Here is a 72,089-nt window from a genome sequence, read left to right on the forward strand (position 1 = left end):
CCAGCTTAAAATCCTGGTGTAGTTTAGCAGACACTATAGGGGAAACCTGTGTCAGCTGACCAACTTAAAATCCTGGTGTAGTTTACCAGACACTGTAAGGGGAACCTGTGTCAGCTGACCAACTTAAAATCCTGGTGTAGTTTAGCAGACACTCTAAGGGGAACCTGTGTCAGCTGGCCAACTTAAAATCCTGGCATAGTTAGGTGGCAGAAGCCAGGAGAGTGGAAGGACAGAGGTAAATAGATTTGGTTTAGAGAATCATTAATCAGCTAGAGGCAGGAAGGAGGAGTGGGGAAGGAGAGCAGAGAAAAGGGGACAGGAGCACACATTTAGAAACCACAGGCTGCAAAGAAGCAGGGAAGGAGAAACAGGGAGGGGAGCAGGACATAGAAGTGGGGGGAAGCAGGGAAGTGGGGTGGGAGCATGCAGCAGAAACCATGGGCTTTTGGAGCTTTGTTTGCTTTGCGTTAGATGCCAGATAGCCCCAATTTGAAATGATTTTTGTTAAAGCTCACTGACGGGCATTTGAGTAATTGACTTTGAATCACAGGAACCCATCTAAAAGCCCATGCCTATTGGGACTCAAGTCTATCACAGTGTATCCACTAGGACAACTCTTGAGTCAAAACGGGTACACATACACAAGAAATGAGTGGCGGATGTCTCCAATCACCCACGTCTCATCTCAGCTAAGCCCTATTTAGCCACATGGGTCAGACTTCCAGCGCAGCCATGACTTCATTGGAAAGCCTGAAAAGCGATGGGTCCCCTAACCCTAGAGGCCATGTACTCCAAAAGGGGAACTCACTGAGTCAAAGCTGATGTTAGCCTGGTGGAGAGTGTGCAAGAAGGGTGTTTTGCAGCAAGTGGCACTAAGCCTATGGGAAAATAGACCCCTTGGTGGGAAACCTCCATATATTAGAAATAATTTTAAGATGAGCCTCTCTGCTGATGCAAATATTCTAATCAGACCATATTAGACCAAATAAAAGATGCCTACATTTACTGAAGTGCTCCTGGGTGGCTGGGAGCATGGCAAGGTGTTGACTGAGGTTTCTGTCCTGCCCAATCTGATGGAGGAAGGTCATTGGTTAAAAAAAAAAAAGAAAGAAACTGCTTGGCTGGCCCTCATAGGTTAGAACATAGGTGGGTGGAGTAAGCAGAACAGAATGCTGGGAGGAAGAGGAAGTGAGCTCAGACTCGACAGCTCTCCTCTCGGGGGCAGATGCCTCAGAGAGACGCCATGCTCCCAGCTCCCGGGAAGATGCACATGATGAAGCTCCGACCCAGGATGGACGTAGGCTAGAATCTTCCCGGTAAGACTGGTGCTACACAGATGTTTAGAAATAGACTAAATTAATATGTGAGAATTAGCCTAGAAGAGGCTAGATAGAAATGGGCCAAGCAGTGTTTAAATGAATACAGTTTGTGTGTTGTTATTTCGGGCATAAGCTAGCATATGGGCAGCCGGGGTGCTGGGGACGCAGCCCCGCCGCTCCTATTATTACACCCAGTCCTTGTGGGAAACCACATAAAACCCGAAGACTACTGAGACTGTTCTTGATGTAGAACTCAGATATCTGGGCTATCTGCTACTTTTGGAGATTTCTCAGGTGGTCTTACTTGATCAAACCTAATTTTTTCTTAACCCATAATAAATCCACAGCCTCTCATTTCCTGTGGAAACAAAAGGAAAACCTCTTCTCCAAAGTGACATATCTTTTGACTTAAAGTTTGAAGTCAAAACATTTTCAAAATATATAGGTTGGATTAATCCAGCAGCATTTATAATTAAATGTCTTTTAGCGGCTGTTGCTCCTTCCTCCACAGTCAAACAATTCAAAGACAACACAATAATAAAGAGTACCAGACTCTTTGTGTATTTTCTATCTTTATGTGGCTTTATTTTGAACTCTATTTCTTTTTTTAAAACTCTATTTTTTATTTTTAATTTTTGGTCTTTTGATACTAGCGAGGCTTCACTGTGTATCTTTGGCTGTCCTGGATTTCACTCTGTAGACCAGGCTGTTTTTGAACTCACAAAGATCTGCCTGCCTCTGCCTCCCAAATTCTGGGATTTAAACTGTGTGCCACCACACCCAACTTCTCTCTGTCCCTCTCTTTTTTAAGGGACATTATCCTTTTTATTTTCTCTCTCAAGCCTACATATATTTTTAAACATACTCTAAATCATTTAGAGCTTTTCTTTGTCTGAATCTAACCTTACTGTTTATCTTTCATTTTCTAACCACATGAGTCATTAATTTGCTAAGAAATATGGTTAGGATTAGTGCTGTGACTTTGATGGATGGATCCACCTTATCCCTTGGCTTGCTGAGAGTCTAGCCTTTTGGTGGAGGTATTGTCTGGAACCATGTTTATTGCCAGAAATCTATGGAGTTCAAGGTCCAAGCCACAACCAAGAAGCATGCTGTTGACTATTCATAAATGCCATTTAAATGTTTGCTGGTAGGTGTTCTTAAAACATCTGCAAGGTTTTTGCAGCTAAAGCTGAACCAGGAAGCCCCTCTTAAATGAGACACACTTGCCTCTAGCCAACAGAGCCCACCTGAGAAAATGCTGCTACCAAGAACCCATGCTTAATTCAGTTCTTCTGTGTCTAGAATTTTTGGCACACCAACGTAAAACCTGACAAAGCTTAAAAAAGATTTCTAGACACAAAACAACAGAGTTAAGCATGGCTTAACACAGTGGCTCCTTTATGAGAGGTTTTCCTGATTCAACAGTAGCAGAAAAAGCCATGCAATTTTGAAATGGGCCATGCTTCCAGTGTGAACTCTGGCTCTCTCAGGAGGCTGAGCACTTAAATGGGGACTGTGGGCAGTGTGCTGCAAGTTACTTGCTAGCAGCGTGGGCCAACTAGTTACCAGAGTTGAGATGGTGAGCATGGCTTCCACCTGGCAGTCTCAGAGGCAGTGAATGTACTTCCACTATGATGGACTGGGCAGAACAAGCAGGCAGGGCCGTATTTGCCATAACAATGCTGCAGCTTAGGTTTTTAAGAAGTGCTTAGCATTTTAAGAAGCAGTTTTTTTAACCCACAAACCTATGGACACCTGATTTTCGATAAAGGAGCTAAAAGTATATGTAGGGTTAAGCCCAGCCTTAGGGGGCATGTCCACCTCAGGTGAATGTTTACCTATAAATCTGCTGGGCGTGCAAGCAGCCTCCCCTTCTGCTTCCTGTTCTCTGGGGGAACCGTGGTACTGTAAGTCTAATTTCCCCATTAAAGCTGTGTATATATTTTACAATCTGTTTTCATTCATTTACACGGTTACATTTTGGCGTCCAATGTCGGGCAATCTTGCCCCCGCCCTGGAACAGGGGCGCAAGCTCACCCTTGAGAGCAAGATTAGCTACTGGAGCTCAGGAAGCACCTTCCAAGTGCTTAGCCTGCTAGCTAACACAGCACGCTCCCGGGTGCCGCTTTTTAGTTCGTGACTCATGACTCGGGCCCCAGTGCCGAGTCTGAGATACACTCGCCCACACACACCCATTCCACCCCGCCTGCTTGCTGGAGCAATTAACCCCTCCCTGCCTGCCTTGGCGTTTGGAGCGGAACCCCTATAGCTCAAGTACCTGGGGTTTTGCAACAAAAACCTCCACAGCGGCAGATTTGGTCTGATTCAAAGTGACCCCTTCCGCGACCACTCTAACTCCTCAGGCAGAACAATAAATTTCGGTTTTGAGTTGCTTCAGACTGGCTCTCCACGTGGACTCAAGTGGACTCTTTCGCCACCACTGGCAGGAACCGGTCATTGCAGGTAAAAAAAAATTTCTTTTATAAATAAAATGTCTGAAAACATTACAATTCAGGACTTTAACAGCCTTTTTGAGTGTACCATGTGGGAGATTTTACAAGAGGTGTCTAGCACCCCACATCTATGGATCTTTCTGGGATTCGTAGTTTTCCTTGGTACTATGTGGTTTGATAATAGAAATATGATAAAGTCTTTACGAGATGAATCCAGGATTCTTAAGGCAGAGGTTGAATGTTTAAAAACTATTGAGAATGACAACAGTCTTCTCAAGAATCAGTTTGAAGTTCTCCAGGAAGAGAACAGATCTTTGTTTAACATGACTCGGTTAACTGAGCAAATTTTAGAAAAGGTACAGGCTGATGTTAAGGAGAAATTCATTACTATGGAAGAAGGAACAGCTGATTTGGATCGTAAGCTTCAGCAGTCCTTTCTGTAGGAACTGAAACATTAACTGAGAGAATCAAAACTGCTGAATGTGACAATCGAATTTTGTCTAAAGCTTATGACAGATTGGCGGAAAGATTGTCAATACAAGAAGGCACGTTTTATGCCATAAAAAATATGGTCAAAGATGAGAAGTTATCTCCAATGGACAAACTTCATACTTTAGAATCCTCAATGAAGGCTTTGGAACATAATTCTGGACAGGAGATATAGACATTGCAGAAGGCAATGGTGAATAGAATTGAAAAAGATTGAGGAATTTCTAAATTCTGATGAAGAAGAGCAAAGGGTAGAAAGGCAAATTTTAACTACATCTGTGGGTAAATCCCTCCAGAACAATTTCCACAAAGTTCTACCTACAGCTCTACCTGCCTTTCCAGTAATAACAACAGAGAAGGTGATTGGTTCCAGAAACCCTAGGGTCATCAAGGAAGATACATGGGAGCCTGTCTGTATGAATGATCTCAAAGAAATTAAACAGGCTGTCATGACTTTTGGGATGCACGCCTCTTTTGTTAAAGAGATGCTAAAATCTTGGGCCACAACAAGCAGAGCAACCCCCTTGGACTGGCTTCAGCTGAGCTCTGCGGTACTTGAGAGTGGGCCGCAATTGAAATGGAAATGCTTATTCAGGCAAGAGGCTAGACTTTTAGAACAGCAGGAAAAAGTGAAGGGAATTGACATTTCCCTAGATAAAATTCTAGGTGAAGGGCTATTTTCCGACCCTCAGGAACAAGCTAATTTGGATGAAAACACACTCTCCATGTGTACTACAGTAGCCTTAAGGGCTTGGGACAGGGTACAAGACCCAGGACAGAGAATGGAATCATTTGTCAGAGTTAAACAGGGTCAGAGAGAACCCTTTAGTGACTTTTTACAAAGACTAACTAAGGCTGTATAAATAGGGATATCTGACCCAGAAGCAAGACGTATAATGATTGAGTCTTTGGCTTATGAAAATGCAAATGTGGAAAGCAAAAAGATTTTGGGGCCTTTAAAGCTCAGATCAGCGCCCTTAGAAGAATGGGTCTTGCATACACTGAATGTTGATACATTTGATTATGGCACAGAAGCATAGGTAGAAGAAGCAATTTCCAATGGTAAAAGGAGACACCAGAATACCAAATGTTTTAATTGTGGCAAAATGGGTCATATGAAAAGGAATTGTAGACAACAGATTTTCAGAAATAATAATAATGCATCTTCTAGAAATAACAGAAATAGAAGGACTCAGCCTTCAGGTTTATGTCAAAGATGTGGAAAAGGCAGACATTGGATGAATGAATGTAGATTTACAAGAGATAGACGAGGCAACCTGATACAGATGGGAAACATGAGGGGGGCCTCACAGGCCCCCATGGCAAACATGGTTCAGTCATTTCCAGTTACTGCAGAGAACGTGCCTCGTCAGGACAATTAGGAAGCACCATGCCCACTGTTACAAGCAATAATGATCAGAAAGATGAGTTACATGTGTTTTGGCAAACTTCTATAAATGATCAAAGACCTAAGCTGAGAGTGTGTGTAAATGGCATTTTATTACTGGCCTGCTAGACACAGATGCTGATGTAAGTATCATTACCCCAGAATCTTGGCATCCGTATTGGGCTCTTCAGGATGTAAATGTTCAGCTCCTGGGAATTGGAACCCTATCTCGAGTAAGGCAGAGCATGAAATGGGTTGAATGTATAGGGCCAGAGGAACAAATAGGAAATTTAAGGCCATATGTAGCCAATATTGCAATGAATTTATGGGGTCATGACCGAGTACAACAATGGAATACCCAAATTAACATTCCTGTTACTTCTAGAGCCTATATTTCTGAGAATAATTTTAAAAGATATTACAAATGGAGAAAACCAGCCATTCGGGCTGTTCAAGAACAAGCAATTGATGTCCCTTCAGAGATACCAACAGCCTTGCCTCTAAAATGGTTGACTGAGAAACCAATACAAAGCAATGGCCTTTAGCTGAGGAAAAGTTACAGGCTTTAGAACAGCTGGTACAAGAGCAATTAGATGCTGGACATATATAAGAATCTACCAGCCCTTGGAATTCTCCTGTATTTGTGGTTAAGAAAAAATCAGGAAAATGGAGAATGGTGACAGACTCAGAGCTATCAACAAGGTTATTCAACCTATGGGCTTTCTGCAATCTGGAATCCCTTTGCCCTCTTTATTACCAAAAGGATGGCCTCTCATAGTTATTGATTTAAAGGATTGTTTTTTCACTATACCTTTACAAAAAGAAGATAGAGAAAAATTTGCCTTCACAGTGCCTACTAATAGTAATTCTCAACCTTCAAGGAGGTACCACTGGGCCGTCCTCCCCAGTCCCACACCTTAGGGGGCGTGTTTGCCTCGGGCTAATGTTTGCCTATAAATCTGGCCAGCGTGCTCCCAGCCTTCGCTTCTGCTTTCCTGGTCTCCATGAGAACAGTGGTTCTGTAAGTCTATTTCCCCATTAAAGCTGTATATATTTTTACAATCTATCTGCATTCGTTTACGCCGTTACATCCCACAGTATGTACCATGAGAGCTGGGTTACAGCCATGTGCCCACAACAGTACCTATACCATGAATGCTGGGTAATAGAAAATCCGTTCCAAAAGTACATACAGTATCAGTTCTGGGTTATAGCTATAAGCATACCATTCTATATGAACAATGGATACCAGCTTATTGGCATGATCCACCCACAGTGCATGCAGCTTGAGTTTGGAGTTCATTATGGCACAGTACATTTCCAATGAGAACATGGTTGAGGACACAAGTCCACTACACTATTTTCAATAAGAATGATGGATTGATGGTTTGAGTCACCATAAGTGCTGCAATACAGCTGTCCAGTTCCCATTGTAAATGCACGATTAATGCTGAGAGCTAGACCTAACAGCACCACAGTACATGCTGGGATGTATTATGACCCTGTCATAGTACACCACCATGTGTGGTTGGAAACATGTAAGCCCTCCACAGTACATGCACATTGAGTGTTGGGATACAACCACGAGCCCACGATAGTGCTTGTACCATGAAGGCTTGGATATAGGCATGAGACCCTTGCTGTACACACACAACTTGTGCTCAGTTACTGGTTTGAGTCTCACACATAATATTCACAATGAGTGCTGGATTTTAAGCATGAGCTTCCCTCTAATGTGCTGGGATCATGGTTGTATCTAGCACTCATGGTTCATGTCCTGCTGGATGCTCTTACTTAAAACCAAGAATTCATTGTTCATGAATTATTGTGGGCTTATGGGTGGAAACCAGCACTGAATGTGAATGTACTGTGGGAGACTAAGATGAGTCTCACAGAACTCATGGTGCATGTGCTGGGGGAGGATCATGCCTAAACTCCAGCAATAATGTGAATGTACTGAGCGAGACTGAAGAACTAATGGTTTATGTATGATGGAGACTCACATAGCTAACCTATCACTCATGGGGCAGGTACGTCAGAAGTTCATGTCTATATCCCACCACTCACTGTGAATGCACTGCCCCAAATGCAAACCAGTAGCCCAGCACTTCCACTGCATGCACTGCAGGAGGCCGACACAACCTCAGCAGCACTCATGGTGCATATCCTGTGTGACTGACACTTGTACCAGCAAGCATGGCGCGTGCACTGCAAGGTGCGTGCAACAGTCTTATGAACCAGCTTCCAGGCTGCTGACAGCACTGAAGGGAAGTCCACAGTGTAGCACAAACTGAAACTTCTTTATCTGAGGGCTTAGGAAATGTACACTCAGACCTATTCTGAGGGATTCCTTCTTTATTCTCTCATGGTGCTTTCATGATGCCCCTTTGTTACCCTCCCTGCTTTCTCCAGCTCTCATTCTAACTCTATCTTTACTCTTGATGTTTTGCTCCTGATTCGCTCATGCAAGATTTATTCTTCTAGTCCATTTTAACACCTTCTCTCATGTTGTTTTCCTCTGATGCTCCAAAGTTTCTTTGTTCTTCACAGCTTAGATATCCAAAAAAAATTTCAAGCAATATAGCATCTTATTTGGCAAAAAAATATCTGATGTCACGATAAGATCTGGAGCACCCTATACATTCTTTGTATTAAGGCATGGCCATGTTGCTTGGTCATTAAAATGGGTCCTTGTCTTGCTTCATGCCATGCTGTGGTCCTGGATTGTTTGTGGTAAGGATTGTCCTAGGTCAAATGAGATGAGGGTGTGGCTCAAATGCCCTTGAATTTAAGCTTGCCCCACATGCCTTGGTAATTAGGGATCTGTCACACTGCCAATGATGTCCCTGGTTCTTTGTATGGACTGAATGTTTCTGTGTCCCTTCTGTTTTACATGTGGTTCCAAGCTTTGAATTCTCAGATTAATGTTTTTAATTTAGAAAACCTGTTAAAGCCAGAAAGCATGAAATGGATCCTTAGAGGAGAACAGGCCTTGAGGGGAGTGGGATGGCAGAAGAAATGCACTGTGGACGGGGTGAGAGAATGTTGCAAGTGGAAAGGTTTAACCAGGGATGGAAGAAGTGTGGTGTTGGGGAAAGGGGTAACCAAAAGTATGCATGGAGGAAAAAATTCTTTTGGACAAATATTACATTTTAAGTTGTTTAAGTTTAGCATGTTAAGGTTCTTGATGCCAACCATATAATGTTAAGTTTGATGTTGGGAAGTCACATAGTAAAAGGTAAGAAAATGACCCAGAAAATGATCCTCTGACCTCCATACATGGACCGTAGTTTGCCACCAAGCCTAATGAATGAAGCTGCATCCTTGGAAGCCTAAGTAAAACAACTGAATGAAGGAGCCCTGCATGCATGGATAATGTTCCTCCCAGAAGATTAAGTTTACTAAACAAAGACCCCAATACTATAGGATAGTTCCCTCTGAGCTGTGAAGCAAGGGGGGGCTCCTGTCAAACATTACAAGCTCTTGCCAATGTCCTCATTTACACATGAGAATTAGATTGTAGGACTCTTCTGAACACACTACACACTTGGGATAGAGGACATTTAGAGGTCATGTTGTGTCCATGCTGGCTAGCTTTCACAGTACTAGAACTTCTGTGCAAGCTACTGGATGAGGGAAGTTGGCAATGATTCTACCCATCTGCGTGTGACCCTGCGTGTGACAACTTGCCTGGCAAGATATTCTCTGTGTGTTGACTCTTATAGGAACAATGAAATTTGTGATTTGATTTTAGGTCTACCACACAGTAGGGAACTCTTGGCTGGTTTTATAAACTTAGTTAAGAGCCCAATGACTGAGGCCATGGTGATGTAATATGAAAATATGTCTTATTCTAGAGACTGGAACATTTGCTTGACATCACAGCCAGAGTTCATAACATATCTTGAGGTCACTTAAAACATAAGGCTGCTATCCTACTGTGTACTCAAATTGATTGTTTATCCAACTTTTAAGAGAAAAATGTAACAATTACCACCACTTTCCTTGGTCTTCATAATAGCCGCCTTTTACAAACTAAACTAATACTTAATTGTAATGTTAAATTATGTCTTCTTCTGTGCCCCTGATCCAGAACAATTCATGTATATCATTTGTATAAAAGAGCAAACATAGAGGTTAAAAACACTTCTAAATGAGTATCCACCAAAACAGTTGGGCACAGCAGCATTACTGGGCAATCATGGTATTTGTAATTTTTTTTTTATGTCTGGGTGAATTGGGTTTAGTTGTGCTCACTACCTTAATCCCTTGTAAGACTCCGTGAATGATTTCTGTAAAGTACCCCACTCCTTCCCCATGTGATTCTTACGGGGAAATTCAATAAAAGAGAGAGCAAGAAAAGGGGCAGACACACAAATTCACACATAGGGACACATGTAGGAACAGACAGACATAGGGACAGACAAAGACTCAGACACACACACATACACACACACATACACACACACACACACACACAAAATCAGACAAAGGGACAGACACACTTCTTCAGAAAGGCACAGATTTGGAGGGAAGACGGGGAACATGGAGAAAATTCAAACCTGGAAATGACTCCCAGTGGAAGTGCTTTTATTTCCTTACTGCCATGCTGATGCAGTATTGGTGACTCTGAGTTAATCACTGATGTGGTGAATCCACACAATAGGCCCTCTGTTGTTGTTTTGTTAAAAGTACATGGCATCAAGCTGCCTTCTACGTACTCTCTCTGACACCTATACATTTGAGCAACTGTGATCCCTAATGAGAGAGGCTTCTTTAGGAAGTGGACTCTGCTGACTGCACAGACTCACACCTGGCCAAAGTTTAGAAAATACATAACTGTGCAGTTCTCAGACCTCAGCAGGACATCTGAATTACAACACACTGCAAGGCTCAGGGACCACTTTGGAAGAGAGAGGCAGAGGTTGTAGATTGTTTCTGTGAAATGATGTCCAGGACACAATGATAATCATACACAGGAAGGGGCTCATAAGGCTCCACTCTCAGTGAGGGACTTTGCTCACTTAATATGTGCTGGTGATGAAATGTCATAAAAAGTAAAGAGGGAATGCAGGTAAACAACCACAGTTTAACTCTATGGATGTTAAGGCCAATAGAGTAGTTCAGGTGGTGTTTTTACTCATGTGAGAGCAGTGTGAGTATGGAAACCTCAACATGACTGGTTTGTGCCTTGGAAAATCCACTAAAATTCATTGAACTCCAGTTTCCAAAACTGGAATTGCAGGCCCAGATACTCAGAAATGGGCTCAACCTGGACTTTTGGAAGATTTCTGGAGCGTAGATAAATCCAACATTCTTGTGAAGCTACTTCCTCTTCTCAAAGGGGTCATTTCTCTTATCACTGGCAGTAGGAAAAGTTGACTATCTGTGGTCACTATCTATTACTATAACAAGGTACAGACTAGCCTCCAGGTCCTTCAGTAGCACCAGTACCCACTGGACATGTCAGAGTCCATGCTCGTGTTCTAGGTCTTCTACCCTGCTCCCTACCCTAAACTCCCTCTAGTTCAGAAGCATCCCTCTCCCAGCTTCTCATTCTCTTTCTAAACCTATCTCTCTGTCTCCTCCTGTCTCTATGTTCCTCTCCCTCTCTCTGTGTCTCCTCTTCTGTCTCTCTCCATCTGCCTCTCTGCTCTGCTTCTGCTTCTATCACAGGCAGGTGCAGTTGACTATGTTCAGCCAACATCTATTTCTGCTCTGTGTGATTTGATATGCTGCTGTCTGTTCTATCTCTGATAGCTATAATAGAAGCTTTCTCCTTAAACATGTCACCAAGAGGTCATGCCATCAGCTTGTACAATACAAAGAAGCAGTTTAAAATATTTTCATAGCACATTTTAATGAAAAGCTACTAAAAACTTATATACAAAATTCAATATATACTGTATCAATTTTCAGAGAAATATTTAACATTAAAATTTCTATTTTTTCTGAGAGTAAGTATGGATTTTATTTATTTATTATTATTTTTATTATTATTATTAAAAATTTTCACCTTCTACCCTCCTCCCATTCCCCTCATCCTCCCTCCTCCTGCCTCTCCAGTCCAAAGAGCAGTCAGGGTTCCCTGCCCTGTGGGAAGTCCAAGGTCCTCCCCACTCCATCCAAGTCTAGGAAGGTGTGCATCCAAACAGCCTAGGTTCCCACAAAGCCAGTACATGCAATAGGATCAAAACCCAGTACCATTATCCTTGGCTTCTCAGTCAGCCCTCCTTGTCAGCCATGTTCAGAGAGTCTGGTTTGATCACATGCTCCATCAGTCCCAGTCCAGCTGGCCTTGGTGAGTTCCCATTAGATCAGTCTCACCATCACAGGGGGTGCACCCCTCACGGTCCTGACTTCCTTGCTCATGTTCTCTCTCCTCAGCGGTAAAAAACAATGGCATCTTGAATTTTGCATGCAAATGGATGGAAATAGAGCACACTATTCTGAGTGAGGCAACCCAGACCCAAAAAGATGAATATGGTATGGACTCACTCATTAGTGGATTCTAGCCATAAATAAAGGACATTGAGCCTATACTTCGTGATCCTAGAGAAGCTAAATAGGAAGGTGAACCCAAAGAAAAACATGTAGTTATCCTCCTGGATATTGGAAGTAGACAGATAGCCAGGCAAAAATTGAGAGCTTGGGGGTGGGGGGTAGGTGGGGGTAAGGGGAGAAGGGGAGAGAGAAGTGAGAAGGGAAGGGTGGGGAAAGCTTGGGGGAATAAAATGGTTGGGATTGAGGAAGAGTGGATATGGGAGCAGGGAATTATATATCTTAATTAAGGGAGCCATTTTAGGGTTGGCAAGAGACTGGAATCTAGAGAGGTTCCCAGGTGTCCAAGGAGATGTCCCCAGCTTGTTCCTTGATCAGCTGAGGAGTGGGTGCCTGAACTGGTCCTATCTTATAGCCACACTGATGAATATCTTGCATATCACCATAGAACCTTCATCTGGCGATGGATGGAGATAGAGACAGAGACCCACACTGGAGCACTGGACTGAGCTCCCAAGGTCCAAATGAGGAAATTTTCTAAATTTTATAAAATATTTCTGACAGATTGTCACTTGAGAGCCAATGTAATAACATCATAATAACATCATTTTTATAGGTGTCTTATATCTTTAATCTTTCAAAATAATGTACAACAGGTTAATAGTTTTTTTTAGAATAGTACAAAAGGAGGTGGACTAAGAGGAACTAAATTATTATATGCTACCAGAAATACATTATAATTTATTTTTATGACATATTTTGATAGTATTCTTTCCTCCCCTGCAATATATTCCACATGCTTCCTCAAAAACACAGTTTTAAAATCATGCATTCTGAATAAATTTGAGCTCATTTAAAAGATTAGGTATTTTAATTGTACATATATAAACCCCCACAGACATATGCCATGTTGATTTTTATATTCTAGCCCTAGCTGGGCCTCTTAGCCTCAACAATTCTCAGTGGAATTTTTAATTCCAGAATGTTGAACAATAGGGTGCCAAGGAATCCATACATATCTGTATTTGTATTCATAAAGATGTGGCAAACTCGGCATCTAATATTTGTCATCTTTTGTTACAAATGAACAACTCTACTCATTTTCTGGAAATCTCATAAAATTCATTCTAGGAAGAAATTGATTTCAATATTTTATCGGATGGCAGAATAATGAATTTATTGACCTCTTGGAAATATTTTTGACCCTTTGCTCCTTTCAACTCTCCATTACAGCTCTTTAATCTCCTTAGAATTCTGCACAACTAGGAGACCTCTGATCAAGGACTAAGGGAGAAAGTCCAAGTAGCAAAGTGTTTTTGTTTATCTTTCAGAATTTATCAGTATGTTCCACTAGATAAAGTCAAATTCCTATTGAATTGTGTATCCCCTTGAGTTGTGTCATCTCTCTGGGGATGCAGGTATAGTACATGTTTAAATAGGTGAATGAAAGTTTAGCAAGCTTTACATGTTCTGAAAGCATAATAAGGTCTGTAGAATCAGATAAGATTTAATATTTTAATGCCTGGCCAGTAATTCAAGGAACAAAACACTACATGTAATTTATCTGCAAAAGTGGTGAAAGATGGATGTTATGTCTCCCTCCCTTTTTTAATAACTCAATTAGTCCAACTGATAATGTCCACATGCACTTGGCTGTGGGGGATCCTACTGGAAGTCTTACTCCTTAAGATAAATGATACAAAAATGGGTTGAGGACAAGTTAGGGGATGGGATGGAGGCTGAGGACAGAGATGGGGAAGATATGAGCAACATGGATGATCTGAATTACATACATTAAAATGTCAAAGAGTAAACTGAAAATATTCTTCAAACAATAAAGTGAAAGAAAACTTCAAAAAATATTTCTGACAAATTGTCACTTGATGACAGGAGCTCCTCATAGGTTGTTCAGCAGAAACTAAAAAGAAAAGCAAGAATTATCAGTAGTATCAAGAACATCATTGGTGGCATCGTCAAGATAAGCAGTAACAGAGGCATCACCAGTAGAATCCTATGTAGTGTCATGTCACGATGAATATCATTGTATTTGTGAATGGTGAGAGTGTGGAGTCTTGTTTCATTGGTTTTAGTCTCAGGGGTTGTTTCTTTTGGGGTGTTTGTTTCCAAAACGATGCTGTCCACATAAGTCACAGTGTATGGACACAGAAAAATAAAAACTAATATCTAACAGTTACATTTCCCTGCTTAGCCATTCAGAAAATACAAGTTTCACATTAAGAGTGAAAATCATTTCCTCATTTCAGCATGGGAGACAACTGTGTGCTTACCAACTTTACTTGATCAGTTTGGTTGGACTAAACTGATTTTGTTAATTTTATGTGATGCATTGTCAATATGACTAGAAAAGATAATCATTTTTTCTAGTTATAGATAATATCTAAAGAGTCCTATACAAAGTATGAAATTTATTTATCATCATGCATATTAGAGCCAAAGAGAATTGGATTTCCCGCACAGAAATATTTATCTATTTTAAGCCATTGGTGTGGTCTAACTTACCTTGTTAAGCTCCTTGTAACTTTAACTGTGCAGGATTTCTAAATTAGGTTCCATACCCATGGCATCGTCAAAGCCACCAACTGCAGCAACCACATTGACAATGTTAGGAGGAGCAAGGATGTGGTTGCTGCCCAAATTGAAAACACCTTGGAGTGAGTATTTCCTGCATAGCTGGTGCAGTCAGCAGTACTTGAAGCAAGAACCCGCATACAAGCATTCTGAGGGTCCAACGCGTCACCTGGGATACAAACAAGAGCAGATTCCTGGTCAGTAGTGAAGCTAAGACACTGTGTTCTCTTCTAAGCAGGTATCAAGAACAGGGTCAGAATGTTGCACAGGGTCCATGGTGTCACCAGCGTGGCTACCAGGAGCAAGCTCAGGGATAGCATGTGTTCTCCCCCTTGCATGCCCAGTATAAGTACCTAGAGAAGGTGTGTGATCCATGCTGGTGTTGTTAACAGTAGTTTCCTCAGATGACTGAAGATTGTCACATCTTTTACTAATGCTGGTGGTGTTAATAGTACTTTCCTCAGATGACTGAAGATTGTTACCTCTTTCACTAACGCTGGTGGTGTTAACAGTAGTATCCTCACATGACTGACGATTGTCACCTCTTTCACTAACTTGAGAAGTTGATGTCACATTGGCATGGGCAGGAGGCTGGGGCACGATGTCATGCATATTGGATAGAGGAAGGAAACCTTCCTTCTTTGTTTCAACCTTTAGGGAAATTTTGAGATGTTAGATTTCATTGAAAACTTCACTTATTTTTGTTCATTTTAGAGCTTATCTGTTAATGTCAGGGTCTTGATTTAAAGTTCCCAAATGTTTGTTTTCTCAGGCTAATTTTATCATTATAATCACTGATATCCTGAAACTTTTGCTTCCATTCTGGTTTAGTCAAAGGCCCAGAGTTTGAGAATCTTAAAAGAGGACCTGCTCAGCTTTATGCCTTCTTTTCTTCTGTTCTTTGCTACCTCTCTATAATAGGAAGACAGAAAAAAAAGACACAATGTGTCCTCTCCTGTCTTTATGACAATGATTTTACATTCCATCCAGATTAAGAGAATGTGACAATCGGGGGTTTTGGAAACAAAAAGAACCTCTCTCTTCTGCACCACACTACTGCTTTCCCCATGGCTTTCACAATTGCCCATTAGGTTCCCGGGATAACAGAATAGTGAGGGTGACTTTTGAAATGAATGAATAAAGTGTGCTACTACCCACAGCAGATGGAAACTATGGGGCTGAAGGAAGGGTTCTGGGAGATGCCATCCAAACTCTTACTCCTTAGCTATGACTGTTTTTATATACGGCTGATGAATGCGATGGCCTGTTCCAGCATCTCTGTGCTGGCTTGAATGAGAACAGACTCATGGGCTCATATATTTGAATGTTGGTTTCCAGGTAGTGGAACTATTTGGGGGGAAAGTTAGGAGGTGTGGCCTTGGTGGAGGAGTTGTGTGGTCTTGGGTTTCAGAAGACTGGTGCCATTTCTAGCGAGCTCTTGGTTTCTTGTATAGAGTTAAATGTAACTCTCAGCTGCTGCTACAGCACCATGCCTGCCAGCCTGAATCATGGTGGTGATAAAATTGTATGTATCCCATTGGAACCATGTGCCACACTCTGAATAAACCATTCCTTCTAGATGTTGCTTGGGGCATGGTGTTTTATTATAGCAATAGAAAATAATCTAACCATCATCCAATGACATGGACAGAGCCTGAAGGATGCATTTGAAGGGATGAAGGGGTATTTCGCAGTGGATTATGCCAAAAGAGTTGAGACAATTCCATAATGTTTGCTTAGATAGGATACAAAGAACACCACCTGATTTAGTCAGATACATTTAGGAAGTGGCAGTTTTGAAAATGTATTTGATGCTGTTTGTCAGAAGGGGAGCCTCCCCAACTTTTATTCTAATTACAAATAATGATGCTAGGCCTTAATCATTCATGACATCTCAGGGAGCCTCCTGACTTAGCAGTCTATGTTTACCTTTCTGTACCAGGCTTGAGGAGGATTTGTGCTACTTATGTGTAAAACTCAAACATTCCAAAGCTTACCCAACATGTTCAAACAATGTAGCGTGGAGATGGTAAACAAAATAGCTTGAAAAGCATTGTTTGTAAAGGAAAACAGATGAGAAAGTACACATGCTACATGTGTGTCCAAACTGCTCAAGGGCATCATGTGAAAATGTTCAGTTCATTGGTTTCCTTGAGAATGATGAGTGTGAACACATCAAAGCTCGAGATTTGTGAGCTTTAGACACATTTTCACACGCCATATGTTTCACTCATTGCTTCATCATTAACTAAATATGCTTAAGCCAGTTATAAAAAGGGAATGAAAGGGCCACATGGTACAAGTATAGTTTTCCAGGACACATGTCACATGGAAAATAGAAACACTGAAGATGACTGAGAAGACCCTGAAAATATTTTCCTTATATGTTAGTTACACAACAGAGTACACATGAATATATAGACACCATTTATTATCTGACTAATCAATTTTGTATCATCCTAAAAATTACTATTGGAGTGTGTGTTTGCTTGTGTGCTTGAATTAACATGCCAGTTTGTGCTATGCTAGTGCGTGTGTGTATACGTGCATGCATGTGTGTGTGTGTGTGTGTGTGTGTGTGTGTGTGTGAAGGGCAGAGGATAACACTGGGTGAGACAGGGTCTCTCAATGTTTCTGTGCCTCTGTGTGTTCCAGTCTGGCTGGTTTGTAGGTTTCAGAGCTGTTCTACTCTCTCAGCCTCCAATCAGGATTTAGGGGTGTTGAGATTACATATGTGAGACACTTGTTGTTTGTTGTGTTCTCTGGGATGGAACTCAGATCAATAGGATTGCAATGTAAGGGCTCTGAACTGCTGGCATATGTGTGTGTGCGTGTCTGTGTCTGTGTTTGTGTCTCTGTGTGTGTTCTAGCTTTTGAATGAAAAGAAGTGTGTGTGTGTGTGTGTGAGAGAGAGAGAGAGAGAGAGAGACAGAGAGAGAGAGAGAGAGAGAGAGGAGAAAAAAACAGAGATAGAGGTAGAGATTGGTTTTTATCAGTTCAGAATGCAGATGGAGAAAAACTCATTGTGATGTGAGCTTTTTCTTTCTCCTAAGCTAAGCATCATCTTTGTGCCTTTGAAGCCTGTGTCATTTATCAGCGTGTCTGACTGTAGCTCTTCATGAAGACTTCTGCCTAGTATTCTGTTAGCCTGGGGAACTGACATTATCTAGATCAGGTGGTGATTTTATACTCATTACACTGCAATCACCAGGTAATGGGTTCTGGAAAATTCGTGTATTAATATGGTTTTATGCAAATCTAACGTCGTAAAAGTGATGTCTGTTTTTATTTCAGTCACATCTTTGAAGCATAGAAACAACTGCCCTTTCACTTTATTTGACTCAAGAATATGCTAAGCTCTCATTTCTGTTAGTGATATTGTGGTTTGTATATTGTGGTTTGTATTCTAATCCTTTGCATATCCAAGATGTTGGTCCCTTCACGCCAAGGGGAACACTCCATGGTCGCCACACTCATCACATTGCCATTTACTTTCTGTATCAGCCTAAAATTTCGACATTAGTCTAAAATTTACATTTGTATTAATCATGTCAATTTATATGCTAATGATTTTTCACTGAAATCTTGGAAGATGTCTGGCAACTGAATGTCTGTTTATTAAAATCACTTGAGATCTGTCTCCCTGCTAAGACCACCCTTGACCAATGACTCACTTTGATCATACATAATAGCTAATATTAATTTAGAAACCAAGTTGGATTAGGCTTAAAAGAAAGAGCATTTGAGTTTGGTTCTGACAATATTAAAATTACAGTTACTAATGGTTTTATTATGTGTAATAATTATGTCAAGTCTGCCCCTGTCTCTCCTAAGGTTGAATTTAGATGGTTCAAGGTAACTAGCTAATTGTTAGCCATTTGTAATGGAAACTGGCAATTGGTTAAGTAGGGGATACAAACAGAGCGAGTTCTTCTGCTTGCTTTATACCTTCTGAAGGGTTAAAACACAAACGAAAATTGTCCATTTCCTTTACATTTTCCACTTTTCTCGAATACAGATTTTTGAAATATGACCTGATAATTTTCTGGATTTCCTCAGTGTCTGATGTTATGTCCCCCTTTTCATTTCTGATTATGTTAATTTGGATTTTGTCTCTCCTTCTTTCGATTAGTTTGAATAAGGGTTTGTCTATCTTGCTGATTTTCTCAAAAACCCATCTCTTTGTCCCAGTGACTCTTTGTTTCATTTACTTTGCTTCTATTTTATTGATTTTAGTCCTCAAATTGATAATTTCCTGGTATCTACTCCTCCTGGGTGAGACTCCTTTTTTGTTCTAGAGCTTTCAGGTGTGCTGTTAAGATGCTAGTGTGAGATTTCTCCAGGTTCTTTATGTAGGCACTGAGTGCCATGAATTTTCCTGTTAGTACTGCTTTCAAAGTATCCCAAAGAATTGGGTATGTCGTGCATTCATTTTCATTAAATTCTAGGAAGGCTTCCTTTATTTTTCCTTGATCCAGGGGTAATTCTGTTGAGAACTGTTCAGTTTCCATCAGTATATGGGAGTTTTGCCATTAGTGTTGCTGAATTCTAACTTTAACCCATAGGTGATCCAATAAGACACGGGGTCATTTCCACTTTTTTTATCTGTTGAGATTTTCTTGTGATCAAATATGAGGTCGATTATAGAAAAAAAACTGCAGAAACAGCTGACCCAAGGTTGTGGGAGCTCACTGGCTCTTGACTGACAACTAGGGAACTGGCACAGGACCAAACTAGGCCCTCTGAATGTGGGTGACAGTCATATGGTTTGGTCAGTTTTTTGGGTCCACTGGCAGTGGGTCCAGGATTTATTTACCCCTAGTGTGTGAACTGGCTGTTTGGAATCCATTCCCTATGGAGGGATACTTTGCTCAGCCTAGATACAGGGAGGATGGCCTTAGTCCTGCCTCAAGGGATATGACAGACTTTGTTGACTCCCTGTGGGAGAACTCATCCTCCATGAGGAATGAATGGGGAGTGGGGGAGTGGGGAGTGGGGTGGTGGGGAGTTGGGAGAGCAGGCAGAAGGGAGGGAGAGGGAATTGGGATTGGTATGTAAAATGAAAAGAGTGTCTTAAAGAATAAAAGAAAAAGTAAAATAAATAAATAAAAAACAAAGAAGGCTATTACTTTTATAGTTGCTGTGACAAAATATCTGACAGAGATTATTTAATCAAGGGAGGAAGGCTCACGGCTACAGGGAACTACTGTTTGCCTTCCCTGCTCTAACTGACTGACTTTCCCTGCAGCAGTTGAAGTAGGGAAAGCAAACAGGGAAGCTTTGTCTGTGGCAATGGTCACAGCTTCTCACATGCTGGTAGACAGGGAAGAAGACAACTCAGAACTGATTCCAGAAGTAATGATAACCATTAAGACCCACCACAGACAACCTTCTGCTAACCAGACCATATCCCGTCCCAAAGGTTAACCAATCTCCTAAAAGGTAACAATGTATTCAAACACATGATATCCCTTCTCTCTCTGTCACTCTTTTTCTCTTGTTTGGTGGTGGTGGTGGTGGCGCTGGTGGTGTGTGTGAGTGCTACAAAATTTCAGTCCAAGTGTAAATCAGAGAGCCAGTGTGATGGTTCAATGGATGAAGGCACTTGCCAGCATGACTGATAAATTGAAAATGATACCTGAGCCTAAAATGAGAAAACTTAGCCCTATATACATTATCCTTTGACTACCACACTTCTGCTTGGTGCACATGTTCCTTGCCTCCCCCCATCCTTCAAATAAATAGAGACCAGGGTGTCCTTGAACTGACAGAGAACAGCCAGACTCTGCTTCCTGAATACAGGGATTAAAGGTGTGCACCAACATGCCCAGCCTCCTATTGCTCTTTGTGCTGCCTCTGTGTTCTCTGGATTTCAATGTGTCAAGTGGCCTAGGACTAGGAAGTTAGCAAACATCCTGAGACTGACTACTCATTTCCACTGATCATCTTCTCTATTTGTGTATCAAACATATTCATTCTGGGGACTGGAAAGATGGCTCAGTAGTTTATGACAGTTGTTCCTCTTGCAGAGACCTGAACTAGATTCCAGCACCCACACATATGCTGACAACCATCTGGAACACCAATTCCAGGAGATTGAATGCTGTCTTGGATGTTTGTGGGCAGCACACACAAGGTGAATGGAAAGAATGCATGCAAAATATTTATACACATAAAATAAATCAGTTTAAAACATTGTATGTATGTTATGTGCACTATGTTGACAGTTATGACTCCAGGAGTCTTTATTTTTTATTCTCTGTATTTCATGAGTCCGCCACAACTGTGATAAAAGTTACTCACTTTCTGATTTTTGTTTCCATAGTCTAATTTGCTATCACTTACCCTGTGAACCCATTTGGGGATCATAGGACCTTTTTACAGAGATCATCTAAGGCCTTCTGGAAACACAGATATCAACATTATGATTCATCACATTAGCAAAATTACAGTTATGAAGGAGCAGCAAAAATCATTTTACAGTTAGGATCACCACATGAGAAAATGTGTTAAATGTTCACAGTATAAGCAATATTGAGAACTACTGTCTTAGAAGGGGACAAGCTAGCATGGGTATTCATAGGAATGAGAGTATGGTGGAGGTGAAAGATATGTTCAAGGCTTTGTCTTCTCTGACATGATTTGCAACTATACAGACATAGAAACACAAAGTCAACATTCTCATAGGCAAATATGTTACTTTTTAAATTAATAGGAATTACCATCAAGCATGATTTCTTTCTAGAGAATTCAGGCAGTGTCTCTCCCAGAGTACTTAGGTCCATTACTGATTTGCTAAGACCTTCTTGGTCCTGCTTCTTCATTGCAGCGATCTTCTTGGAATACAAAATTTGTTTCTGTATGATCTGCAATGAAAAGACAGAGGGTCAATTTTCCTAGTTTGATTAGGAAATGAACTCTTGATTTGGGGTGCACAATATCAAAGCTACTTTATTCCTTACTAGCTAGATTGAGAAAATCATGAACTGAGAAATTTGGCCTTTCCCTGTGATTGAGACTAAACTGAACTCACTATATTTTAAAATTTCTGAATATTATATGAGATGATTATTAATTTTAATAGCCCCCCTATCATCAGTGTTTCTCTTCTATGTTTGGGAGGCAAAATCCATATTATTTTTCACTTATAAATAAACTCTCACTAGTGTCCTCCATATCATAGGATCTGTGAAACTGCTTTATAGTAACCCATTTTTCTGCTGAGACCCATTCAAAAGTCATTAATATTCAATGTCTGATTCACACAACCCTTACTCTAAGGCTCCAGGTTACAAACAGGATTCCTAACCTCCAGCAGCTCACAGTAATGAGGTCACTTTACTATGAACACATAAATGCTAAGTATAACCCTAAAATATGAACATGATAAAGGTGAACATGATACAAATAATCAGAGTGTATATTATTGTCAAATACAGAGCAAATATCCAGAAACCAAAGTGTTACTATATGGTAATTGAATCTTCACATCTACAACTGCTGGCTAATTGGGGAAAAATACTTACCGTGTACCTGGAGGAAGAGTTGTCAATATCCTCCTAGTGGAATCAAACAGAAAACACACTGTAATCTCTTCATAATGAAAACTCGGTTGAACAGATTACAAATAGCTAAATTTCTTTCTAATGTAAATATAGAAGAAAAGAGACAAACAGAGGAGATGCTCTTATCTGTGATCCTGAAATAGGAATATCCAAAGGAAGAGAAAACCCACCTGCCATTATGCTGAGAGAAAGGCACCTGCGTGATGCCTGGACCACTACAATGACTGGACCCTCTAAAATGTATTCAGATGTATTCCACAGTTGTTTTTAAAATCAGTCTAATGTGTATCTATTTCTGCAAACCATCCTTGATCAAGCACCAGGCATCTTCTAATATATGAGAACTGCATTCAATCTTCCCCTCCCTGTGTTTCCAGTTCATTCTCTTATTGGGCCACCGCTATCTGCAAGGACTTACTGCTCACTGGAATTTATATAAAGGATGGTTCACTGACACCAAACACTTTTCTCTGACCAAATTTCCATATAAAACTGTGATAGGTAGAGTACTGCTGCATTTTAACAAAATTCATAAGGAAACAAATTTCACAAAGGAGAATTTTACCTTAGTAGTGTTGGTGGCCTTGTCCTCTGTTGTAACATGAGGATTTTCAGAGAGCCTTTAGAATAAAAACATGCAGTGAGGGGTGAATTTGGTCCTTAGAGCATCTCTCTTGAAAGATTTGTTATCTGTGCACTAAGTGACATTTTTGCATTTGTAATTCAATGTTGACCCCCGTTTTAAAAAATTTTGCTTTGGCAGTTTCAACTTGTCTCAATCTATGAAACATTCAGTGAAGACTCACTCATAGTTCTATTTAAAATGAAAATTTAAAAAGCCAGTGGATTGGGAGATGGCTCAGTCAATAAGAATGTTTGCTGCCAACACAGATCAACCTGAGTTTGAATCCTCAGCATCCACATAAAAAACTGGGCATGGACACATGCACATGTAACCCCAGTACTGTGGGTAGAAGAGAGAGGCTACCATTTGGGCTTGTTGGCTGCCAGACCAGCTCCAGGGTCAGTCAGATATCTTATGTCAAGTGGATAAGTTAGTGAATGATACAAGACACCAATATCCTCCTCTTTCCTTCATGTCTGCACAGAGAAATATGCAAAGCATGCAACAGGCACAGGCACATGCACACATGCAACACACACACACACACACACACACACACATGCACACACATGCACACACACACACCTAAACACATAAGAGGGAGGAATGGCGAGTTTTGCACACACTTGTTATGATGGTTGCAGTAACTGATTGTTTCGTGCACTTAATGCTCCTATTTCATTTGTTCCCCCAAACCTAAAGCACCATAGCCTGTTTTTTGTAAAAAAAAAAAAAAAAAAAAAAAAAAAAATTAGGCATTTCATTTCATAGCACTCTCTCCCAAGGAGTTGCTTTGGGAAAACATGAAATGTACTCTATGCCTAAGCATTAAGTTGCCATCAGTCTCAGAAGTCACCATATTTTGGGGCCTTGAAGCTATGTTTTGATAGTGTGTCCACATGCATATGTTGAAACTCTTTATACTCAAGGGTATTTCTGAGTCATTTTATAGGACACTGAAGAGCAACATTGTCCCCTCAGCTTTGCTTCATCTGAACTACAGCTAAAAGTTCCAAATTTCAGGGTTTCTGATTGGCAAACTCTTTCTTTTTCTAACTTCCACCTACCTTGGGATTCACCACAGAGGTGGAACTCATTAAGAGGGAAATAAACCTGCTGAACAAAAGCATGTCTATAAGGCCATTCTGAGGTGATCCTCTCAGCAAAGTCTGGGAGAGTTTTGCCCACACTCTTCCCAGCAGACAACTTGCCCCAAACATACTAGTAAACAGGATTAATAGCCTGAAAACTAATATTTTTACATATATGTACATGGCATGTTATGTAAGTATGTGTGATTTCAGATACATACGTGCCAGTGTGTAGGTGTAGTGATTGGCGTACAGACTTGGGTGTTGACCCTCACCCTCAGCCTTAGTTATATGGCTGAATCTCATTCATGAATGCAAGCCCCAGGCTAGCAATCCAGGCAAGCCATCCAGAAAATGTGAGGGGATGCTCTGTCTCCACCTGCAATCTCACCAAAGCTCATCAGGATTTTAGAAGTGCACAAGACCAACAGGCCTCATGTGGACCCTGGGCATCCATCTCCCATCCTCCCATTTACACTTTATCTGCTGAATCACCGCCACAGACAGGGAGTCCTAACAGCATTGCACACTGTATCTGAGGCATAATTCAGCTTTAATTAGCAAATAATCAAGAAGCTAAAATTGTCTTACACAGAGGAAAACATGGTGCCATCTTCTAAACTTTATATTCTCTACATACTCATTATATTTAAAATCCAGACATTCTTACCCGAGTGAGATTTGGTCTTGATTTCTTCCATTATCTACAGAGTAGAAAGGAAAAATATGTTATAAGCAACTGTAGAAAAAAGAGCATTGAATGCCACGGCCAATGCTTCGTTATTACATATACTTTAAATCTGTGTAGCCTTCAAGGTAAAATACTGATTTATAGACAATAAATACAAGGATGACTCTTAATTTACACTTCTTTGTAGGTTTAAAACACAGAGACAATTTTATCAAAAGTCGATATTAATAATAAATTGGTGTACAAAAAACCTATGATCATGAGCATTATCAAACAGAGAAACTGACATCTTAACCAGAATCAATATCACAAGCTGAAGTGTTAATTGGTGGCAGTGTTACTGCTGCTGGATTTGTCTCTGGACTAGTGGTGTAAGGAGAATTGCAAGTGAGCGTACTCATCTTACATGGAAGTGAAAAGAGCCTCTCTAAAGATTAAGTTGAACTTATTTTGTTGAAGATGAAAATTCTAGATACAAGGAAGCTAAGTCTATGAGGACCACTCTTTGCAGCATAGCAAAATTTAAGAAACACTGGTAGACCAAGGGCAAAGAATTTCCAGATGTCAGGTTGGCAAAGCTACAGAGAGAGAGAGGGCATTGTGTGTACTCTCCTCAAGTGCTTCTGAGGAAGATGCAGAAGCCCCTCAGTTCTAGCTTCTGGTCCCTTGCTAATGGGCAGTGCAAAGAAGCTCAGCACTAGCTGCTATCACCTCCCATGGTAAGAGCTATGGGAAAGCCCCTTGCAGTAGCTATGCACCCTGAACTGTATTTCTAGGGTGAGAAGGATGGAAGAAATGTGGGGACCAAGCAGCAATTCCATGGGAGTAGTACCTCACAGGAAACGTTTGTGTCCAGACATACACAGCTTCAGTGAGCAGCTTTCACTGCATGCTAACAGCCTGCCCTCTACAAAGGAATAAAGCAAATATTGGCTTATTTCATTCACAGTATGGGAACTGCAGTATAACCTCCTTGGCATTCCCTATGGCTGAGGAAGAGCATTTGTCCCACAACAAATGGACTGCCAGTGAGGCTTAGCATGTGGGAGACCTCCATCAACCATCGTCACCACAAAGGAAATTTAGTGTGGAAATAATGTAAAGGACAGTCACCCACATTACAATAATGCTGACTCTTTTCAATAAAGTCTTTCAGACCCTCTACATTAGACAGCAAACATGGTTCAGATAATATAGTTTGATACTGAAATTTCTCAGAAAATCATTTCTTAAATAATTTTGAATGTGAAGAACATTAGGAGGCAAATTTTAAAAAATGAAATTACGTTTATATATTATTTACTTTGTTCCTTTTTTGAATGAATTAAGTTGCTATTGAAACTAGAGAAGTAGCAGCAAGCATTCATGATTACTCTTACCTCCACTGATCTGAAGAGACTTCTTAAGTATTGGTTTCAGCTCTCCAGGTGGTTGTACGCCGCTGTGGCATATTTTAAAAAGTAATATTTTAATATTCATAAAAGAACATTTACCGAATGCTTTATCTGTTGTTTGATTTCCTAACATACATTAGAGATTTACAGTCAAGCATTAACTTGTCCTTCAATCAGCTGATTAGGTTTGGTGACACTTTTTAAAGCTTTTCCCATGTAAAAGAAAGGAAAGAATTTAGTCCACAGAAATTAGTCCACCAAAAGCATAGAAACACACAAGGAAGAGAGAGAGACAGAGATAGATAGAGAGATAGAGAGAGAAAGAGAGACAGAGAGACACACAGAGAGAACACCAAAGACACTAGTTTTGGGGGTGGGGTGGGATGGGGGTAAGGGGAGATGGGGAGAGAAAAGTGAGAAGGGGAGGATGGGGAAAACTTGGGGAAATGGGATGATTGGGATAAAGGAAGGTTGGATAGGGGAGCAGGGAAGCACATATCTTAGTTAAGGGAGCCACCTTAGGGTGGGCAAGAGACTTGAACCTAGAGTGACTCCCAGGTGCCCAAGGCGATGTCCCCAGTTAGTTCCTTGGGCAGCTGAGGATAGAGAACCTGAAATGACCCTATCCTATAGTAATACTGACAAATATCTTGCATATCACCGTAGAACCTACATCTGGCAATGGATGGAGATAGAGACAGAGACCCACACTGGAGCACCGGACTGAGCTCCCAAGGTCCCAATGAGGAGCAGAAGGAGGAGAACATGAGCAAGGAAGTCAGGACCACGAGGGGTGCACCCACCCACTGAGACAGTGGGGCTGATCTATTAAGAGCTCACCAAGGCCAGCTGGACTGTGACTGAAAAAGCATGGGTTAAAACCGGATTCTCTGAACATGGCGAATAATCAGGGCTGATGAAAAGCCAAGGACAATGGCATGGGTTTTTGATCCTACTTCATGTTCTGGCTTTGTGGGAGCCTAGCCAGTTTGGATGTTCACCTTCCTAGACCTGAACGGAGGGGGTAGGACCCTGGACTTCCCACAGGGCAGGGAACCCTGACTGCTCTTTGGACTGGAGAGGGAGGGGGAGAGGAGTGGGGGGAGGAGAAGAGGAGTGGGAGGAGGGGGAGGGAAATGGGAGGCTGGGAGGAGGCAGAAACTTTTTTTTTTCTCAATAAAAAATTTTTTTAAAAAAAGACACTAGTTTCTCTCCAGCACATTTTTTAATGCTGTAGTAACTGATGGTCACTCTTGTGCTCAATGTAATTAGTACCCCGATTCCACTTGTCATGTCATCATCTGCTCCTAGAGCATCACAGAACCCCTCTCTCTCAGGTTACTTTGTGGGCTCTCAATGCACGTGATGCTATCTCTCACAAGGTTTGTCTGTGGACCATAGAATAGATTCCTGCTTCTGCTAGCACTCTGACAAGATACAATGGCCTAGGATATGCTCAAGCTGTCTCTTAAGTCCATTCATGAGTGAATCTTGAAACCACAATCGTCCTGTCTCTATGCCAAATGAGCATTGCTATAAACTTAACGAGATAAAAATATGAACAAACAGCAATAAAACTCAATGGATAATTTCAGGTTATTAGCTTGAGATAGTTTAGAATTCCTAGTAGAAAGGAACATGGTTTTTACAAGGTGTGTCTTTGAATAGTTGTAGCTACTGTAAATTATGAATCTGCACTTTGGACATTAACTGTGATGCATTTTGGACCTTTTAACTTGAAGTAATTTATTAATAAATCATTAGTAATAAGCAATTTACTAATGTGTATCAAATGTTTTATGATACATGTTCCCACAAATGATAACACAATTGTCCTCTATTATGGAAGTAATCTATTAAGATGAGCACAGAACTAGCTTAACATACCACCTTTAATTTTCTGCCAAATCGGTGTCTGAGATAGCAGATCACTGACAGAAGGGGCCTTCTACTCTATGTTCATGTCCTACTGATGGGGAAGACAAAGCCCCTTTTATAAACACATAAGGAGTAAACATGCCACAGCTTGGCTCTCTACATCCAGATAATCTACTGAGATCCAGAGACTTCATTACTGTAGAAAACAGCTCACATGAATGAACAAGTGATGGATGGAGCACTGTGGTAGGAGGAAGGCATGGGACCTTTCACCATCTATAATAGGGTCCTACACAGAACAAAAGGACCTCTGCATGTGGAGATGGTATCAAAGGAGGCAAACAATTTGTTGATTTCTTTTATTTATTTATTTATTTATTTATTTATTTATTTATTAAAGATTTCAGCCTCCTCCCTGCCACCGCCTCCCATTTCCCTCCCCCTCCCTCAATCAAGTCCCCCTCCCTTGTCAGCTCGAAGAGCAATCAGGGTTCCCTGCCCTGTGGGAAGTCCAAGGACCACCCATCTCCATCCAGGTCTAGTAAGGCAAGCATCCAAACTGCCTAGGCTCCCACAAAGCCAGTATGCACAGTAAAATTAAAAACCCATTGCCATTGTTCTTGAGTTCTCAGTAGTCCTCATTGTCCGCTATATTCAGCGAGTCCAGTTTTATTCCATGCTTTTTCAGACCCAGGCCAGCTGGCCTTGGTGAGTTCCCAATAGAACATTCTAGCCGTAAATAAAGGACATTGAGCCTATAATTTGTGATCCTAGAGAAGCTAAATAAGAAGGTGAACCCAAAGAAAAACATATAGGCATCCTCCTGAATATTTACCTTCATTAGGTGATGAATGGAGTCAGAGACAGAGACCCACACTGGAGCACCGGACAGAAATCTCAAGGTCCAAATCAGGAGCAGAAGGAGAGAGAGCACGAGCAAGGAACTAAGGACCGCAAGGGGTGCACCCACACACTGAGACAATGGGGATGTTGATTTCTTGTAACACTCTTTGATAATGCAGAATGATCCCAAATTCTGTCAGCTATCAGAAAGACAAATGCGATGAAGATCTAGTTCACTAGCTGATTTCAGCAATTTTTGAAAAGGCAAGGAGTGTCAGATGGACATAGTGTGTGTGGTAAACATTAGGAAGCTCATTTTCCAAAACACAGAATTGGTACAGGGGAAATGATGGTTGAGTATAAACCTCATGCCCATGATCTAAAAACAATAAATTTTCAGTCTAAAAATACAGATAATACTGTGGGGATTGTAAGACAACACAAAAATTGAGTGTATAAATCGGTATCTATCTGAGAATACAACCAATAATTAACTTGTTATCTTTGACTTTCCTTAGTCTTTATATATCATTAGACCTTACCTGCAAGAAGGCATTATGTCAGTGCTGAAATTTTCTTCTGAAAAAATCAAAATTAATTCATTACAATGCTAGAGAAATATAACATATAAAATTATTAGACGCATAGTATAATTTTTAGATAAATCTAGATTATCCTAGAATAAGTACTTTTTGTAAGAAATGTCTTCATGTGGAATTCATTCATTTTCTTTATATTTCAAATCAAAGAAGACTTAAATTTAACAAGCATAATACTTAAAGGTAAACACCCACCCATAAACAATTGAGATGATCCTAAATGGTCTCTCTCAGACAGATGGAAAACAGCATCCTTACCAGTATAAGCATCAATTGACTGTGTCACAAAATAGCTTCTGTGGTTCTTGTTTGACTTTGGGATAAAGACACTTGAGAAAATTCTAGAGTCTAGATATTGGCACACAACTTTAATCCCAGCACATGGGTGGCAAAGGCAGGTCCATCCCTGTGATTCCCAAGACAGCCAGAACTATGTAAAAATGAGACTGTGTCTCACAAACAAAACAACATATTCAAAATGGAAAAAAAAATCCATGAGCCTATACACATTCTTGTTCTTCAGGGAAACAAAGAATCTTGCTCAGCTTTTTAGTTAAAATTGTTCATTTTATGGTGCAAATTGCTACCACTAGGAATAGATGTATGGCTTCTGTCTTTTGTATCAGGGTATAACCTAACAGAAAGAAAGAGAAAAGGGGCAAAGACTTTTACATAACAGCTCAAGGGAGTGCAACAGGCTTCCTCGCCTCATCCCTATTGTGGGAAGAATATCCTTAGTTCCATCTGTGTTCCCAGCCTTATATGCAGCTTAAAGGATGCTCAAGAAAGCAGGCATCATCTCCCCTGAAATGAATTACTGGAAAGATCTCTCCTTTGGTAGTAATAACCCCGAGCTCTACCTCAGGTGAGAGAGCATCAGAGAAGCAGCTATGAGACTGGAGCAGCAAATTCCATGGGCTTCCTTCTGACATAGGATCATTGTACATGTTTACATATGTAAACAATAAACTCACTCAATCCTTCCCTAGACACTTGCAGCTTGCTTTTAGAAATAAACATTTGAGTTGGGCAGTGATGGTACACTCCTTTAATCCCAGCACTTGGTAACAGAGACATGCAGATCTCTGTAATTTCAAGCCTAGCCTTGTCTACAGAATGAGTTTCAGGTTAGGCTCAAAGTCAATACACAGGAAAACCCTGTCTCACAAAACCAAAATAAACATAAGAAAACAAAAATGAAATGAAACCTTCATTCATTGTTTTTGTCTTGATTAAAGTCAGAGAAACTTAATGTGCTTTTAAGCATTCCTCATGACTCAGGAAGGTAACTTGAGCCACCAACTAGTGGACTGGGATTGCGACTCAGTAGGAAAGCCTATGCTTATTATGCAGGAGGCCTCAGTCAGTTCTCACCACCACAGATGCCATGAACAGAAAACTTCATAATAAAGTGACACAAAGCTGTCTCCATTACAATAATATTGACTCTTTTCATCTTACCTCTTGAGGGAAAGGGTTTTGGATTCTCTACCTAGTGCAGTTGCCACTGGCAGCTTAGGTATAAAAGACACTGTGATGACAGTTACTGAAAGCAAATACTACGTGGTGCTCCTGCCACTGCCACAAAGTCTCTCCAGACTCAATGGAGAAGCAGACAATTCTTTGAAATACAGAATGATGTCATTTTCTACACTCTGCTTTTTCTTTCAGTTTTTATTCTTGAATCATGCTTTGCAGCATGGAAATGATATTCACCCTTACCATGTTCTATTTCAGAAAAACTAAAGAGAAAAGTACTGAAGGCAGGGATAATGGGTAGGGTGCTTGCCTAGAATGCTCCCAAAGCCTTGTGCTCAATGTCTAGCACTTTAGAAAACCAAATCAAAACAAAAAAGAAGGAAAGAAGAGAAGAAAGGAAGGAAGGAAGAAAGAAAAAGAAAAGGAAAACATGTCAGGATTGATAAGTCTTCATAAACTCAATACCTTCATTACAGAACGAAGCTTTCACCCTAAAATGGGAGATTTCTAAAGAAAACAATTATACAGTAGGACAAAACTGTCCAAATTGAGAAATTGCTCAGACATTAAAGAAGTCAGAAGATTTTAATTATATCATAAGGTAGGAAATTATTTAATGAAAGTTATTGATTACTGAGGTTGGTTTGTGACATAATGACATTCTAGTGACACCTACCTGTGTACTGTTATGCAGTACAAAATACAAAGTTTGTCATAAAACTCAAGGAGAATATGTATTTCTAATAATCCTATTTGTTACAATGTGACTATGGAGGACACATGTGCGTAAAGTTGATTTCTCCTTTATTCAACGGCAGTACAGATATTAGCATTAATATAAAATAAGCAATGTTTTGACAATATATTTTCACAGTTGAAAGTTCTTTGAAATAATTTCTTAATTCTGACTTTTCCGAATATTTGAAAACCACAGAACTGCATTTATCCTTGATTGCCTTAACTCCTTTTTGGGGTTCTAAAATCTTTACTCTTTCTTATTTTCTTTAGGGAAGGTAAGAGCAGTTGGAGTCATTCTTACCTTTGTGGAAGTTGGCACACTTTTTTGTTGATTGTTCTGATTCTACTGCAGCTGCTCCTCCACTGTGACATATGTTTAAAAGTGATCAGCATTTAACTATTCATATAAAAACACTTAGCATGTTTTCTAAATTCTTTATTTTTGAGTCCTTAATGATGCGGGAGTGTCATATATCAATCTGTTGATTTCATTGGTTAAGCAATAAAGAAACTGCTTGGTCCTCATAGGTTAAAACATAGGTGGGAGGAGTAAACAGAACAGAATGCTGGGAGAATGAAGCTGAGTCAGGAGTCGCCATGATTCTCCCACTCCAGACAGATGCAGGTTAAGATCATTCCTGGTAAGCCAGCTCATGGGCTACACAGGTTATAAGAAATGGGCTAGTCCAGGTGCGAGAGTTAGCCGAGAAAAGGCTAGATATAATGGGCCAAGCGGTGTTTAAAAGAATACAGTTTCCGTGTAATTATTTCGGGTATAAAGCCAGCCGGGTGGCGGGAAGCAGCCCCGCCGCTCCTTATACATTAGATATTTACAAATAATTTTTTGAAACAGGATCTCATTATGCAGTCCAGCTGACTTTAATCCCACTATATGCATCATGATGGTCTTGAAATCAAAGAGATCTCTGTGCCTCCTGTTTTCCAAGTTTCTGGATTAAAGGCATGGGCAACAAGGCCCAGCCTAAGAACTCTATACTAATTCTTCAACAGTTGGTGATGATTAATGACTGCTGTCCTTCCCACCTTCCCTCACAGAGAAGAAACAGAGAAAATTTAGCTCTTGATTAAAACACACACACTAATGATAGTAGTGCTTTTTCCATATGATTTGCTTTAAATGCTCCAGTAACCTTGTATTTATATGCTTGTGGAGTCAGTGTTCCTGTTCCACTCATCTGCCTGCTTGTCCCTATGGCCCCACAGTCCTCTCTGTCAGAACTCTTTGGAGGTATTTTGTTGAGTACTATGCTCTCAATGGTCAGTATATGAAAAAGTATTTTTTTTTTTTTGCTTCTAAGCATCCTTCTGCCTGCATTCTCATAAGCTGTGACAGTTGTGGTACCTTCAAATTGTTTTAACAGTTCTTCCATGTGTGAATGCTGAAACCACCGCCTGGCTGTTTCTTTGTTCATAAGCCTTTTTGTGTAATCCTGAGTCTTTGTAACTCACAACCAGCTTCAAAACTCAAGGAAAGCAACACTCTTTTGTCAGCTATATTCTTTCCAGGTCCACAGCTAAGACTGCTGTACTTCAGGGCCTATTGCCAGGATACTCTGGACCAGCAGCTTTATTTTCCTAGTTTCTGCTTTGGCTGTCATTACGGTCTTGGAGTTCGTCAGGGGACTTTTCACCTGCGGTGTGAACCTTGTCCAAAATAGCACCGCTGCTGGAGTGATCTCCAGAAAACTAAGAAAACCTTCAACCTTGACCACTATTTCCAATGTCTTTTTAGCAGATAATGATCCCCAGTGTTATTAGATCAACAATCTAAATTTCTTTTTCATCTTTAAATTTGATATGCGTTCCTGTTCACATCTGTGTATGCATTTGTGTCTGTTGATCCTAGTGCATGTTTTTTAGGTCAGAGGACATCCTTGACTGGCAGTCCTTGCCTCCTAACTTAGTTTTGAGACAGAGTTTCTTGTTAAGAGCTGTAAAAAGCAAGACTATGTAAAGTATAACTTTCTAGACAGTCTCCTGTCTCCATCTCCCATGTCCCTCAAGGTTCCCTGAGGTTAAGATGCACACATGCACATGAGGCCCTTTCTGAGTTCTGAGGAGTTGAACTCTGAAATCTTGGGTTTGTATGATAAGTACTTTATTCCTGAGACATATTCCTAGTCATGAATTCCTAAAACTGTGCTATTCCATGTTATTTTCATCAAAAGTACCAGCTTTACAAATTTCTGTCTATCGTGTATTAAAGGAAGAATAAAATGACCTCAAATGGTTCTTCTTAGAGGGAAACACAGGCGCTCTAACTGGATTAGAGGTTTAATTGAAAGTGCTCTGCACTCAGAAGCCTTAATTCCATAATTATAACCACCTCTTTAATTTAGGCTCATACTCTTCTTTTGAAAATTGACTGTTCACGTACTGGCTTTGGGGGAGCCTAGGCAGTTTGGATGCTCACTTTACTAGACCTGGATGGAGGTGGGTGGTCCTTGGATGTCCCACAGGGCAGGGAACCCTGATTGCTCTTCGGGCTGACGAGGGAGGGGGACTTGATTGGGGGAGGGGGAGGAAAATGGGAGACGGTGGCAGGAAGGAGGCAGAAATCCTTAATAAATAAATTAATTAATTAAAAAAATAAAAATTGAGTGTTTTAGAGCCAGATAGATGGCTCAGTGGGTATACATAATTGTCACATTAGCCCAGAATTTGAATACCTGGAATTCAACAAAAAGTCAGACACTGTGTAATGTATCTATAATCCCAGCACTTTTATAGTACAAAGGAAGTGGAGGTAGTAAGATACCAAAGAGGCTTCCCAGCCTGTTACCTGGAGTAAGTGGCCAACTGCCAAATAAAAATAAAAAAATGCCTCAAATAAGATGGAAGACAAAGCCATAACACAGTGTTGTACTGTGTCTTGATGGGAATATCAGTGTATGCATATCCTCTGACACAAAAACAAGTACATGAAGATGAGGGATGCTAAACCATTTTTAGAATATATGGTATGTACAAAGTGTATTTTCAATAAAAAATACACAAAACACAGGCTTTACTTTTTAATTCATCTGACTTTAAACTTGCATGTATAAACAAAAAAGGTAATCATTTGATTTTTAATGCTGAACTCATCTTAAATACCAAGTATTTAGAGCTGCTATTTCTGTAATAAAACACCATGACCAAAGTGAACTTGGGGACCAAAGGATTCATTTGACTTATATGTCTGCACCATAGTCCATTATTAAAGAAAGACAGGGCAGGAACTCAAATGGGCAAGGAAGCTGGAGGCAGGAGCTTACAGAGGCCATGGAAGGGAGTTGCTTACTGGCTTGCTCATTCTGCTTTCTTATAGAACTCAGGGCCATGAGCCCTGGAACAGCACCTCCCATGATGTGTTGGGCCCTTATCCATCAATCACTAATTAAGAAAATGCCTTACAACCAGATCTTATGGAGGCATTTTCTCAATGGAGTCTTAGTTCTTTGTACTCATTTTGGACAAGTGTCCTTATCCAGATTAGCTGTTTCAGAAGTTTGGGTGTACAGATTCACATCTGACTAACACAGTGTCAAGATATTTCAGACAGTAGAGGGGAAAAAATAATAGCATCTGGTAATATCATCTAATTGATGGATACCCTAATCTATTTGCTTATTCAAAATTCACTTAAAGTAGAGTGAGTGATCAAAGAGACAACATGATTTGAAAAAAAAATTTAAGTTGAACATATATAAGAAGAAAATATATAAAGAACAGGCTAAAAATAATAAAACTATACATTTCAGTGTTGAAAATAAAGTTGAAACTTTTCAAAGTAAGCAACATTAATGTGAAGTTGCCTTAACAAGTAGAAAATTGCCAATCAAATCAGATTAGAAATGACAACTTGTTTTTAAATGGGAAGCTGAGTCCTGGTACACACTGTTCCTTTTTTTATGTTGGAACAGTCTCTTTTCCAGCTCACATGCCCTGTTTGATAGTCTTTCTCAATATGTGCTTATGAGTTGAAGCCATATTCCCTCTAGCATTTTAGTGTTCATTACTTAAGCAATGACACCCTCAAGAACAGCACTAAGATTGTAAAAAAGAAACAGTACCTATATGGTGTAAGCTCAGAATGTGCATCTGCACCGTTCTCAATTAAAAACTGCACCATTTCAAGTTGATTTTGAAACAAAGCGAGTTTATAGGGTGTCAACCCATGCTGTAAAGGAAAAATTTCACTTTATAAATTGACATGCTTCTCAAATGAAAAATGTATCACATATTTTTGTAAACAAAATGAGTCACAAAGGGATAGATTTTCCTTCAGCCCTTGCTGCAGATTCACACACACAGGGCTTCCCTTTTCTTTGAAACATCTTCCCCTGTCCAACAATGCTCGTGAACACCACTATTTCCAGAACTTCCCACAAACGCTTGCTGGTTCCAAGTTTCTTAGCTCCATGGAGATGTGCCTCCATTGCCCCAATCCTAAAACGTGGAGATAGATTTGGTATGCCTCTCTTGAATGAATGAACTCAAGTGGCATCTCTGGAGCAGTTTCTCAACCTGTTTTTCAAAACTATTTTCCCTAACCTAAAAATTTTCTCCCAAACCAAACATAGTTTCCTGTTGCAGTGGTCCAAAAGATGCTGGAGGAAGACCTCAGACTCAAATGGTATGTAAACACAAAGAGTGCTTATTCTTCAGAAATAGCCAGCATGCAGCAAGCAGTCCATCACCCATATAAAGTGATAATGAGGACCACGGACAAAGACATACAGGCCCTTTTAAAGTGGATGTGGGGAATTCTATCTTTTTAATCTTTTAAACATCTTTTCAATAATTGGGCAGTCAGGGAGCAGTTACATGGGGGGCATGTTGATTGGACAGAATTAGTAACAGTTTCATCCGTTGTGGGATTTTTCTGTCACATATAGTCAGTAGCAGTCAGATCCTGCAACTCTGGTCTCCCGGACCTATATGGCCAGGTTTGGAACTGTTTACCCAATTGGCTAAACTTGACTGGGGAGCGTCCTGGATTCAGTCTTAGGTCATTAATTACAATGGAGTTGCTCCTTGTCTAAGACAGAGTCCCATTTTGGCCCCTTTGTTATGTACATATAAAATCTGAAAAAGTTAAGTGAAAATATCTTCTCAGCATGTTTTCTTCAATGATCAAATTTCCACATATACCTGTGTGCCTGTGAACTTCCCACTCTAGTCTCATCTCTGAGGGACAAGTCACATCAGTAACTTCTTAATTGCAACAGATTTCTGTTTTTTCTACAGACATTTAGCTTAAAATTATTTTTTTTCATTGTTTGTGTGTATATGAAGTATGTGTGGGCCCAAGTCCTTTACTTCTTGAATTTTAAAGAAAAGCCCAAGTCTGAAACAAAATGTGCTGTGCTGAGTTCCTTTAAGTTACCTACAAAATTATGAAAAACAGATTTGGAAAAAATGCTTTACTCTGAACAGATTCAGTGAGACTGCTTGAGCTTCAGAATGTGGAAAGTGATCTGAGTGTCATTGCTAGAAGTACATTGTGAATGAAGTTGAATGATTCTTACCTCTGTTTTGGCTTTAATATCTACATTATACTCCAGCAGTTTGCTGACAACTGGTATGTTCCCTCTGCAAATGGCGTGGTGGAGGGCAGCATCGCCACTGTCATCTACAATGTTGGGATCAGCACCGTGTATGAGTAGAATAGAGATGCATTCTATACTGTCCCGCTGGGCGGCCTGTGGGTATTGGATAAAGAAAGAGACACTGAAATCAAGAACTTTAATAAGCATGCCAAAAATTCCATTGACTAGTTACCCTTGGATCAGACCAATTGTTTAGGTCATGCATATTATCCCTCTCAAGTACCCAGACTTTCCTAAATTCATAAACTCTCCACCAAAGTTTTCCAAGTGGTAGAGTTTCAGAGGTGTGCCACCACACCTAGATATTAAAGGATTTCACTAGCACTGTTTGGCCATTGTTGTAATGGGGGAGGCTGCTTGTTCATTTGCTTGTTTTGATAACTTGACACAGGTTGAAGACACCTGGAAAGAAGGAACCTCACTTGAAGAATTGCCTCCACCAGACTGGACTCTGGGAAGCCTGTATATAGTATTTTCTTGATTGAGGTTGATATGGGAGGGCACAGCTTCCTAGGGGTGATGGCATGACTGGGAAGGTTGTCCTGAGTAGTATAGGAAATCTGAGCAAGCCTTGGAAAAAGCCATGGAAAAGCATCGTTCCCTCATGACCTCTGCTTAATTTCCTGCCTCAGGTCCTGATTGAATTCCTGACCTGGTTTCCCTTCATGACTGACTGTGATGTGGAATTGTAAGCCAAATAAACCTTTCCTTTCCTGGGATGGTTTTGGCTAGTGTTTCATCACAGCAACAAAAACCAAACAAGGATAATTTCTAATCCATTTTATACCAAAAGTGTTTCCCGATAGCTACCTTAATTAAGGGTGTGCAGCCTTCATCATTCTTCATATTAATATCGGTACAGTCGTTGGATGATAGCAATCTTACTACATTTGGATGATTATGGGCAGAAGCGTAGTGAAGTGGACTCCTACAAATTGAGAGGACATTTTAGGAAATTACAGATTATTATGTAAAGGCACACTCAAGTAGACACCAATGTGCATTTCCTTCTGATGTAAGAGAAGAAACTAAAATTTTCTTATTTACTTATTTCTCTACTCAGGTGTTCATTTTCTGTGCTAGCTATATAGCGCATGGCTGTCCCATTCAAGGCGAGTGCTCTATCACAAGCTTCATCCTTCCTCAGAGCAGCCTCTCTGGATAACAGGAGAATGCCCAGTAGATTGAACTCAGATTGGATTTGAATCCTACTCTAATCACGGATTGTTACTAGTTACAACACAGACTTCCTATGAGCTCCACAAATCAATCTCTCCATCTGTAGAATGGGGATTCAATACTACAGCTCTCTTACACAGTGCTGCTGTGACGCTTCAACTCACATCTTCAAGAGCACGTACAAATGCTTCCAGCACCTGACAGCTCAGTGTTGCTGGATACAATTACAATTTGTTCCTAATGGTAACAAACACAATATTTCAATGAAGAGAAATAGCAGAATTTTACCTACTGCAGATGTGAAAGTTTTTACTCAAGTATCTTTACAATATTTTAAAACTATATTCCCTAAGCTGGCCTTGAACTTGGTAATCCTCACAGTAGGTAGGAATTCAGGCAGTTGCACTGTACCTACCTTACTTTTTATTTCACACTTTAGCATCGTTGATGTCTGCCACTTATAATTCATATTTTATGAATATAATTGGCAATGTTTTTTACTTTGCTACCATACAAAATAAAAGGTCACCATGCAGTCCATTGTGCCTTACATCCAATGAAATATGACACAATCCACAGACCCATGACACTTCTAAAGGTCACATGTATCTATGTAAATTTCAGCTCTTAAGACTATGAAATGTAAACATATTTAGAATAGCAATAACAAACAAAAATCTAAATTTTCATTCATCAATACTTTAATTTTTTTCATTTCTCAATGCCCAGAATTAATGTTTCTATATTTGCTTCCTATAGGGACACAGCATAGTCCTCAGTCAATAGACAGAATGTCCATGTTAATATAGACACCAGGTGGTAGCAAATGGCTTTGCCTTATACCTCCATGAATTAGCACCAAAACTGAGCAAATATATCCAGAAGGAGATAACCCTTGGTATTATAGCTCCCTTGCTTTGATTTTCAAAAAGCTTAAAGACAAAAAAATACTAGTGATTCAGTTGAGCATCATTCCTTGTTTTCAATATTTAAATTTATAGAACATCAGGAAAACTGACGGGACAGAGACATGTAATATTTTAAGAATGAGAAAGTCTTGAAAGCTAGTAGATTTGTATGCTGTACAGTAGATATCTAAGTTACGTGCAGGGAATAAGTGGATTGGCATAACGGATAAATACAGCTGGAAAATTCAGTGTTTTTAAAGGATACACTTATTAAGCAAAAATACTTTGAAACAATAATTTACTGTTCTATTATTTGTATGAAGCTCTAATTTGGAAGACTGAATAACTATAGACTAAATAACCTCAGAACTACAGACATGATCAAGAAGCATGTGAGCTATGGAGAATCTACTGTTGAGGGTCATTGTTTCCTGCCTATAATCTAGTGAGAAACAGGAAACAAGGACTAAAAAAGAGGACCGCAGTGATTGTTACAACTCAGTTGGGAAATCACTCAACCTGCAAGCCTGACCCCAACTTCAGAACCCCCAGCACCTTGAGAATCTGGTGCTGGAGATGTGGATACAAGAGGATCCCCAAATCTTGCTTGCCAGCAAGTCTAGATCAATCAGTATACTCCAAGACGATCAGTCAAACACAGCAGGGATTTGGGTGAGAGAATCTGTCTAAAAAGCTGAGGTGGAGGAACCACAGGGTGGTTCATGAGGTAGGGCACCTACTGGCAGAGCCAATGGCCTATGTTCAATCCCCAGAATCCACAATGTGGCAGAACACAGCTGTCGATAGTTCTCTTCTGACCTTCACACACTTATTTGGCATGTGTGAGGCACAGGTGCAAACACACATATGATTTTTTAATGAGATGAAAAGAAATTTTCAAAGAGAATGTCAACCGTTAGCCTTCATGTATGTACCAAAACACACACATGTATATAAGGGGCTAGGGGACAGAGTTATAGTTCAAGTTGAAAATTTCCTTATGAAATCCCTCAGCAAGCATGAAACAGACATAAGATTTCTTGGTAATTCTTTTTTTTTTTTTTGGCTTTGAGTTGGCTTTTTATGTGAAAATTTATCTTATGATACAAGTTTCTGTGTTGCATATAACATTGCATTAAGAACATATACATTAAAGGGCTGGAGAGATGGCTTGGCATTTACAAGCTCTAGTTTTTCCTGCAGAGGGCCTGGGTTTGATTCCTAGCACCCACACAGCAGATCACAACTGTCCATGACTCCAGTTCCAGGAGATCCAACACCCTCTTCCTATGCTTGTGTGGTACACCGAAAATACCTGCAGCCAAAACACTCAAACCTAAAAAATTTTAAGTGTACACATAAAAAGATGTATGTAGTTTTCTTAGCTAAATTCCTGTAAAGCCCTCAATAAAGTGCTCTAAAAGAGACAATATAAAGGGATTTGTAAACTAACTGAAGTTCTTTGTTTTGCTTCTCTTAAAGAAAGACCTGGATGGAGGTGGGGGTTCCTTGGACTTCCCACAGGACAGGGAACCCTGACTGCTTTTCGGGCTGGGGGGGGGACTTAATTGGGGGAGGGAGAGGGAAATGGGAGGCGGTGGCGGAGAAGAGACAGAAATCTTTAATAAATAAATAAATTTAAAAAAAGAGAATAAATAAAAAGAAAAATGTGAAAAAAAAAAGAAAGTCTCAGAGATGCCCTTCCAAGGTGTACAGGTTTCAGATGCCTAGGAGCCTAAAGCAGGTACAAACCCGGAGGTCTCCATGAAAGAAGAGTCTTAAGCATGACATCTGCTCTCCCACAGGCTGCAGATATGGAAGGTATGTTTCTCCCTGGTAGACCCTGACTGTCCCCAACATTTTCTGCCCCTCCTGCCCCTCGCCCCTCCTCAGGCCCCATTACCTGCCCCTCCTGTCGCATTCGTTAACATGGTGTTCACTGGCATTGATTAATCTCTCCACTAAAGCGACATCACCCACACTGGCCGCCCTTTGGAACCGTCCCACGGGATCATACCCAATAAGGTACAAGGGAAATCGCTGCTTTTTTCGACACAAGCACCCACAACCCCGGCATGCAGACCACAGGCGGGTATACCAGCGAGTCCGCTGAGGGGACGGAATGGTAAAGGCATCATAATTGAAGTCCTCCTGCATGTTGAGGCTCAAGGCTCCACAGGCCGTCCCAGCCCTCCTGGCCCTCCTGGCCTTCCTGACAACCCCGTACCCTCCTCCGGCCCTCCCGGCCCTCCCGGCCCTACTGTCCCTCCCTGCCTTCCCCTTTAGCCACCAGCACCCTCCCAAATCCAACAAGTAAACGTTCAAAATCTAGTTAAGACTCCCCACTGAACCAAATAAGCGTCCTGCTTGGGCAGATCCTTGGTTCAGTGTGAGCTGAATTCTGCTTCCTCCTTAGCAACACAGTTACAGGGGCATTGTGATGCGCTATGAGCTCACAATGGTATTCAGCAGCTGTGCACCATGTGTGTGTTCTGTGCATGCCCATGTCAGACTCCAGCGACAAAAGCATACAGTGCTCAGTACATGTAGACAAATATTGTATGTTTTTTCTTTTAAGGGTGTTAAGGTTCTGATGATATGGGAACTTCAATCTGAATATCCACAGAGGTATGGAACCTAGTAAGGGACCAGGAGAAAGGAGAGTATCTCTCAAGGAAAGGAAAAAGTCTATAGTGTTATGTAGCTATTAAGGAAAACTAGAATTGGATGGTTTAATGAAAGGGGGATGGGACAGAAAGGTAAAAGAAGGAAAATGGAGAGAGACAACCAATACTAAAGGCCCTTTGAAAAACTATATGAACACTGACTATCCCAGAATCTTCCTATACATATGTGAAAGGAATCACAGGGAGAAAAAAAAAAACAGGGGAAAGAAGACTTCAACTAGATATCTAGTGCCACCAAATGAAACCTCCGGTGCCAGGAACAGGTTACAGCCTGTTGAGTCATTCACCAAAGGGACCCATGGAAACCACCAAATAGCACAGGCTATTGCCATGGCTCTTGGTTGCTCACACAAACTGATGTTAAGGTCTTGTTTCTGGAGGGAACACTTCTGTCATTAAATATGGAGATGTTGAGCTGGTGTCTAACTACATTATTCACCTACTAACCACAGTTCACTGTACTGGAAGGTACTCTACATGCCCCTGGAGGAGAAAAGTAGTCCTCAATACCTCTCAGCACAAACCCTTCAACCTACAACCACACCCAAATGGATGGAAGTTCACAGATATTTATATCTAGGGGATCCAACACCCTCTTGTCTCTTTGCAGGCACTAGACATACACACAGTGAACATACATAGATGCAGACAAAACATACATGGACATGAAATAAATGTGATCTGTAGATATTGAGAAGTAATACATTTATGTAATAAGTTCACTCTTTTAAAGTATATAAGCCAGTAGGTATTTTTTACTATGTTCTTAAAATTATGCAACCATCATTTTTTTACTTTTAAAATAATCTTGTCATTTGAGAAAAACCACTTTATTCATTAGTAGTTACTCTTCATTTCTCCAGACCCCCATCACCTATTAGTTACCACTCCAACTTTCTGTTTCAAGTGTCTCATTCTGGGTATTAAAGAGAAATCAAATCATCTAATAAAGAAGTGTCCCACTCTTCAGTCCTTTGGCTACATTCAGCTGAACTTAATGTTTGTGATATTTATTCATGTTATAGGATGTATCTTTTCTCTACCCCTTTCCATGACTATAAACTAGACCACTGTATTAACATACCACCCTTTGTTTTCCTACTCATCAAGCAGTAGGTAATTGGGATATCTCCCTTTTTTCTTATATAAATGCTCAGGTGCTGGTGGCTGCACCATTTTAATCTACATTCCAGCAGTAATGTAGCAGGTTCCTGTTCTCTGGTATGTTTACACTCTCACATGTGTCCCAGCACCTGTGCATGCTAGACAAGTGCTTTCCCTGTGACTTATATCCTCAGCATGCAACATGTACTTTTCAATTTTTAGACCATATTTTGCTGTCCAGCTTCAAACTCATATGTGATGCACACACACACACACACACACACACACACACACACACACTCCTCTACCAAGTGCTGGAATTGTAGAGCTATGCCATCAGGATTGACTTATCTTTTGTATTTTCACTATCTTAATGATATCAAGTATCATCTCATTGAAATTTGATTTGCAACACTTGATGGCTGATGGTGCTGAACATCTTCCAGTGTGCCAGTGGGACATTTGGAAATCTTTCCAGGTCCCATGGCATGTGGGTGAGGTTCAACCCGCGGCTGGTAAGGGACAGACAAATATGCCATGTAGATGAAGATTGAGTGCGAAGTTTTATTAAAAGGGGAGGTGTAGTGGGGAGGAAGGGATGGGAGGAAGGGACAGAGAGAAAGAGAAAGAGAGAAAGGGAGGATGGAGAAGGAAAAGAGGCTGAGACCTGCTTTCCTCAGTGGCGGAAAGAGAGAAGGAGAGAGAGAGGGAAGGGAGGGAGGGAGGAAGAGAGGGAGAGAACTAGAGAGACTGAGAGTGAACGGAGGGTCTCTTAAAGGGACAGGATACCATTTGCTATATAGCCAGGCAGATGGTGTGAGGTGCTGTGTGAGGGTGTGCCTGAATACTAACAAAATTTCTCTTCAGAAATTTCCCTCTGTGTCACTGGGCTGTCGTTCTAGTGTTGAGTTATAAGAAATCTTAAATTCTGAAGAAAATTCCCTATAGGCCTATATATGGTTATATACAACACATGAGAATAAATCAAAGAGCAGGGGATATATAATGATTTCTTCTGGACCCATATATGAGGCAAGCTCACACTACCCCCAAGCTCATGCACAGCCCTATGTTTTCCTTACTAGCTAGCATTTTACAAGCATTTGCTTATTTAGGGAGGGAGAGAAATATAAAAAACACTTCTGTTTTTATTTTTTAATGGAAAGAAAACATGGGAAAAGGGCCATTGAAATGGCTCTGCACCTAAGACCATATTCCATACAAGTCTGATAACCTAAATTCCATTTCTGCAATCCATGATAGGAGATTTAAACCAACTCCCAGATGGTGTCTCTGACCTCTACATATCTTTCTTGTCTTTCACAAACACAAATACAGAGAGAGAGAGAGAGAGAGAGAGAGAGAGAGAGAGAGAGAGAGAGGCAGGCCAAGGAGCATCACTTCTTATTGGCCTGTTCCCTATGGCTTTCTCAGCCTGTTTTCTTATGGGAATGAGGACCATCTGTACAGATTGCTGCTACCCACAGTAAGCTGGACCTTCCTACATCAATCATTAATTATGAAAATGACTCCAATGACTTGCCTACAGGAAAATGTGATGGAGAATTTCCCTCCCTCATCCCACATTATGTATAGGTTTCTGTCAAACTGGCAAAAATTAACCACCACAACAGCACCCAAGGCTCTGGTGTTACTGTAGAAGGGGGAACAAGAAAGGGTATAAAAGTCAGAGTTGGGGGAGAATTGCTGGAAACTGGGTCTTCAGGAGAGGACACAATGACTGCACTCAGGAATTCCATGCAGCCATGTTTTCCTGAAGCAGAGCTATATAATACTGGGGCTTCACCACTCCATCATTCATTGAGAAAGGCTCATAAGGTCCCATCCCTCTATGAGGAACTATGAGAAGTTAATGGAGGGTAGGTGAGAGATCAGCATAAAATTTTTACAGAGTAGAAAAATGTATGTAAACCATTAATATACTGCTTTTTCTCTCTACCAAAATATTTAGTGATATGAATAATATTTAACGGGGTAGCACTTGGACAGAAGGACTGGTTGCCACCTTAAAAACCCACCAAAAAGCTACTGATGCCATAAAGAGTTTTAAATGAATGATTTCTAATTAGTGCATTTTAATAGAAAACTCTTAAATATGCAAACATCAGTAAACTTTTGTCATCATTCAGAAAATGATTTTCTTTAAAAATTTCCATATGTTTTTAATTCTTCCTGACATAGATTGTGAATGTCAGCATACTGATCCTGAAGGAGGAGCTTACAAGGAACAAGGATGTATTCAAGCAGAACCTAGACAGAAAAGCAAGAGTAATATGCCCAATCTCAAAGGCTTAGAAATAGGTTAGCATAAACCAGTAAGGCAGATTGAGAGAACCACTCATAGCTGAGAATAAAATTATGTAAGTACCCCTACAATACAAAATGAGAAGAATGCAATATGCTTATGTTTACACCCAGACTTTGTTATCATCTAGCTAAATGCTGGATAGATTTCCTTTGTTATCTAGTCAACAACCATGTACTAGGACAAGCAGTAGACTCATGACAAGATCCACTATTCAGCAACCATACGATATAATCCTCCCAAATCAAATGGTCAGCATGTCCACACTGGTCATATTCTATGTATGTTTAGTACAGGTAACTACTGGAGCACACAGAAGGCTTATGTGTCAGACTTGGGCCAGCACTATAGGCTCTAAGGTGGAGAACAGTGAAGACAAAGTAAGCCAGAAAGACAGGCAGTACCTGCAAACAGCCAGAGGTGAGAAAGCACACATCTGGTGGGAAGCTACAGAGAAAGGAGTGGATGGGGCAGTTGGTGAGAGGTGAGGATGAATAACTGAACAACTTAATTGATAAGGATGGGTCACTTTATTCATAGGCCACAGTGTCTGATTTAGGACTGAATACAGAACCCCAGACATGCTGACCATGGTAGGAGAACTAAGTTTCTCTCTCTCTCTCTCTCTCTCTCTCTCTCTCTCTCTCTCTCTCTCTCTCTCCTCTCTCTGTCCCTCTCTCTCTCTCTCTCTCTCTCTCTCTCACACACACACACACACACGTACATACACGTGCATGCACACATAGTTTGATAAACACATATACACATGCACCCACAGATATCTTGGCCCTGTCCTTCCTCATGCCCTGGGTGAGTGGGGTGAGATGATGGAAGGAGATCTGCCTGTTGGTGGAGGCTGATTGTTTATTTCCTTGCCACCCAGACCCAAAATAATCACACAGAAACTGCATTATTTGCAATACTGTTTGGCCGATAGCTTAAGTGTATTTCTAACTTACATGTTAAATTAACCCAATTCTATTATTTGATATTTAACCATGAGGCTCATGGTTTACCAGTAAAGTTCTGGGCATTTTCTCCTCTGGTAGCTACATGGCTTCTTCTTGACTCTGCCTATTTTCTCTTTATATCTCAGTTTGGAGTTGTCACCTGGCATTACTCTCTTAGGTAAAGTTGTTAATCAGCTTCCTTTTTAATCAATGACAATAAAACATATTCACAGCATACAGAGCAGAATCCCACACCATCTGTTTCTTATGGTGAATAGAGTTTTAGAGTAAGGAGCTATAGCTGGGTTTTGTTATCTTCCTCCAAAAAAGTACAAGGAATCTACTCCCACCTTACCCCTCAATACTAGTAATTCTTTGTATTTTTTTGTGTGTTTTTGAGACAGATTCTCTCTATCAAGCTGGGTCTAAACTTCTACTTGAGATTCTCTTGCCTTAATCTCCCAAATGCAAACATTACAGGCACCCCATAATAGCTAAATTAATTAGAGTGAGGAGGTGTACTATTTAAAATTTATTCTCCACTGAGTCTAGGCCCACTTAGGAGTGAATAACACAACAGTTGGATTGTCTTTGTTTCTCGGGTTTTTTCAATGAAGAAACAGTCTCAGAGACGTTAACGTCTTGTCACAAGTCATGTCCTTGAATTTGGCAGGGTGGTGATTGTACATACCTTACTCCCAGAACTAGGCAGGCAGAGGCAGGCAGAGCTCTGTGTTTTATCCCAACCTGATCTATGAGCAAGTTCTAAGACAGCCATGGACACATGGAGAAATCCTGATTAAAAACACAACTGAACAAACAAATAAAAGCAACTTGAACTTGAACTGTCAGACTCCAAAGTTTCTACCCTTCAGGTTTTTCTCTGAACCTCATGAGATTGTTTCCACCCATCAGATGCTCAATCCTCACTAGTAGCAGCTTTTCCCAAGGTTTATGCCACCTCCTACTTAGAATCATCCCTTTACCTAGCCTCATTCCATTTCCCACAAGGCAAACAAATTGTAAGAATGAGGCCTGTTTGAATGTAAACCCAATGATCCTGTACATCCTAGCCTGACAGAGATGCTCTGAGGGCCAGGTGCAGAGCAGGGACTTGTCCAGCTCTTCCCTCACTACCCTTGTGATCAGCTATGGAATAATTCTTTTTAGTCAGCTTGCAAACTGAGTCTCCCAGTTCCCTGCCTCTGGAAAGTTTTTCCTGGATGCCTGCAGTTCACTGCTGGGCAGAGTCTCTTCTTTACTTTAGCTCTCTTCAAATACATTTCCTTTATCCCCTGCACAAATTGGCACCATCTGGGTGTGGAATGCCTGGAGAAGCACAGGCCAGTCAACTGAGCTGTCTGCTCAGGTTTTACACTCATCATTGGATGCAAAGACAAAAGTAAAGCCAGGTTTGCTCTACTGACTCTAGAACTCTCACATTAATTCCCTCATCAGGTTGTCTCTCTGTGAATGGGAACCCAGCTCAAGGCTTTAAAACAAGAGTGGGTACTGTGGAATAGGGCCTGGTAGAGGATGGAGTATAGTATAGAAACGAAGTGGATGAGTGATGTGGGATTCCCCTTTGTATGCTGTGAATATTTAATGTGCTATTAAAGAAACTGTCTTGAGACTGTGACAGAGTAGAAATGAGCACGGTGAGGAAAATTAAACTGAATGCTGGGAGAAAGGAGGCGGAGCCAGACATAACTTGACCCAGTAAGACACAGCCACGTGGCAATACACAGATTACTAGAAATGGGTTAAATTAAGATGTAAAAGTTACCCAATAAGAAGTTAGAGCTAATGGGCCAAGAAGTGATTTAATTAATACAGTTTTATGTGATTATTTCAGATCTGAGCAGCCAGAAACAAAAAAAGCAGATTCCTTACAACAAATTGGTGCTCCAATGTGGTTGACTATATCCATGTAAAACCTAATTAAGCTTGAAAAGGAACTCTAGATACACATAAATCCCCAAAGTTTAGTCCTTGTGCAGCTTAGGAGAGGGCACCTGAAATGGCCCTATCCTATAGCCATACTGATGACTATCTTGCATATCAAGATAGAAACTTCATCTGGTGATGGATGGATGGATGGAGATAGAGACCGAGACCCACATTGGAGCACCAGACTGAAGTTTCTGTGTGGTTATTTTGTGTGTAAGCTAGCTGAATGGCCAGGACGAAAAGCAGACTCTCCCTCATCCCCTACAACACTTGGCGCTCCAACGTGATCAACTAATTCCACGTAAAACCCAAGAGGGCTTAAAAAGTAATTCCTTCTAGACAAAAAACTACAACACAGTTTAGCACAGCTTTTGCTGTTTGCTGGTGGAGTGCCACAGAGAGATTTTCCTGACTCAGCCACACCATTTTAAAACAAATCTTCCTGGGCGCTGCTGCTGATACAAACTCTGGCTATGGGGCATTTGTGAGCTCAGGTATTTGTGTGCCAACTCAGGGTCAGGAGGAAAGTAGCTGAGACCATGCCCATGGCTTGGTTCTTCCTGCCTGAGCAGGCAGTGGGATTAGGTCTACTAGGCTTGGGCAGGCAGAAGAGCATGGCCAATTCCTATTGCCATACAGAGAGATGCTTCCAGGTTGTGCAGTGCTCTGCATGGCAGATTTGGTTGTAACTCAGAAAAAAAAGGGTTAATGTCCTACACACTCATTCTCAGGGTTGGACTGCTGAGCATGACTCCTGCCTGACAGCATCAGAGCTAACAGTAGTGGTGCTTCCACCTTTTTAAAATTGGAGAAAGGCAGAGCCAACATCCAGAGCAGCTGAAACCAAGCTACCAAGCTGCTTAGCATTTTAAAAGTTCTTCTAGACAGTAAAAAATTACAGACAACGCAGTAAGGACATATTCAGACATAAAAGACCTAAAAATGGGTCACAGTGTGGGATAAATGTATGTAGGCTTGAGAGAAAAAAGAAATTTAGGTTAATAGATAATCCTCTATAATAGTCAAGTTTGGGATTCCCTGTCCTTATGTTGAGAACAATCCAGACAGGTGACTGGGAGCCATTGCAGGGTTGGGAGGGCATTCCAGGAAAGGAGCACAGGGGCCCTCCAACTCCTGCTGCAGGGGCTTCTTTGTCCACATGAACCTGCCTCCCCCAAGCCTGCCCTATTGTCTGTGATGTCCTTGGCCCAGGAACAGTTCCTGCTCCTACACTGAGGCTATCCACCCAGAGTGGTGAGGGAGTGCAACACACCTTATGCTCCTGCTGCAGGGGCTTCTTTGTTTCACATAACCCTCCCCTCCCACTAAGTTCACCCTTTTGTCTGTGGGGTCCTTGGACTTCCAGGAGTCCCTGTCCCTATGCTGAAGAGAACCATCCAGAATGGTGAGTGGGTACCATCCCGGGGTGGGGAGGATCATCAGGAAAAGGAGCACAGGGCCCCACCAGCTCTTGCTGCAGGGGTTTCTTTGTTCCACATGACCCTGCCTACCACGAGCATGTCCTATTGTCTGTGAGGTCCTTGGTCCAGGAACAATTCTTGCTTCTGTACTGAGAAGATCCACCCAGAGTGTTAGTACAGGAAGGATTGGACCAAGACGCCAAGACTCTCCTGGCTGCATTTGAAGGAAGAGATGGGCAGGCACCAATGCAAGAATTCCTCCAACAACCTGAAAGGCAACATGACATCACCAGAGTCCATGGATCACACAACAAAAAGATTTGAATATCCTATTCCAGAATAAGTAGAAGAAATCGACTTTCAACATAACATTATGAAAATAATAGAGGACCTTAAACAGGATGTGAAAAGCTGCTTTAAAGAAATGGAGAAGACAAAAAAGTAGAAGAAATGACAAAATCTCTCAAAGATACCGAACAAAACCAAGAAAAAGCAATCAAACAGTGGGGCTGATCTATTGGGAGCTCACCAAGGCCAGCTGGACTGGGACAGAAAAAGCATGGAATAAAACCAGACTCTCTGAATGTCGCTGACAATGAGGGCTGACTGAAAAGCCAAGGATAAGGGCCCATATTTTGATTCTACTGCATGTACTCACTTTTGGGGAGCCTAGTCTGTTTGTATAAAAAACATTCCTAGACCTGGGTGGAGGGGGGTCTTGAAGTTCCCACAGGGCAGGGCACACTGACTTTCCTGAGGATTGAAGAGCAAAGGGGAGGGAGACTGGGAGAAGTGGGAGGTAAATGGGAGGATGGGAGGAGTTGGATATTTTTAATAGATAAATAAATAAATATAAATAAAAAAGAAACAGAGAAGACAAACAATAATGTAGAAGAAATGAATAAATCTCTCAAAGATACCCAACAAAACCAAGAAAAAGCAATCAAACAGTGGGGCTGATCTATTGGGAGCTCACCAAGGCCAGCTGGACTGGGACAGAAAAAGCATGGAATAAAACCAGACTCTCTGAATGTCGCTGACAATGAGGGCTGACTGAAAAGCCAAGGATAAGGGCCCATATTTTGATTCTACTGCATGTACTCACTTTTGGGGAGCCTAGTCTGTTTGTATAAAAAACATTCCTAGACCTGGGTGGAGGGGGGTCTTGAAGTTCCCACAGGGCAGGGCACACTGACTTTCCTGAGGATTGAAGAGCAAAGGGGAGGGAGACTGGGAGAAGTGGGAGGTAAATGGGAGGATGGGAGGAGTTGGATATTTTTAATAGATAAATAAATAAATATAAATAAAAAAGAAACAGAGAAGATAAACAATAATGTAGAAGAAATGAATAAATCTCTCAAAGATACCCAACAAAACCAAGAAAAAGCAATCAAACAGGTAATGCATACAGCTCAAGACTTGAAAAATGAAATGGTAGTAATGAAGAAAACACATACCGAGGGAAGGCTCGATATGGAAAATCTGGGTAAATGAACAGGAACTACAGAGACAAGTATAACCAACAGAATACAAGAGATAAAAAAAAGAATCTCAGACACTGAACATACTATAAAGGAAATAAACTCAGTGATTAAAGACAATAACAAATCCAACAAATACTTAACAGAAAACATCCAGGTGATAAGACCAAACCTAAGAATAATAGGGGTAGAAGAACGAGAAGAATTACAGCACAAAGGCCCAGAAAATATGTTCAACAAAATTATAGAAGAAAACTTTTCCAACCTAAAGAAGGATATTCCTATGAAGGTACAAGAAGCATACAGAACACTGAATAGACTGGATCAAAAAAACCCATTCCCTCGTCATGTAATAATAAAAACACAAAACATACAGAATAAAGAAAGAATATTAAAAGCTGCAAAGGAAGAGTCAAGTAACATATAAGTGGAAACATATCAGAATTATATCTGACTTCTCCATGGAAACCATGAAAGCCAGAAGGTCTTGGATAGATAGACGTGCTACAGACATTGAGAGACCAGACTAATAGGCATCCTCCTGAATATTAACCTTCATCATGCGATGAAAGGAGACAAAGACAGAGACCCACATTGGAGCACCGGACAGAAATCTCAAGGTCCAAATCAGGAGCAGAAGGAGAGAGAAGACGAGCAAGGAACTCAGGACCGCGAGGGGTGCACCCACACACTGAGACAATGGGGATGTTCTATTGGGAACTCACCAAGGCCTGCTGGCCTGGGTCTGAAAAAGCATGAGATAAATCTGGACTAGCTGAACATAGTGGACAATGAGGAATACTGAGAACTCAAGAACAATGGCAGTAGGTTTTTGATCCTACTGCACGTACTGGCTTTGGGGGAGCCTAGGCAGTTTGGATGCTCACCTTACTAGACCTGGATGGAAGTGGGTGGTCCTTGGACTTCCCACAGGTCAGGGAACCCTGATTGCTCTTCGAGCTGATGAGGGAGGGATACTTGATCGGGGGAGGGGGAGGGAAATGGGAGGCGGTGGAAGGGAGGAGGCAGAAATCCTTAATAAATAAATAAATTTAAAAAAAAAGAAAAAAAAGAGAGACCAGACTATTATACCCAGCAAAGCTTGCATTCACCATCAATGGAGAAAACAAGATATTCCAGGACAAAAACAGATTTAAACAATATATAGCCACAAACCTAGACTTACAGAAAATATTAGAAGGAAGACCACAAACCAAGGAAGCTAACAACACCCAAAACAACCCAGCATCTGACAACCCTCTACCAGCACAACTCAAAGAAGGGAAATACACAGACAATACCACAAAAAAACCCAGAGTTAACAACCACTGGTCATTAATATCACTTAATAACAATGGACTCAATTCACCTATAAAAGGGTACAGGTAAAGAGAATGGATACGAAAACAGGATCCAACCTTCTGCTGTTTACAAGAAACACACCTCAACCTCAAAAACCTACACTACCTCAGAGTAAAGGGTTGGGAAAAGGTTTTTTTTTAATCAAATGGACCAAAGAAACAAGTGGGTGTGGCTATACTAATATCTAACAAAATTGATTTCAAACTAAAATCAATCAGAAGAGATAAAGGACGCTTTATTCTCATAACACAAACAATTGATCAGGAAGAAGTCTCAATTCTGAATATCTAAGTCCCTAATATAAAAGCACCTGCATATGTAAAAGAAACATTATTAGAACTCAAATCATACATCAAACTGAACATGGCAGACAATGAGGGCGGATGAGAAGCCAAGGACAATGGCACTGGGTTTTGATCCTACTGCATGTACTGGCTTTGTGGGAGCCTAGCCTGTTTGGATGCTCACCTTCCTAGATCTGGATGAAAGGGGGAGGACCTTGGACTTCCCACAGGGCAGGGAACCCTGATTGCTCTTCGGACTGGAGAGGGAGAGGGAGAGTAGTGGGGGGAGGGGAGGAAAATGGGAGGCGGGGAGGAGGCAGAAAATTTTAATAAAAAAAAAAAACAATTTATCAGGAGGAAGTCTCAATCCTGAATATCTAAGCCCCTAATATAAAAGAACCCACATAAGTAAAAGAAGCATTACTAGAACTCAAAGCATACATCAAAACCCACACTCTAATAGTAGGAGATTTCAACACTCCTCTCTCACCAATGAACAGGTAAACCAGACACAAACTTAACAGAGAAAAAAGAGAACTAACAGATGTAATGAACCAAATGGACTTAACAGACATCTATAGAACATTCCATCCAAACAGAAAAAGAATATACCTTCTTCTCAGCATCTCATGGAACATTCTCAAAAATTGATTACATAATTGGTAACAAAGCAAACATCCACAGATACAAAAAATTGTAGTAACCACCTTTGTACTATTGGATCAGCATGGAATAAAGTTAGAATTCAACAACAATTCTAACCCCAGAAAGCTTACAAACTCATGGAAACTGAACACTCAACTACTGAACCATCCCTGGTCAAGTAAGAAATAAAGAAAGAAATTAAAGTCTTCCTTGAATTCAATAAAAATAAAGATATAACATATCCAAACCTATGGGACACTATGAAAGCAGTGCTAAGAGGAAAGTACATAGCACTAAGTGCTCACATTAAGAAAAGGGAGAAAGCTCACATTATACTTAACAGCACACCTGATATCCCTAGAAAAAAAAGCAGACTCACCTAGGAGGAATATAAGACTGGAAATAATCAAACTGGGGGCTGAAATCAACAAAATAAAACAGAGAAAACTAACCAAAGAATCAATGAAACAAAAAGCTGGTTCTTGGAGAAAATCAACAAGATTGACAAACCCCTATGAAAATTAATCAAAGGGCAGAGGGAAAACATGCAAATTAACAAGATCAGAAATGAAAAGGGGGACATAACTGCAGACACAGAGAAAATTCCGAGAATCATCAGATCTTACTACAAAAGCTTGTATGCCACAAAACTGGGAATTGTGAAAGAAATGGACTTTTTTTAGATAAGTACCCTGTACCAAAATTAAATCAAGACCAGGTAAACAATTTAAATAGACCTATAAGTCAAGGAATTAGAAGCTGTCATCAGAAACCTCCCTACCAAAAAAAGCCCTGGAAAAGATGGTTTCAATGCAGAATTATACCAATATGGGGGGAGAGTCTTCTGTTTTGTGTTAATTTCATTGGTTAAATAAAGAGACTGCCTTGGCCCTTTAATAGGACATAAAATTAGGTAGGCGGAGTAGACAGAACAGAATGCTGGGAGAAAGAAGCTGAGTCAAGAGGGTCGCCATGATTCTCCCACTCCAGACAGACACAGGTTAAGATCTTTCCTGGTAAGCCACATAGTGGGGTACACAGATTATTAGAAATGGGTTATCTCAATATGTAAGAGCTAGCCAATAAGAGGCTGGAACTAATGGGCCAGGCAGTGTTTAAAAGAATACAGTTTCCGTGTAATTATTTCAGGGCATAACCTAGCCATGTGGGTGGTCAGGTGCCGGGGATGCAGCCCTGCCACTCCATATCACAACAGAGTGGTGTCCAGACGTGATGGACTAAATCCACTTAAAAACCTGAGAAGGCTTAAAAATAAGGGAGAGAGAGTTTAACATAGATTTTTGCTGTTTGTTGGTGGCGTGCTGTAGAGAGATTTTCTGATTCAGCAACAGCAGCAGAAAAAACGCTGTGTCATTTTAAAGTGTGGTTTCTTGGGGCTGTGCTGCCAGCGTGAACTCTGGCTTTAAAGCATTTCAATGGCTTTTATGGGACTGGATGTTTGTGTTCCCGCTTGGGATAGGAAGGAGAGTGCTCTGAGACCATGCTGATGGTTCAGCGCTCCTCCTCTGCACCTGGGCAGACAGCAGAATCAGGATTAGGCAGGCAGAAGAGCATGGCAGATTCCTGCCACCATACAGAGACGTGTTTTCAGACTGTGCATTGCTCTGCCTGTCAGATTTGGCTGTAACTTGAATGAAAAGAATTTCTGTGCTGCACACTCAGTCTCAGAATTAAAGTGTTGAGTGCTGCTCCTACCTGGCGGCGCCAGAGCTAGCACAAAATGCCTGGACAGTCACCCAAAGTTCCTCTGTACCATTGGGGCATCCATCTTTGGCCTTCAGGCCCATAGTATTCAGCAGACATTTCCATGAAGCAGGAAATTCCAAAGACAGTTCAGTCACTTTCTGCTGTGTCCTGCAGAATGTCTCGCAGACTCTCATGAATCAGGAAAAGACCATCTCACCTTTAGGCAAGTTCAGCAGTCCTCTCTCTGCGGGTTTTCTGTGTCTAGTTTATGCAACAGTCCAGGCAAGAACAGTTTCTTGCCCAAATGGCTATCAAACTCCATAAGGAGCCTCTTCAGTGCCCATCTTCCTCTTGAAGTAGATTGGTGCCACCAGGAGCAGACATGTCTCATTGTCATGAAAAGTCCTAATTTATTTAAATATTTTAAATGCCATATTCTGCAGCCTTTGAAAGATATGAAGAATGCCTATCTGAAATATATCTATGTACATCTAGAAAATCTAACTAACATGACTACAAGCTTTACTATTATTGATGATTATCCATTAACCTATATTTCCTAATTATACATTACATTTTAAAAATGAACTACACAATCACAATACCTTAGTCAGTATCAGAAATACAAATGCATATAACAAAATTGACCTTAAAATCCATACCAATGCAAATTATTCATACCTATATCATATCCCCCTTTAAATGTAAAAGAACATTTATAAACAATATTTGGGAACATGGGCGCAGTTTTTTCTCTCCAAACTGCTTCCTGCTGAATGGGGGCGCTGTTATTCCGGTCTTTTATGGGATAATCTGTCAGCTAGGTTCATCTCAGTTGGCAGTTGAGCAAAGTAATTTTTTGAGGGTGTTCACAGCAACCTTTCAGGAGGGTGAGGTCTATCATACCGGACTCTCTGAACATAGCGGAAAATGAGGACTACTGAGAACTCAAGAACAATGGCAATGGGTTTCTCTTCCTACTGCACGCACTGCCTTTGTGGGAGTCTAGGCAGTTTGGATGCTCACCATAGTAGACCTGTATGGAGGTGGGGGTTCCTTGGACTTCCCACAGGACAGGGAATCCTGATTGCTTTTCGGGCTGGGGGGGGGGCTTAATTGGGGGAGGGGGAGGGAAATGGGAGGCAGTGGCAGGGAAGAGACAGAAATCTTTGATAAATAAATAAATTTAAAAAGAAAAAAAAAAGAAACTAGACCGTAAAAGGCTAATCAACCCAATTATAAAATGGGGCACTGAGCTGAACAGAGAATTCTCAACAGAAGAAGTTCAAATGGCCAAAAGACACTTAAGGTCATGCTCAACTTCCTTAGCGATCAGGGAAATACAAATCAAGACAACTTTAAGATACCATCTTACACCTGTCAGAATGGCTAAAATAAAAAACACCAATGATGGCCTTTGCTGGAGAGGTTGTGGAGAAAGGGGTAAACTCATCCATTGCTGGTGGGAATGCAAACTTGTGCAACCACTCTGGAAAGCAGTGTTTCGGTTTCTCAGGAAATTCGGGATCAACCTACCCCTGGACCCAGCAATACCACTCTTGGGAATATACCCAAGAAATGTCCTATCATACAACAAAAGTATATGCTCAACTATGTTCATAGCAGCATTGTTTGTAATAGCCAGAACCTGGAAACAACCTAGATGCTCTTCAATAGAAGAATGGATGAAGAAAGTATGGAATATATACATACTAGAGTACTACTCAGCAGTAAAAAACAAGGACTTCTTGAATTTTGCATGCAAATGGACAGAAATAGAAAACACTATCCTGAGTGAGGTAAGCCAGACCCAAAAAGAGGAACATGGGATGTACTCACTCTTATTTGGTTTCTAGCCATAAATAAAGGACATTGAGCCTATAATTCGTGATCCTAGAGAAGCTAAATAAGAAGGTGAACCCAAAGAAAAACATATAGGTATCCTCCTGAATATTAGCCTTCATCAGGTGATGTAAGGAGACAGAGACAGAGACAGAGACAGAGACCCACATTGGAGCACCAGACTGAAATCCCAAGGTCCAAATCAGGAGCAGAAGGAGAGAGAACATGAGCAAGAAATTCAGGGCCGCGAGGGGTGCACCCACACACTGAGACAATGGGGATGTTTTATTGGGAACTCACCAAGACCAGCTGGGCTGGATCTGAAAAAGCATGGGACAAAACCGGACTCACTGAACATAGTGGACAATGAGGACTACTGAGAACTCAAGAACAATGGCAGTGGGTTTTTGATCCTACTGCACGTATTGGCTTTGTGGGAGCCTAGGCAGTTTGGATGCTCACCTTAGTAGACCTGGATGGAGGTGGGTGGTCCTTCGACTCCCCACAGGGCAGGGAACCCTGATTGCTCTTCGGGCTGATGAGGGAGGGGGACTCGATTGGGGAAGGGAGAGGGAATGGGAAGCGGTGGTGGGGAGAAGGCAGAAATCTTAAATAAATAAATTAATTAATTAATTTAAAAAAAGCAGTCCTGGTCAGAAAAGGATTACAGATATGCAATAAAGACAAATTCAGATGGAAAAGACCTCTAAATGAGTCACAGTGTTGGATACATGTACATAGGCTTGAGAGAAAAGAAAAAGAAAATAGACACTTATAAAAAGAAGTGAATATTTTTTATAAAAAGGTAAATTCTTTAAAAAGACAGAATACAGACAGTCATAGATTAAGGGGAGTAAAGAAAAATAAGCCACATAAAGATAGAATATATAAAGGGAGTCTGGATTGTGTATATTATTGTGTTTTCTTTGAATTTTTTATCTATGAAGGAGCTAAGTACAGAGAGACATTTCATTGTATGGGCTGCTAAGATAAACCAATATAAAGGTATCTCGACTTTAGAATTTGAGTCTAAAGGTATGTTGCTTTGGAAAAGAGGTTCTTCTTTTGTTTCCAGAAAGGATCAGAACCTGTGGAATTCTTCCAGACTAATATTGTTTGATGCACCAAGATCCCCTGAAAGGTCACCATGAGCACCCCAAAATTACTTCATCCAACAAAAAGCAGGAAGCAGTTCAGAGAGAACTATGATCAAATTCCCTAAATGATTGTTTATAAATGTCTATTTACATTTAAAGAGGAATAGTCCATAGAGATTTGCATTGGGATGAATCTTAGTTTATTGATACAAATTTAAGGTCAATTTTGTTATACTTTGTATTTATATTTCTGATCTTGATTAAGGTATTGTGTTTGTCCAGCTCATTTAAAAAGGTAATAGATGATTAAGAAATATAGGCTAATAGATAATCATCTAGTCATGTTAGTTAAGTTTTCTAGATATACAGAGATATATTTCAGTTAGTTAGGTATTCAAATATTTCACAGACCTTCAGAATATGGCAATAAAAATGTTTTAAGGACTTAGGACTTTTTATGACATGAGCACAGCTGCTCCTGGTAGCACCAATAGCTTTAAGAGGAAGATGGGCACTGAAAAGGCTCCGTATGGAGTTTGCTAGCCATTTGGGCAAGAAATTGTTCTTTCCTGGACTGCTTGATGTTGTGATGTATGAACTGGACATGCAGGACTCACAGAGAAATGACTGCTGAAGCTGCCTAAAGAACGTGAGACAGTCTTTCAGGGTTCCTGCTTCATGAAAGAGACTGCCAGACATTCTGCAGGACACAGAAGAAAGTGACTGACAAACTGCCAATATAGGTGGAACTGTCTGAAATTTCCTGCTTCGTGGAAGTTTGCTGGATACTATGAGTCAATAGGCTAAAGATGGATGCTACAATATTACAGAAGAACTTTGAGTGACTATCCAGGCAGTGAGATGTCTCTGTCAATTCTAGAGTTTTGGAAGTTGCTTAAAATGCACTTCCTGTCTACTCAGATAATATTATATCCTTCTGGAGTTTTTGATGAAGTTAAAGAATATATAGTTATTGTTTTTCTTAGTTATGATAAAATATAAAGTAGATATAAATATTGTAATTGTAATTTTTGCTTGATACCTGTTTTATTATATATAATTTTACTATATTAAAGTTAAAACCTTCCCTTTTATTAGAACAGAAAAGGGGAAAAGGTGTGGGAGGTCCTTCTGTATATGTGTTGCTTTTATTGGTTAATGAATAAAGAAGCTGTTTCAGCCAGTGGCTTAGCAGAATAGAGCCAGGTGGGGAAAACTAAGCTGAATGCTGGGAGAAAGAAGATGGAGTCAGCAAGATGCCATGTAGCCTCTAGAGAGGAAAGATATGAGCTGCCAACTGGAACCTTGCCAGTAGGCCTCAAGCCTTGTGGTAAAATATAAAAGAATAGAAATGGTTAATTATAGATGTAAGAGCTAGCTGGCAATACGATTAAGTGATTGACCAAGCAGTGATTTAGTTAATACAATTTCTGTGTGGTTATTTCAGGAGTCTGGGTTGCCAGGAAACGAACAAGCAGCCTCCTACAACACAGGCTCCTTTTGCCTGCCCTCAGCTGGTAGCCAAGATAAGTAGCCTTCTACAAGACTAGGCTCTTAGCCGATATTCTGTAGCCCAAGAGCTGTAACTCTAGCAACAGTCCCTCAGTGGTCCTTTCATGATTGATTTTCCCAGGAAGCCTCTGGTAGAAGGGCAGAAAGTCTGCATTTAGTGTTTTACAATCTGGGGACAAACTAGTCCATGTTTGTTGCCCTCTGTAACCTCCCTCTGGGTCTGTCTATTTAAAAGCAAAGATGGGCTGGCTCACCTCTGCCGATGGGAGGCTGAAGAATGCATCTTTCAGGTCCAAGAGAGTGTATGTTTCTCTAGAAGAATCAGACTCATGAGCATCAAAAGTCCAGATTTCTTCATAGGCAGTAGAGGCATATTCCAGGGTGACTGGTGGGTCACCAGGGCATCTGTCTCTTCAAGCCAGGCAATATAGCCTGCAATTTCTTTTTCTTTCCAGGATCATTGGCTATTTTTATCTGGATGGAGTAATCTGAACTGGTTAGTTGAACAGTTATAGGAGCTTGGTGTTGGGCCACACATGGGGACTGATTTCTTCTGACAGAGGAAGAGACTCCAAATTTTTTCTGGGTGTCTGTAACTCATCAGAGAAGGTGCTGGTGGCTTTTAGTTCATACAAAAGGTCTTGTTTCAAACAGTTCTCTGTTGTTGGACACCCTTTAAGCTATCTCCAGCAACTACTTACACATTTAAAGTTTTCTAACTTTCAAAACTTGTTTCTAATATGTAGTGCCAAAATAAGTTAGAGAGTAAACCCTTTTGGCAGCTGTCTTCAATCCTCTAGAAAGGACCTAGCAGAAACTGTTTAAAGTCACCTTGGCCACTGCTCTCTCCAGGCTGTATTGTCTGGCAGCAACTTCCCTACCCAAGCCAGGGGCACTGGCTTCTATTTCGTTTGTTTGTTTGTTTTACTTTTTTTCAGAGAATGGTAAGTTTTATGGATTATTGGTTTAAAAGGCAACATAAATCATGAAAGAAAAAGGAGTGGAATTTTCTCTTTTCCTTCAGGCTTAGCCCAGGGGAACGCTTGCCCTTCCCTGAGACTGCTTAGAGCAGACACTAAATGGAGCAGAGAAAATGCTCACCTGGGGGAACTAGTTCCTTCTTCCTGTGTGTGTGCATTCTCTTAGATTGCAGGGGTACCTGGATGAGAGGCCCAGCCCCCCAACCTCCACATAGGGACCATCCCTGAACATGAGCAGGAGTCAAGCAATAAGCCTTCCTGCCCCTGGAATGAGATAGGTGGAGGTTTTTAAAGTTTCCCTGGGTGACCTGAAAGAGCCAAAAGGATTTGTATCCCTAACAGGAAGTGGCACGGGCCTTAAAGGTGTTCTCACTCCAGAGAGAGCCTTGGTCAATACAGAAAAACAGGACAGACCCACAATGGCACACAGAGAGACAAAGTAGAGACAATCAGGAGTGGACACCACACATTTATATACCTGGACAGACAGAGGGATCCAGTACAATCTCACATGGATCCTAGACACTGAATGAGGAGCTGCATCCAACTTCTTCCATGTGTCCATATAGAAAATGCCTTAACCAGATTTAACCTCTGGATCAGAAGACTTTCTAATTTGTTTCCTTCTGGGTGGCGTCAGACCCCTCGGAAGCCTTAGACAGTGACTGATCAAAAAGAGCCCTGGGGATCTACAACTTATCAGATTGTGCACCTGGCTAGAAGTCCCCTGACCATTGCTCTCTTCTTGTTCTGAAGGGTTTCTGAAATCCCTGCCTTGAGATCTGGTCTCTGGGATCTCAGTGGGACCTCTGAAAACGTTGTGGGTTATTCACCAGAGAAGATTGCTCAAACATGGTTTTAAGACAATAGAAAGTCTTTATTAGCCGTCCGTCAACTACACCAACTATTTAGGATCCCAGTGTAGCCCCAAGCCTTTCTCAAGGTGAACTTTTAATCACAAAACCATGTTCTGGGCTGGCATACTTAGTTAACAGGACTAGTCAGCTGGAAGCAGAACCACAGAAGCTAAAAAGCAAGAGTAGTACAATTAGAGACTTTCCCAGAAGTACAGACTTTGGTAGATTAGGCCTTTGAGTTTTGGCAGGTAGTGCTGTTGGCATGCTGAGTCTTACAGCCTAAATGGTACTTATATCTGGGAATCAGTTATTCAGTTACTCTAAAGTCTTGGGCCTACTAAGTCTGGGGCCCTGTTATACTTGTATATCCTTTCTTCAGTTTGAGCAGGTTAAATATACCGCTGTGGCTGCTGCTTTCAGTTAGACAGGCTAAGGATGAAAAGATCTTGTGTCCTGAGTCAGTCAGGGTGATTAATCCCAGCACTTGGGAGCAGGAGTTGGAGGCATGATGATCACAGTCAAGGATAGTCTCAGCTATTGAGAGTTCAAAGTCATCCTGGGCAACATAAGACCCTATGTGACAGTTTGAAAGAAAATGGCCCCCATAGGAAGTGGAATTATTCAAAGGTGTGGCTTTGTTGGTAGAAATGTGTCACTGGGGAGGGGGTGCAGGCTTTGAGGTCTTCTATGCTTAAGCTATACTCAGTGTGGTACACAGTAGCTTTTGCTGGGTACACATCAAGATGTAGAACTCTCAGGTCCTTCTTCGGTATCATGCCTGCATGCCACACACTAAGGCAATAATGGACTAACCTCTGTTATAAGCTAGCCCCAATCAAATGTTTTCTTTATAAGAGTTGCCATGATCATGGTGTCTCTTCACAGCAACAGAAACCCCAATTAAGACTCCCTATGAAAAAATAGACGGGGTAGAGAAAAAAAAGAAAGATTGGTTGAGGATGTTAGGAAACTCCTTGGTTTCCCAGTGTCCTGAAAATCAAGGCTTTCTCACTGCAGGCTGGCATGAGACATTGTCTCAAGAGCAGGTTGTATGAGCTGCCCACTCTGTGGTGTGGGCCGTGCTTTCTTCCCCTGTTGATAGAATGTCCTGCAGACATGTCACTTGGTCACTTGTCGCCAGCCACTGTCCACTGCGCACGGTTGCCCTCCCTGGCGACATCTGTGTCTCCCCAGCTCTTCCCTCCAGCTGTGTAAATCAGCCACAGTCTAGCCTGCTCGGGGGGCCACTGATCCGCTTTGAACTCCCTCCAGCGGTCTTGTATTGTTTTGGACAGAAACAAACAGCACCAGGTGAAACCCATGGAAGATTCCATCCTGTCCCAGGAGATGCATGGTGCAACTAAAGCCCAGGATGAGGAGGGGGTATCAGAAAACTTTAGTGTCTGAAATGTTCAAAGAGGCATCCATCTACACTATTATTAGAGATGTGCTTTTAAATTTTATTTTGAGACAGGGTCTTATGAAGACCAAGCTGACATTGAACTTGAATACATAGCCAAAAGGATGACCTAAAACTCCTGAGCCTCCTGTCTCCATCTAACAAGTGCTCCCATCATAGGAATGTGCCACCACAGCTGGCTTGGTGAACAAACTCAGGCACAGCCTTGAACAAAGCCATTGTCTTAGTCACTGTTCTATTGCTATGAAGGGACTCCAGGACCACAATAACTCTTACAAGAGAAAGCATTTAACTGGGGGCTTCCGTACAGTTTCGGAGGCTTAGCCCTTATATCATCAGGACAGGGAGAATGGCAACAGGCATGGTGTGGGAAAAGTGGTTGAGAGCTACATCTGACCCACAGGGATGTGTTAGGGAGGGGGCTACTGGACCTAGCATGGCTTTTGAAACCTCAAAGCCAATTCCCAAAGATACATTTCCTTTTGACAAGACCACACCTCCTAATCCTAATCCAATCAAAGATTTCTATTCTCTGGTGACTCAGATACATGAGCCTATAGTTCCCTTCTTATTTCCATCTGACTTTTCTCTCTCACATTGTCTCCCTTCTTTCTCCTCTCTTTTCCCTCCTTTCACATGCTCGGTCCCTTGTTTTATCCTTCTCTCTCCACTGCTCTCTTCCCTCCTCCATCTCTCATCACTCCTTCCTTTCTTTCCTCCCTTCCTCTCCTTCTCTTCTTCCCCCTTCATCTGTCTCCTCCTCCCTTGTCTTTCTATTCCCTTTATCAGTCTCCTCTTCTCTTCTAGCCTTATTAAGTGGTTTGTGGTGCACCAGCAGCAGTAGCCCCTGTGTGCTTGTGGGCAATGTGAATTCCCAGGCACCAGCTCCATCCCCTGTATGGAATCAGCTCTGTTGGGTGGGGGGCAGTAGTCAGTGTGGTAAGTAGAGAATTCTTCCTCTTACTGTCCAGAGTGACTTGAATGTGATGCCTCCCCCAGTAACACAGGCCAAATCATAGGCAGTAAAATTGGTATATTGATCTCTATCTGTCCCTGCGTATTAATTGACTGGGAAGCAGTATAAAAGATACAGAATAACTATTGATCTAGCAGATCATACTAGTTCAATTAGGCTGTTGTTTCTCTAGTATCAAATATAGGAACATCTTACATCTATCCATTGATCTGAGAGGGAAAGGCATTTCAGCCCATTGAGGAAATGTAGATTCAGTAGCCTAATTGGAAGCAATTATCTTCCACAGAGTGTTCAACCTGCATGGGGAAAAATGATCACCAGACCAGTATCTTGAGAAAAACAAATATTAGATTCAGAAATAATTTTTCGAAGACCCATTTCAAGAACATATTTCTCCCCAATAACTGTACGGTTTCCAAGATCAAGAGCAATGGCCTGTTGCCCAGTGTGGAATGTCAGCAATACACTTGTGTCTGAGAAATGAAAAGAAGTCTGGCTAGTGATGAGGAGAAAATATCTTAGAATCAACCATCGCCTCTGTACAGGGAGGCTGGTAGCCAGTACCCTTAGTTCTGGGGTCTCTTTCAGTCTCCCAGTTTCTGACCTTTGTTCTGGGAGGGCGTTTATAGCTTAAAGCCAGGAAAGCTCTGACTGTGGACTGCTTATTACCCGAGTGAACTGTTAATACAGGGTGCTTGGACACCTGAGCAAGAAGGGGCCTTTGTGAAGCTATTTGAGGCCTGTAAGCCAATTAACATTTCCATAAGCAAGTCTCTCAGTGGGGGCCAATTTCAGTCTAAAGCTTATGCTGATGGTAGGAAGGTGGGAGGAGTAGCCATCTATCAATCATTTCCAATTTCTTCAAGATTGCAATGAGCAGTGACGTCATCATCTTGCTACCTTATACTATCCCTGTGTGTTCTATGTGCTAAGGGGTGACAGGTTTGTTGTCTATTCAGGGGACACTTTCCACCCACAGCTCATGCCCACTCACCCTGACCTTGGTGGACTTGGGAGAAGTTCACTCTCTCTGATATTTCCATTTTGGCCTTCTTGATCCACTTTTCTTGTCCCTAGAACTTTACCTGCTAAGCTACAGCCTCATGGCAATACATAAGTTAATAGAAATCATGCCCACAGCTCATGCCCACTCACCCTGACCTTGGTGGACTTGGGAGAAGTCCACTCTCTCTGATATTTCCATTTTGGCCTTCTTGATCCACTTTTCTTGTCCCTAGAACTTTACCTGCTAAGCTACAGCCTCATGGCAATACATAAGTTAATAGAAATCGTTAATTTAAGATATAAGAGCTAGCTAGAAATACACAAGCTATTGGCCAAACAGTATTGTAATTAATATAGTTTCTGTGTGATTATTCCAGTATGAGCAATCAAAAAACAAATGTTTATGTTTATAAGGGGTTTAGTCTCTGTTTATAAGGGGTTTAGTAAGTTGTCCTGTCATGATAATCTTTTTTCTTTTAAGATTTGTTTATCTGTTTTATGTACTTGAGTGATTCATCTTCATCTACATGGCACACCAGAAGAAGGCATCAGATTCCATTAGACTACAGTTATAGATGGTTTTGAGCTGCCATGTGAGTATTGGTAATTGAACTCAGGACCACAGGAAGAGCAGCTAGAACTTTTAATTACGGAACCATCTCTGCAGCCCATGCTGTGATAATTTTGATTGTCAACTTGACTGCCACTGTGTGTGCCTGGAAGGGTTTTCCTAATCAGATTATTTGAATCCAGAAGTCCTAAATCTGGGCCACACCTTCTGATGGCAGACCAGATTTAAAAGGACTTGGAAGGAGGAAATTATTTGCCTGATTTTTTTAAGATTCCAACATAGGCTAAAGATCAGATCTCTAGGAATCCTTCAGGTCTTCAGTACTTGATTAGGACTGCTGAGATATCCAGTCCTATGCCCTGAACAACTACCAGTTTCTCCACCTCTCCAACGTGAATAGCCGTTGTTGGATTTCCTGAACCACACCCTGTAAGGCATTCTAATAAATCCCCTTCAAATATTCAAAGATATATTGTTACACAAACACACACACATATATACATATATTGCATACGTTATATTACCTATATACATATATTGCACATATAATATATAATATATTTATTCTATCAGTTATGTTCCTTTAGAGAACCTTAACTAATACACCTTTTAAACACACACAGACACACATACAGTTTTTTTGTGGTACTGGGAGTGGAGACACATTTTAAGGAGTAAGTGATCTCTCTAGGGGGAGAAGTTAGAAATACTTGCATACATGTGTTGGCATACAAAAGATTCCACAATAGCCCAGAATAGAGTATAACAAAGGTTTATTATATCCTTCTGGAGTCTTTGATGGAATTGAAGACAGATAGTTATAGTTTTCCTTAGTTATGATAAAAGATAAATTAGTTATAAAACTTTCCAGATACAAATAGACTAAATATTATAAGTTTAATTCTTCCTTGATAACTGTCTTGTTATATGTAATTTTATTATGTTAAAGTTAAAACTTCCTTCTAAATTAGACAGAAAGGGGGATATGATGTGTGATGATGCCCTTCTGTATAATGTGTTGCTTTTATTGGTTGATAAATAAAGCTGTTTGGGTCAATGGCTTAGTTGTGTGGGACAATTATATTCTGTCAATTATGTTGTAAATAAACACTGATTGGCCAGTAGCCAGACATGAAGTATAGGTGGGACAACCAGACAGGAAGTAGAGGTGGGACAATGAGAACAGGAGTATTCTGGGAAGAAGAAAGCTTCCTCTGCAGTCCTATCCAGACACTGAAGAAGCAAGATGTGACCTGCGCCACTGAAAAAGGTACTGAGCCATGTGGCTAACATATATTAGAATAATGGGCGAATATACGTTAAGAGCTAATATGAAGACTGAGCTAATGAGCCAATCAGTTTATAACTTATATAGATCCTCTGTTTGATTTTTCTCTGGGGCTAAAAGGCTGTGGAAACCGGCAGGACAGAAACCTCAACAAGCAGGACCTCATGTTACAGCTTAGCAGAGAAAAGCAAGACAGGACATTCAAACAGAGATATATAGAGAGAGTAGGTAAGGTCAAGAAGATACCATGTAGCTGCAGAGGAGATAGATGCCATGTAGCTGCATAAGAAATAAGAGGAAACCAACCACAAGCCTTGTGGTAAATTATAAATAACATAAATGGGTTAATTTAAGATGTAATCGTTAGTTAATAAGAAACTTGAGCTATTGGCCAAACAATGTTGTAATTAATATAGTTTCTGTGTGATTATTTGGGTCTGGGTGGCCAAGAAATGAACAAGCAGTCTCCGTCTACATATATAGTTAGCTTACACAAAACACAGAGCACAGGATGTCTGCAGTCATGCATAGGTGGCAGGGTATTGGACAGTCTCCTATAGGGACCTGTCTAGCAGATCTCTTTCAACTCTTGCTTCTGTGGGTTAAGGGAAGAGGAAACATCATTGGTAACTGAGATGGTTAATCTTATGGTCAATTTGAATGGTTTTGGAATCACCATGTGTGGTAGTGTGAATGAAAATGGTCCCCATGGGCTCATAGCTTTAAATGCTTGGTCACTAGGGAGTGGTGCTATTTGAAAAGATTAGAAGATTTGACCTTGGAAGAAGTCTGGCACTGGGAGTGAGCTTTGAGGTTTCAAAAAGCCCATTCCAGGCCCAGAGTCTCTGTCCTTCCTGCTGCTGTGGATTCAGATGTAGAACTCTCAGCTGCCTCTCCAGCACCACATCTGTCTGCATGCTCTCATGTCCCTCCATGATGATAGTGGACTAAACCTCCAGAACTGTAGGCCAGCCCAATTAAATGTTTTCTTTTGTAAGAGTTTCAGTGGTCATGGTGTCTCTTCACAGCAATGAACAGTGACTAAATCACCATGGAAATACAACTCTGGGTGTGTCTGTTCTGGGCATATTTCCAGGAAGGCTCAACAGAGTAGGAATGGCTGTCACCATCCCTATGGACTGGGCAAGTAGATTGAACAAAAAGGAGGAAAAGGGCCTAGCATCCTCACCCATTGCTCTCTGCTTCCCCACTGCAGACACAGCGTGACCAGCTGCCTCAGGCTTCTCCTGCCCCAGTAGATCCATTCTTGTCTCCATGCCTTCCCCACCATGATGAACAGTGCCCTCAAACTGGGAGCCAAATGGAGCCCTTCCTTCCTTAATTTTGTCAGCTATTTTGTCAGTGTGACAAGAGAAATAACTAGCACAATAGCTTACTAAAGTTATTTCTGCCCGGCTGTAGAATTGGGGTGAGTCAGTGCTGAACAAAAGCCTGACGACTTCTTCTCTCTGGAGAACTAAGTCAAGAAACTGCAGTCATGACCAAGTTCATGTGAGGTGCTTGAATAACCTGAATTAGGAGAGGCCCTTATTTCTGAGAGAGAAAATTGTGTTGTATGGGGCAGGGGCTCACTCATGCTAAACAACCAGCATTACTAGTCTCTTGTCTTATACTAAGTTAGCTGTAGGCCAGACATGTGACTCTTGGTGCCTGGGGCAGCAGGTATTTTTATGACACAGTCAGGAGTCACCACAATATCAGCAAATGGACTGGTAGCGGATACTCAATCTGAGTCTCCTTCGTGGTAGGTGCTGAACCAAGGTAGCCAGCGCCTTCCCTTCTCTTGGTTTTCTTATATGAGAATAGTACCCACTGGTCCTTCTTTGGCTCTAGTGCCAACCTCAGAAATACAAAAAAAAATTAACTAACATGGACATGAATATCTGTAATTCCAGCCCTTGGGAGACAGAGGCAGGAGGACCTCAAGTTCAAAGCCAATCTGAACTGAACAGTGAGACTCTGTCTCAGGGAAAAATGAAAGGAAAGGGGGCAAATATAAGAAAAAAAGAGGGCACATCTTACCCTTCAACTTTTCATTTGAGAAAAGTCCACCTTACAGAAAAGTGTATAGAACACTATGGAACACCACTCGATCCATCCATGATCTGATAACATTTTGCACATGTATTTTTCTCCCTTCCCTAGACCCTTCTTGGTAACTGGCAACACAACAATATGTCATTCCTAATGGGACAGCAGGGTCAGGTAAAAGCCAAGATGCTTTTCTATAGAATCAAACAACACAATCATGCCCATGGAATTTAATGGCAGATTTATGGAACATGAAATTCATCCACTAAGTCCCCAGCAACCTAGGCGAGGGTAGAGAGAGGAAGGGTCGGTGGATGAGAACATTTGCTGTTCAAGCAGTAGGACCTGAGCTCAGATTCCCAGCACCCACATAAAACCTCGGTGTAACCATGTATGGCCTATTCCCCCAGCCTCCCGCACTGTGGGAAGTAGAGACAGGAGGCCAGGCAGAGGACATTCTGAGATGGGGAGGTGTTGCCGGGGGCAGGGCTACAGGACTTCTAACTCTAGAGCTCACCATCCCCCAGTTTCTCCTGTATATTCCCAGTCAATTTCCCACAGTTCAGCAGCCCACCCCAAGTCCCTTCTTCCTTTCCTTATCATATTTCCAGGATTTATTGTTCCTTGTTAAGCTCCCAGTTCTGACTGTATCTTTGATTCTTTTTTCTGCATCATTTTCTGAACCCCCATGCCATATACAGATATAAGTAGCAAAATATCTCTAAGGTGTTTTCTGCTGATAGTCTAGCAAGTTCAGCTTGTAGGTCTTGGCCTCAGAACGGAAGAGGAAAAGTTTCTTTTCCTCGGTTCATTTGGCTTGTGATGGCATCAAATGTCTGGACATTTCTCCGAGGAGTCCACCTCAGCTTTCTTACAGAATAGCCACATTCCAGGTATGCCCATGCCTTGGGGCAAGGCCTCCTTCAGCCTTCTTGGCAGGAATACAGCAGTGTCTGTTTTCCCACTGCGTCCCATCAGGAGAGGCGAGAAGTCAGTTAGAGAGGAGAGTTTTGGCCCTAAGTAGTTTCACCTGTGCAGCCCAGTTGGCGCGCTCAAGACTCCCAAGGGGTCCGCATTTGTGTAATCATTTGCAAATAAAACTTAGACATATAGTGAAAAATGAACAAGAATGTGTTTAGGGGAATTCTTAAGGAGTTCACATCTGTCTCAGTCTTAGCCCTGGGGCTGCAGGTCTAATGTTACTATTATGTTAATTGCCCTCTCTCTGCCTCTGTAGCTTGTACTTATGACCTATTACACCCAATACACCCACTCCCAGTGCGCAGTCCAGGCCAGCCTTTGCCTCTCCTAATACACCCACTCCCAGTGTGCAGTCCCAGCCAGCCTTTGCCTCTCCCATAGGGAGGCATTTGCTTCTCTTAAACACGCATACTTAAAATTTTCTTCTCTGCTTTCTGCTTAGTGAGCAGATCCTGGATATCTCCACTCCTGCAACTTACTCTCTCTGCAACCCCAGCCAAAAGACGAAGAGGCAGACAGGTCTTGGAGGGAGCTGGGTGTAGCGTAGGAGTCTGGTGGGCCTCTTAGTGTTTCTACTTCCTATGAGGTGAGGCACCCAGTGGACACCAGCACCCCAAGCCCATCACTGATGATACTGTTGACTGAACTCCTACAGGGCTGATGGCCCCTCTGGCTGCTTCCTTTGTAGCTAATGTGACCCCACCTCTCTCACTTGCTTACTGTGTGTGAGCTCACACGAGTGTACTCTGTTCCAAAGACACACACACACACACACACACACACACACACCCAGGGGAGCTCACACGAGTGTACTCTGTTCCAAAGACACACACACACACGCACACACACACACACACACTCCCCAGGGGAGCTCACACGAGTGTACTCTCTTCCAAAGACACACACACACACACACACACACACACACACACCCAGGGGAGCTCACACGAGTGTACTCTGTTCCAAAGACACACACACACACACCCCAGGGGAGCTCACACGAGCATACTCTGTTCCAAAGACACACACACACCCCAGGGGAGCTCACACAAGTGTACTCTGTTCCAAACACACACACACACACACACACACACACACACATACACACACTCCCCAAGGGAGCTCACCCACTGCCTCACTGTCCAGGATCTCAGTTTGCGCATGACTGCCAGGAGGGCCCTCTGTCCTCCCTGCAAGGCAGAAATTGTGCCGCTGAAGTCACCATCTACAGAGAACATTAGCACAGCCATCGTCTCCTTTAATGGAGGCCTCCAGCCTCGGCTCCAGACGAAGACAAACAACACCTGCTGCTGTTAGCAGTGTCAAAAGCAACACGGAGACCACTCAGTGTCACTAGTGTCATGGAGTGAGGCGAGACCAAGGCAGTCGTGTGCTAGCATCAGGGCCCAGAGACTTTCTGTTAGCACACGTGGCTGTACACACAAGCACGTGGAAATAACCCTGGCACATACACTGATGGACACACACACACATCAACATGAGCTGACATATGTGTGACACTCATGCACACAGACACATATATTGACACACATATTCAACCGACACACACACACATTGACATACTTACAGTCGTTCAAGCTTCCAAATAAATAATATATACTTCCTTGCTATGGTACAAACATTTTAAATTGTTTTGTTTTTAGTGTCTATAAGGGTGCTTCAGTTTTGTAATAAAGAAGCCTCCCCTGCTGTGTGTGTGTGTGTGTGTGTGTGTGTGTATCTCTGTGTGTGTTAGACTGAAGGCCAGGCCGATTGAAGTTGGAGGCCTGGCAGGAACAGGTCTGTTTGAACACCTCTTTCTGGGTCTGTGGCCTTTGCTTGTGAGGGCTGCGAGCCCAGCCTGCCCTGACCACAAACCACCCTGGCTGTGGATCCAGACCTTGATATAAAGCCATCTTACAGTGTTTCTTTGTTTACTCTTTCTCCATCCCTCCCAACAACAACTAGGTACCCTTTGGTTCGGGTACTGGTGAATGTCATTACAAGCCTATTTAAATTTTTGGTATGTTATCATGGATTCCCACATATTTTTATAATGCTTCATGAAAATATGATTTTCCCTAGATGGGGCTATGAATTTTGCACATAGGTCAGTGTCTCTCTTCTCTCCTCCAGTCTGGCTTTGAGTTTGTGGATGACTCTGGCCCTTGGGTTAATGAAGGTCTAGGGTAGCAGTTCTCAACCTGTGGGTCTCAACCCCTTTGTGTATGGGGGAGGGGAGTCA

General features: G+C 41.3%; 1 protein-coding gene and 1 long non-coding RNA gene across 2 annotated transcripts; one reads left to right on the top strand and one right to left on the bottom strand.

The window, feature by feature from the left end:
- The first annotated feature begins 3,199 nt into the window (after positions 1–3,199).
- LOC121440698 lies at positions 3,200–26,788 on the top strand. Its single transcript, XR_005973380.1, has 3 exons — positions 3,200–3,229; positions 20,771–20,877; positions 26,774–26,788. It is a non-coding gene; the product is annotated as an uncharacterized LOC121440698 (long non-coding RNA).
- Positions 26,789–29,990: 3,202 nt separating this feature from the next.
- On the bottom strand, positions 29,991–41,503 carry LOC121440710 (ankyrin repeat domain-containing protein 7-like). Its single transcript, XM_041641508.1, has 6 exons — positions 41,250–41,503; positions 38,070–38,187; positions 37,179–37,352; positions 35,721–35,827; positions 31,946–32,007; positions 29,991–30,061 (listed from the first exon to the last, which is right to left on the bottom strand). Exons 1-6 carry the CDS (start codon positions 41,501–41,503, stop codon positions 29,991–29,993), a joined length of 786 nt encoding a protein of 261 aa, XP_041497442.1.
- Positions 41,504–72,089: the final 30,586 nt, after the last annotated feature.

This window comes from Microtus oregoni, unplaced genomic scaffold (genome assembly GCF_018167655.1).
Source record: "Microtus oregoni isolate MIOR12 unplaced genomic scaffold, Mior012 000070F_ref0000104, whole genome shotgun sequence".
In the NCBI taxonomy this organism is placed as follows: Eukaryota; Metazoa; Chordata; class Mammalia; order Rodentia; family Cricetidae; genus Microtus; species Microtus oregoni.

Bases quoted from the DNA above. Each gene is read 5' to 3' on its own strand.
- LOC121440710 (XM_041641508.1), bottom strand. From the start codon at position 41,503: ATGCAGGAGGACTTCAATTATGATGCCTTTACCATTCCGTCCCCTCAG. The intron at 38,188-41,249 runs GTAATGGGGCCT...CTCAATTTGTAG, and splicing joins GAATGCGACAGGAGGGGCAG to GAGTCCACTTCACTACGCTT. The intron at 30,062-31,945 runs GTAAGAATGACT...TCTTTCTGTTAG, and splicing joins GTGTGCCAACTTCCACAAAG to GTTATACCCTGATACAAAAG.